General features: G+C 39.6%; 1 protein-coding gene across 1 annotated transcript; it reads left to right on the top strand.

The window, feature by feature from the left end:
* The first annotated feature begins 13,016 nt into the window (after positions 1 to 13,016).
* On the top strand, positions 13,017 to 60,747 carry GYS2 (glycogen synthase 2). The gene is made up of 16 exons (XM_052788794.1): positions 13,017 to 13,526; positions 22,700 to 22,881; positions 25,686 to 25,877; positions 26,713 to 26,898; positions 37,510 to 37,654; positions 42,881 to 42,998; positions 43,401 to 43,521; positions 46,598 to 46,704; positions 49,983 to 50,042; positions 50,690 to 50,768; positions 51,421 to 51,534; positions 53,705 to 53,831; positions 55,673 to 55,768; positions 57,293 to 57,456; positions 58,654 to 58,734; positions 59,825 to 60,747. Exons 1-16 carry the CDS (start codon positions 13,406 to 13,408, stop codon positions 60,044 to 60,046), a joined length of 2,115 nt encoding a protein of 704 aa, XP_052644754.1. The 5' UTR covers positions 13,017 to 13,405; the 3' UTR covers positions 60,047 to 60,747.
* Positions 60,748 to 61,308: the final 561 nt, after the last annotated feature.

Raw genomic sequence — 61,308 nt, 5'->3', positions numbered from 1 at the left:
AATGTTTAGAACAAGCAACATTTGTTTCTATTTGATTACCAAAATCCAATCTTTTTAGAGTTAGGCTGGAGTCCAATGGTAATCTTGTTTATAGAACAAGTCAAATTGGGCCTTTATCTCTAAATTTCAGAATGATTTTTTCACAAGTGCTTATATACTTGGGAGAACAGATTTCAAAAGTCCCAAGGTTTTATTTCTTAATCACTTACAATTATGGAATAGATATTAACTATAAAATAGCCAGTACTTGCTTGGCATGCCTTGGACTGCTCAACCTAAATGTCCAGGGGACAAACAGTATCAAATCCATCTATCTTGTGTCATAATTCAGGGGCCTGTGAGTCTTGTTTCATAACAAATGGCCTAAGTTCAAGTGATTTAAAGGCCTTTTCTAGCTCCATTAAAATGCTTTTAGTAGACTAAAACACTTTCACAAGCAAGTAGCTTAATTTTTGTAGCTCCCTTTAAAAGAAAAGGTCATACAAGTCCTGTCATATTGCAAGATAACTGCTATCCTGTGATTTAGTAATATGAGTGAAATATGCATGGGATGCTGGTGGCAGCATTATTTACAATGGGCATCCCAGGGAGACCTTAGGAGATGTTTTATTGTCAGTTGCATGCTAAATGCCAGACTTCTTTACTGGTAGGATAGGGAAAATTATAGTTTCTACTTTCGTAACTCAGTGTGGAGCTCTTACTGGAAGGGTTTCCACACCTGGAAAGATTAGCTTAAGTACCTGCTGAGAACTGTTGGTGATCAGCTGTCATGAGGTAAATGGCATAAGCTGCTGCTGTTTGCAGGACACACCCATTAGCAATTTTCACTTGAGCACACTTAGCTGGCTACCTTGCACAGTTCCTTCCTGGCTTTGTTCTTACACTGTTCTTGGTTAATGAAAAAATTCAAAGCTATGTTGTGGGACATTATCTTGCAGGATTCTTGACTGATGTGCATGAAAAGGCATCTGTTGCCTTAGAGGACAGGGAGTGGGCCCTTTTCCTTTCTGATAGTGAATCTTGATTTTTTTTTTTTTTAAAGATCACTCAGCTACAATAAAACTGGGTTTTGTCCCTGATTGCATCAGATTGCATTCCTCACCCATTAAAAATGTAGGGTCATACCTTGTTCTCTAGTCAGCAAACTGAGACCGAAAGTAGGTTGGGACATCTTGAAAGAAACGTGGTAATCAGTGTTTGAGCTGGGAAGCTACTGTCACCTAGTGTCTGTCATTCCTTCAATCCCTTCTGAGTCCACAGAGTTGTTTTTTTTTGTTAGTGATCATAGACTTAACAACAGTGCAAGATTTGTGCCTAGACATTAAGCAACCAGAGAGCTAATGACAATCTCTACTACAAAAAAAGTGTGGTCTGTGACAAAAAAAGAGTGAGTGGATACAGATGAAGCAGGGAGCTGAAGGAATGAGGAAAGAACATTGGTTTGCCTGATGAGCACTTTTCTTAGCACATCAGCAGCCTCACTGTACCAACTTCTACTTCTGGGGAGATGACATCATGAAGGAAAATTGTAAGGAATTTAAACAACAACGAAGTGGCCTTGTGGGTGTTATGGGGAATTGGTTCAAAATTGTTAAATAGGAATTAGTATCTCAAACTAGGGGATTTTGAGACTTTGTAAGTAGGCTCTTGTCGTGGTTTAACCCCAGCCAGCAACTAAACACCACGTAGCCGCTCACTCACTCCCCCCCACCCAGTGGGATGGGGGAGAAAATCGGGAAAAGAAGCAAAACCCATGGGTTGAGATAAGAACGGTTTAATAGAACAGAAAAGAAGAAACTAATAATGATAATGATAACACTCATAAAATGACAACAGCAATAATGAAAGGATTGGAATGTACAAATGATGCGCAGTGCAATTGCTCACCACCCGCCGACCGACACCCAGCCAGTCCCCGAGTGGCGAATCCCTGCCCCCCCACTTCCCCGTTCCTATACTGGATGGGATGTCACATGGTATGGAATACACCGTTGGCCAGTTTGGGTCAGGTGCCCTGGCTGTGTCCTGTGCCAACTTCTTGTGCCCCTCCAGCTTTCTCGCTGGCTGGGCATGAGAAGCTGAAAAATCCTTGACATTAGTCTAAACACTACTGAGCAACAACTGAAAACATCAGTGTTATCAACATTCTTCACTCTGAACTCAAAACATAGCACTGTACCAGCTACTAGGAAGACAGTTAACTCTATCCCAGCTGAAACCAGGACAGCTCTTCAGATTATTTTTTGCATTCACTAATGTTTGTAAGCCCTATGCAAGGACATTAATTATATTGTTTTTTGTTAGGAGTCTTACTGCACAATCTTGTATCTTAACTTCACTGCAGTCGCATGGCTGTAGAATAGCTTCCCTATGTATGCTTACACAACATCGGCATATCACTTTCTGTTACTTGGAGTCCATCCATAATATAGTCTTACATCAACCATATAAATTCCTTAATAACTCTATTGCCATAGTATTTTATCTCTAAAAGACATCTGGGGGGGGGTGTAAACATAATAGACTCATGTTTATCTTGCATATGCTTCATTCATACAGCCCATTGATACAAGAACTTTGTTCTTGTTTTATTCTGTGAAAGGTAATGCAGGTTTTTAACCACATTCCTATGTGTCAAGAGGTACCTTTGTCACTCCTTGGTCTAACAAAATACATTGTGGTGCCGTTGGACAGAGCAGTATAGCCAGTAGGAAGCAGCACAGCAGAACACTTCAGAAAGTGGTGAGGACAGCTCGCTCGACTCACATGAGGTAAGTCCAGTAATGTTATTTTAATTGCTGTAAGGACCTAAACCCCCTTGCATTTGCAGGTATATAGATACAGGCTGCAGAATAGAAAGTCAGTCTGACTGCCCTGCAAATGTCAGACAAGAGAAAAGAGATACTGACAGACAACAGAGAGAGGAGGGATACTACTGGTATGGTTGTTCCAGAGGACCAGAACTCAGTCCTCTGAGTTACGCTCAGCCTTGGATGTATGCTATTAACACTGTATTTGTATTGTGGCTTTCCAAAGCAATGTATGTGAAGGAGAGGGAGCCTGAGTTTTCCACCTGCACCTCCAGAATGTTGAGATAAATGAGTAGCATCCTTTCATTTATTATCGGTCTGCATAGCAACTGTCTGCAAGCTTAGTAAAACAGCAGTGCTGTTAGTGGTAATCAGCCATTACCCAAGCAAGAGGTGGGCTTGTTCTGAGCTCAGATGTGGCGTTAAATCTGCTGCTTTTGTAGTAGTCAAAGGATAAAAATGGGGCAGGGAATTGAAGGCAAGTTTAAACAGTGAAATAGTGTTAAAAAGAATATGTAGGTGTAGAGTGATGGAAATTTTATATATGCATTTTGCTAGACTAGTAGTGCTTATATGACTTTCATACCAGCTAACTTAGAACTGTGTTTTATGATAAGTGGGTGACTTGTGTCTTAAGTTCCTCACAGAGTTCCCGTTATCGTTGTGTTTACAGACTTCATGTCAGCCTTGTGCTGCAAAGAAATGCTGTTTATACAGATATAAATCAGAACAATTAAGCTGCAAATTCTCAGTGGAATGTAGATGCTGAACTCTCACTGATGTCAGCGTGACCAGGAGCCCAAAAACATTTCAGAGTCAGATCCTTATATTGTAGTCCAGAATGACACAATGCCATAGTACAATGGCCTCTCAGGGCAATGCCCAATTTTGGGCATTTCTTTCTTCTATGAACAGTTCTCCTCTAATGCACGTCTGTGAATCCAGCCTTATGTGAGTCAAAACTTTCAAAGCTTTTCAGAGACTACAGTAGCCAAGGTCTTCCTAAAATCCACACCAATCACTGTGATGCACTACATTTTTATAAACCATTCCTGAGATACCATTGTTATGTGAGTTGTTATTCTGTGCAAGCAAAGGAGTTGTGCAAATAATTAACTTAGATTGGTCTATTGGAGAGGTCAGACTCAGGAGGGCTGGATTTCTCAGTGTCTGAAATGAATAATTTGCCTGCAAACAAAAGCAACAATGCATAGTCTGGCCCAGGCTGTAGCTATGCAAAAAAAGATTTCTGAGTAAATATTTTCTCCCTTATGCTCTCCTCTTTAATAACTCTTCAACATCATTTAGACGTGTTTACACATTCAATATCTGAGGTAAAAAATCCAGAAAATTTGTCAAAATAGCATGAAGGTGGATTCCTACCAGTATTGATTTCTGGAAGGGAATATTCGTAATTCTTGCTCTGTGAGATGTGCTACGTGAAAACACGAAGGGAAGAAAAGAGACATTTTGCCTGAGATAAAGTTTTCTCTGTGTTGCTAATTCTGTATTTCAGACAGTAAGACAGAAATGCAATGAAGTCTCTGTTCATTCAGCAGTCTCCACTAGTAGTAGATGCTGGAACACTCTCCCAGTATCACTGGGAATTGGGAATGATTACCATGTCTAAGAATCATGTCAAACTCATTTTCCTACCTGCATATGACAATAGAGTAGTCCCTGATCCTCTCAGACTGAAGATCAGTCTAGAAGAGTATTAGTTGACCTTATGATCATTTTACTGAATTTGTTTTTCCTGTAGCAAATTGTTGTGCAGTAGAAGGAAATAAATATTTTTTAAATGGCTTCTGTACTGGTCCAATTCTGAATGCTGCATTTTTTTTTTTTTTGAAAGATAAAAGTCAGAAGAAGAATAAACAGAAACATCTCTGTCAACATGCTTCAAGGGCACCCAAAGTCAGTAGAGTGGTTTTCAAACAGACGGAAAAGAAGTTAAGACCACAATCACCTTAGATCAAGTGCCTATATTCCACTGAGTAGGATTTATGCTTAAGTGGTTTGTTGAATGGGGTTAAATTTCAACACGTTAAATTTCAATCTTAATGCTGATCATGGTATAACCTGTTTTTTATTAAGTCCTTATTATACTGAAAGTCTTTACTATACTTACATAGCTGAATGAATGGAAATGCCTCTTTCAGCACTACACCTTTGAGTTTGCAGCATAGTCTTTCAAAGCCTAGAAACCTTTGTTTGCAGCCAGAGAAGTAAAATGATGCAGTCCTGGCTACTTGAGGAGATGCAGATAAGCTCTGTGAAGCTGAGCTGCCAGCCCTGATAATTCCTCCAAGGTCACACAAGATAAAAGAGATGTACTAAGAATTCATACCTCGCCTGAGCTTTCTAACATTTCTAACAAAAACCCACAAACCTAAAAGAGTCCCCTTTGATGTAACAGAAAGGAATAGCAATTATTATGAGAAAAGGAATCATGAGAAAAAGGGAAACTCCCAGAATATTAGGCAAGTGAGGCTTCAGTCTTTCTGTGATTACCACTTGCAGTTAAGGAGAAAATACCACAAGTTACACCAACAGACTGACAAATCCCCATGCTAAATATGATACAAACACTGTACTGCCACAGAAAAGAAATATATATCAAAGCAAATATGTGTGTGTCTATCTATGAAGGTGTTTGTGAGTGTCTTTGTACACGAGTCTGAATTATAGGTGGGGGCGTGGCACTGTACAGTAGAAAAGACAGGCAAAATAGTGTATTAGTCTTGCATTTTAGTTTTACAAGTTACAGCCATATCAGACATCACACAGAAAATCTTGGATGTTTCTCAGAAATTGTGTTTCTGTGTGCCTATGCATTTATTTCCCAAAAGAACTAGTGGGGTTTTTTCAGTCTCTAATGCCTAGTGCCTGGCTGGAGATACAGAAAGGGAGACTGCTCTCTCAGAGAATGTGGGCTGTTTGTCCATCCTTTGTGAAGAGATCACTTCAGGTGCCTGGGGTGAGGTGACTTAAAAATGTGAACATTCCCAAATCTCAACTCACAGGGGAAAATGGCATACATAATTTGTAGCATAGCGTTTACGCATTTAACAGTCCTGTCCCTCAGAGGGATACTTGGTCATTGCAGCATTTATTTTAAACTTTAAATAGGACAGTAGCATTCTGATGCTTATCCAAGTTGCAGGATCCAGCTTAGTAGCCAAGCTACCCTGGCATCCTTTTCCAAAGCCAAGTCCAAAAGGATTAATGGTAAACTTGGCCCTGGTGATTTGATACCTGCAGGATGGGTAGCTCTTACTCTTCCTCTCCTGGATGAAGCAGCAGAGGCCACAATGCTCTGCAGAGCTGGGAGCATCAGCCTCTCAGACCACCTGATATGAATGTCTTTTGTTTGGTGTGTCCTGGAGTCCATGCACTCCATGCCTGTTTGGGACAAAACGTATACCAGATGTCACTGAGGAAAGTCCATTGTGTCACATCACTCCCCAAAACTTAAGATGTTTCATAGCCTCTTCTCCCTGCTGGCCATTTCACAGGGTTGCTGTATAGCCATCTTCTAACTGGAAGGAACAAATCTCCACTTGTGTGATTTGGAGCGTTTTTTAGACTTGCACAAAGCAGGCATGAAGGCCGTCACTTCACAGCTGGAATGATCTGAACTTGCTGAGTTCAGGCAGGCTGTTAGGGCTGGCCCTAGAGCATTTCTGAACAACTCCCCGATCTTCCCTAAACTCTGCAATGACCCTAAATGACCAATGTGCTAGAAAATGAGCTATTCTCTCAATGAGTTATTCTCTCTGCAAACAGCTTTGTCCTCCAGCAGCTTTCTGGTATGCTGCTAAAAATGCTGGGGAGCCCTCAGCTGCCTGCTCAGGCAGCCTCACTTCTCATGACATTTGCACAGCAAAGGTAGCAGCTCAGGAGACCCCACACAGTAGACAGGTAAATGGCGGCAAAAAGGAACAGTCTAGCTGACAGGGTCTGATTCCGCAACAGCTAAGGCCCTTATGATCAGGCCTAAATATGTCAGCCATTGCAAAAAGAGCGGTCAGCAGCACTCCTAGCAGTTCATGTGCTGTTCTGAAGCATGAATTCCTTTTACTTTCATAGGTGTTCTGCTGTGGTAGGAAAATAAAATTGTTTAGCTATTTGTCATGCCACACAACTACTATTATCCTCTCATCAGTAATTATGGTTTTGAACAGGCAGTTTTCTCTCTAAAACTAAATTATTCCTTTCATGGCAGCCTAAATGCCATGAAGACCTGGATTTTTTTGATTAGTATTTTAACAGATAAGCACAAAATTGTTTGTAGTGCTGATATAAAATTATGTCTATCAGTCTGTGGCTTTAAGGGGCTTATAACTATATACAGTTATCCTTAATGTGTTTGGGATTCAGCATTGAGGGAGTCTCTAGTGATTTGGGAGTATCCTCAGCCAGGATTTTCTCAACAACCATTTACCCCATAATGCAGGGATCTAAGGCTGAGTTTGAGGCTCAAGTCTTCTACCAAGATTAGAGTGCTTAATAATACATGATTTTCTAGCCTACAGTATTAGGAAGGTAAGATCAGGCTGATAAACACTTATGATCCATCAAAACTAATTGAAGGGGGGTGTGTACATCCCCACCAACAGATTTTTCCAGAGTTCCGTTGGGTAAGCAATTTACCATGGGTATTGAATGGAGCAAAATCATAGCTATGTCTCAACTAGAGAAAGAGAGAAGGCTAGCTGAGCTATCAGACGTGTTCCCCACCTCCTTACTACAGGTCCCGATTTTATCAGCTACTAGGACCTGGATGTAAAGCTCCCAGAATTTTTTTCCAGATGCTTTTACAACAGATTTGACTAGAGTTTGATCATACACTGAATGCCAAATGCTTTAAGGGTAACTAAAGACCCTCCACATCTCAAGCAGTCTTATGCATACCTGTACACTCCTTCTGCATTTCATAAGTCTTATTTATTAAGGAAAGTCTGTCCATCATAATCCAGCTCTCCCATTGGGTTTCAGACTACATGACAGCTTGGTAGGTGGCCAGCAGAGCTAAGATGCCTGATCACAAAGCCCCTTTAAAAAAGGAGGAGGATGCTGGTGAACAATTTAGACACATCACTTAGGCAGGTTTGCTTTATTATTCTAATTTTCATACCACTTTGGGATTTATAATGAGGTTTCCTAGATTCTGAAGCAAAATATAGTAAGAATTTACCCTTTTCTCTTTAGAACGGTTAAAAGCAAGTGCAGCTGACAACTGTGGTTGTATAACATAAAACTAAACCACAGAAAATAAGACATTTCTACATTAAATTCTGGAAAATATGTATTTTTAATTAAGTAAAAATCTGAGTTTTCTTCTAAAATATTTCTAGGGAGGTTCATCAGTACACCTAAATTGCAAAGGTAATAAACAATGAGGCTTCCAGTGGGGTCAAAAAGACACCTACATCAAATGGAGATCAAAGTAACACCTTTGAAGGTTAGGTAACTGAAGACAGGAAATACCACAATGAAGTTCAAAAGGGGAAAAGAAAGAAAGGAACAAAAACCTGGGGTGAAGAGGGGGAAAAAAAAAGGAAATAAAATGTTATCATACTGCTTTTTTGAAGTCAACAGCATCCTCAGCAAACAAATGTCTGTAACGTATCCCTTTAGAAGAGTGGATATTACTTGTAGGGGTAAAAAATAGAGCTCAGCCTCTATCTCTGAGTTCCTTAAGTTTCTTCATAAGGGTTGCTCTATCCTTTGCAGCCCACACTGCTGAGTACTAAGAGCTCATTTTATTAAGGATCCTGTTTTTGCTCTTCTTTTCCTCTCTTCCCTGTGTCTGTCAGCCTGAGGCAAGGGCTTTTCTTCCAGATCAAGATCGCCCATTTTGCTGATTGTGTTGTGATTCTGTTTCCACGGGCTTCATAGAACTAAGGTTTGTCATGAACCAGGATTTAGTGAGGGATAAAACAGCCTTTTGGTCAAACAAAACTATAGACACTAGAGAACTCATGTTAATACCATCAGTGCCACCTACTGCTCTATTTCTAAAGTACAGTGTGTGTATATCAGTAATTGCTACAAACCATCGTAGCTTCCTCCTGTAAAATTTGACTCAATGTATATGAGCATTTTTAACACCTGTGCCTTTTTTTTCCCCTACAGTTAACGTAGGCAAACCTTGAAACCGCAGTTATGTTTAGAACAAGCCACACCTAGACAGTTAGCTCATTATAAACTCCCACACATTGAGAGTGTTTCTTCCCCTAACACACTTTCTCACTTGCAGCTAGGGAGGCTGAAGTTGATTTTCCAACTAAAAATGTCTGAAGTGGTTCTTCTGGAGGGACTGTGGTGTGAAGACAACATCCATGACTCACTTCCTGAAGTGATGTGTTGAGTTAGTTTTTGCAGAAAACTTTGCTCCACCCAAATAGAAGGAGTTTGATCAAAGCATGAAGAGAAGACAGCATCCTAGGACGTAACAGTTTCAAAAAGAGTTTTAGGTAGGGCAGAATGCACAGCATTGTCCCTGCATTGCTATCTCCAGAGAACTGTAGGAAATTTGGGAAAAACAATACACACTTTGTACGATTTCTCCTCAAAGACCTTGCAGACTCAGCCCTCTTATTGTCCAGTATCCTTGCAAGCAAAATTATTTCACTTCTGTGGGCTGAAAAAGAATTTCATAGGATAACAAATGATGTCTGGCAGAATTGAGACACAGTGAATAATGCATTACCAGAGGGCATTTGTATACTTTGGTGATAAAAGCAATATGAGAACCTAGATAAGCCAGAGTCAAAACCAGTTTCACTGGTTTCCAGATTTCTGGAAAATACTTTAACCAATGTTATATTTTAAAAACTACTGTTTGGGGTACGTTTCCATCTTCCCACTTCAGCAGTTGTTTGCTGTTTTGCTAAAAAGGAACAAACTGTACAATCGTAGTCACAACCTTTCCCTGCCTCTGTGACAAAAATGACACATTGTTCTAGTGTCAGCAGTGCATCCCTTGCACTATTTGCACCTCATTGCACTTCGCTTGGAGGATAGCTAGTGACTACCTTTCTGTTCCTTTCTGCTCTTGGTGACTGCCCCTCCACTGTGTGTGCTAAATTTGCCCATTCTTAATGTCAGAATACAGCTTAGCTCCTGGAGAGCTCATTTTGCTGTAGGTGCATGGCTACAGGCATTATCTCCTTTATGGCAGTAAACATAGATAACTCCAGGCACATCACAGAGATCCCACACTTAATCCTGGCAGGCAGTAAATATAATGAATAGGGCCCTTTGCTCCCTAGCAGTTGAGAACATTTGCAGGGATGAAAGTTTTTGAACTGCCTGTTGGATCTAACCTTTCCTAGGCACTTCAGATACTTTTCCCTCACTAATAACAGAAAAGCAAGAATCTGGGATGGCACAGTGGGAAAAAAAAAGCTTAAGACATACGGATTGGATAAAGTCAAATGTACTCAGAATATGAAGGAATACTACTGTTCATAGTGCCATTGAGCACTTTTTCTCAGAAGATCAGAAACACTTAAAAAAAAACCTGAGTATTTTCTCTAACCTGTGAAAGATAAAAACAAAGCACAGGGTAGTTACATGAGTTGCCCAGGTTCACGCAATGATGGTGTTGCCAGTGCTTGTGAAATTATCTCATGGTATCTGATGATTCTTTCAAATCCATTCTTCGAGGTTTAAGGGGCTATATAATCTTTTGCTAAATCCAGAAAGTAAAAGAAGTATCCCCTAATTACAAAAAAAAAAAAAGCTGGAAAAACGTGACACCTAAGAACCTGAAAACCACAGACTGTACAAAGAGCTTAAAAATTTTATTATTACAACTTCATTCCAATGTTCTAAAATTATTTGCATGTTTTTTAGGCTTTTGAATGCTTGGGGACAGTGATTATGTCAGTGAGCCAGTGCCACCCTTTATCTGGCATCACAACAAGAGGTTTGTATGTCATCTGTGGAGAGGTAACTGGTATGAGCAGGATGGCTTACATGTCCTGAATGATGTTCAAAGGGCTGTAGAGCACAGCGGTACCCAGCCGGCAGTGACAATGGGGCCCGCGCACCTGCAAACCCACCCGGTTTCCCTCTGGGAAGCTGCAGCTCACCCTAGTTACCCGTAATTAAAGTGAGCAGGTGCGAGTTCCTTGGGCGGCAATCTCATTTTTTGCTAAATAAAAGCTCGTACGTACGGCCTAACCCTACAAACAGCCCCAGCGACAGTTCTGCTAGTGAGATACCCCGGCGCCCCGGCCCGCCACCACAGCGGGAGGTGCGACGGGACGAGGAGACGGTGCGCGCTGACATGGCGGCCGTTAGGCGGCGCCCGGCGCCCCCTGGCGGCAGGGTGACAGCAGAGGGGCCCGGCGCGAGGGCCGGCAGGGCGGGAAGCAGTCCCCGGCCGCTGCGCCGCGGGACTCGGTCCGCAGGCCGCAACTGGTGAGGCAGTTCGGGGTCTAACCGCTCCTCCGCCTCGTTTAAAATGTCTGGGTTTGCAGTGTATTCGTTGACACAGGGCTGACGAAAGCCTCTGGGATTAGGACAGGCCTGCGGGCTGCTTTGTTCTTGCCTTCTCCACTGGTCACCTGAGATGGCCTTTGTGAGACCGGCAGCTTTCAGCCTCGCCCTCAGGGTTTCCAGGGAAAAGTGTGAAAATGTGACTCGGGCAGATTTGATGGTTCAGAAATTAAGTGACCCTTAAAATATTACTGTTTTTTCTTTCAAGTAACACGGGTTTTAACCTCTAGGATGATCTGGTTTCCTACCTACTCCAGGTGGTAAAAGCCACACTGTCCCCAAAAATAATGATTCTCAGCCAGGCTTTTTTTCATAAACTGGTACATAGGGCAACTCAAACCACTGAGACAAAAAGACACCCAGCCCATAAACCCCTGAATCCTTCCCTGGGCAGGCTGTAACGCCTTCCAGTCAACCCAGAAGGGAAACCTCTTTCCCCCGACGCACAGCCCAGCCTGCGGGTGAAGTGGCGCGGTGCAGCTGAGCCCGCCTGCCAGCTCCACTGGCTGGAAAGGCCAGGCAGCGTTCACCCTCACCTTTCCCGTCTCTCCCTGTTCCCAGCCGTGCTGCTCTATCTCCTCTTGTCAGGCTCTTTGCTGAGACAGCTCTAGTCCCTAACTTGGCAAAAAAGTTTTCTGCATCCTTAGGTTAGTTCAGTGAGCTGTATCCATCAGCTCAGGGGTGGGTCTGACTGTCATAAGTGCAGAGAAAGCATGGGAAGTGTAAGCAGAAGAGCAAGTCTTTTGGGAGATAGTTAGCCATTAAGGTAGGCTCAGCTGTATTATGTTATGTCTAAGACACTTTTATACAGGTGGACTGCCTGTCTTCTAAATCAATAGCCTTGGACTTGTTTTGTCTTAAGTGGGCTCAGAGCCTTTCCCTCTATGCTACTACGTAGTCCGTGCCTGCTGGTACAATGTTATTCTCCACAGTGCCAGAGATGCCCTGCTGAACTGCAGATTTTGGGCAGGTTGTGCTCTAAGCTCAGAATCGGATTCAATTTACACAGCTGTCCCAGAAGCATTGGCTTCTCAACTAGACGTGTAAGCACATAAGCATCTTCCAAGCAGGCAGCTGCTCTGTGGAGCTTTGAGGATCTCAGGTTGCGAGTTAGGGACTGACATCTCTGCAGATGTGTGTGCACCACTTGCAGCATCCCAGCTCTGTGCTGGAGCAAGACAGGGGCATACTGTTCCATGACATACTACTCACTAGTTTGCCTGGGCAGAGGGCATGGGCCTAGAGGCTAGAAAAGGGCTGTGGCATAGAAAAAGAAACCAGGCGCAAAATCAGGGACCGGGACTGCAAGGAGGGCCAAACTGTGTGCCAAAGTAGGGATAAAGCCTTTGTAGCTCTGTTTGTAAAAGCTCTTGAGAGCAGAATGAAGCCAAGGGCTTGTGCAGAGCCCTGGGAACACAGCTGGAGTCAATTGTGGAGATAGGGTATGAGGTAAACTAGTGCTTACAGACTGATGAAATGAACAAGAACAGGTAACAGCAATTAACCTGGCAAGTAATCTAAGAGACATCATGTAGAAAGAATCTACTAACCCAGTTGGTAAGTGGCCAGCAGATAGAGAAGGTCCATGTGCGTTGATGGGAGGGTGTATCTTGAGGGGAGGACTCAGGGGCTGGACTCAGATCAGGTGGTGGACTCAAAGTGTCCTCCCTGCTGGAATTTGCTCAGGGCAGTGCTGAATATACAACTGTCGAGTTTCAGTTGTCCCTGAGGTGGTAGATAGTGAATGCTGTGGCTGAGGAGCTCAGAACCTTTTTTTACCTCCCTCTAAGAGAAGAAAAAGAGCCCTGGCCCCAAAACAGTCAAGACCTTTCTCAGGTCAGTCTTAAATTCTTACCTCTACCAGCAGCTGCTTCTCAAGCCCTGAGGATTTCACTGAGCCAATTTAATGCTGGTGGTCAGACAGTTTAAACCCATTAGCTCCCAGCTATCTGAATAATTTTCTCCTCAGAGCCCAGCACACCAGCAGACGGCTCTAACCAGAACTGCAGAGAACTGCTACACTAACTGGACATTTGCTAACTGTTGTGGCCTGTGTGGTGAGCATTTGAGGGCTGAAGAAAATGCCACTGGCTAGATCACTGTCCATGACTTCTCTTAATGGGCTTCCTCAGTGGGAGGATGAAGACCTACCAGTGGAGGATTTGTTGCTCTTTGAAGTTTCTTGGGAAGTTACCAACAAAGGTTTGTACAATGCTCATAAAGAGTTGGTATCGCTTTTTCCACAGGAGTGGAGGGAGGCATGAAGGGCTTGGACAAGAAAGGCATTAAGGAGAGAGTGTGGAAAAGTCAACTGCAGAGCTGTTGTATTGGAAGAAGTGCATGTGGCACCCGTGTGTAATCGTGCATCCTGTGTGTGGGCTGCATCTTCCTGTGCTTCTGTGGAATGAGCATGTAGTCAGGACATCTGTGTGTCTTTACATGTTTCACCACCAGGGACAGGTTGTTTAAACAAACATCTAAGTATTATGCTGGGTGTGCAGATGTATGGATATATAGATGTTGCTTTGTACATATTTATATTTTACCTTCCATGCAAATTCACTTGGGAATGTAACACATGAAAATGAGCTGTAAAACAGACATCAGATTCAAAGTAGTTTAGCAGTCTCCCTCAGCCTTCTAGAGCAGTGTGGGGAAGAGGCCAAATTTGAAACAGGTATAAATAAACACAGCTGCATTGAAGCCACTGAACAAAAAGCAGATGTCAGTGACCAGCAGTCTTTATGTCAGCTGAAACCCTTTAGAACTGGTCTTTGCAACCACAGGTGGTACCAGACAGGGACTTCATGCTTTGTGTATGTGTCCAGATTGAAAAATTGTTCACTGCACACAGCTTGTCAGGCAAAGTGCACACTGCTTGTTATGCAAAGATCTTTCTGCCTCCATTTCTAATTCACCCATCAAATCATCCCCTTTCAGCTAGGTGTAGCTCACCAAGGGTGAACAGGCTCTGTTTTTGCCACAAAAGTTAGTATGAGTAAATGATTGACCTCATGCGTCTTACTGTCCTGGCAGATAAATAGAGAGATTAGTCAGGAGAGGGGATCTGTAATCTGTTAAGATTTTAACTCTAAAGGGGAAATGTGTGTGAGAGGAACAGACAGTACTAAGGTTTATCCCCATGGTGAAACTGGAATTACTATTCTGTGATAGCTTCCGGTATTTAATCTGCACTGCAGTACAATTTTACATTGCTCTTTTTAGGGTGGTGAGGTGTATCGATACCCAGAGGCAGTGCAGAGTAGCTTTTGCACTTCAGATCCCTGTGGGCTTATTTTTCAGCAGCTTCAGTCAAGCTTTTTGAGTTAATTTGCTACTGTCAGAAATTGGAGCATGCAGTATTTGCTTTTGCAGTGTGCATGGTAAGTAAGGCACTGGCAAGCAGATGGCAGCAGAAATCTAGGAAATTCAGGTGTTCTTGCTAATATCTCTGAACTCCATGGTATATATATTTTCTGAGTCATCTGAACCCACTGCTTATGGATATCACACAATATGTTTAAGAAAAAGTAAAACACAACTAGATTTATCTGTATTGCTGTGTATGTACAAAAGGTAGTGAATCATTTAATCATCCATATAGCTCTTGTTGACTTCACTGAAGCCAAATCAACTGACACAGCTAAAATTTATTATTCTTACATTTTATGAGAGAATTAATATTTATGAGAGTGAATATTTATTCAGTTAGTTTAAAAATAAGGTGCTGTTAATTACACCACTTACCAAACCTATATATTCAAACAGGGCTGGCTGAACTAACCATGGCAATTTCTTCATTAGAACTGGATCTCTGTGCAAAGTTTCCATTAACCAACCTTGACTGGAAACATCTGTGCAAAAAAATCTTTAACAAGCCTATTTCAGCTCATTTTTCTGGTTATTTCTTGATACTGAAGGTTTTTCTCTATATCTTCCAGGCAACTGAATGTCTAAGTCACATGGTGGGATACTGTTCCCTGGTGACCTAACTTTTATAAACAGTTCTTGGAAAATGTTAGGGCACTGTGTTTCTTAGGAGAGAGAGTAGCCAACAAAATACAGGGAGAGTCATCACAGAAGATACATAGGCTTAGGAAATAATAGGTTACACTGTATATTTCCCGCCTCCTTTAGCAGAAGGAAGAACTGTTTATTTATTGTAGGCTGACCCCACATAGATTTAGTACTGCTACATGTTTTAGTTGTTTTAGTTTTAATGTTGCCGTATATGTTCCTAACATAGAAGGAAAGAAAAGCATTAGCTGGGCTTATTGCCTGACAAGCTAATTTTGAGCACTTAACGTGAAGGTTTCTTTCTTCCTTTCTGGCAATGCAAAGGTGTGTCAGAGTAGTTCAGCGTGAAATTGGTTTGCGCTGCTAAGTGGTGTAAAGCTGCTGCTGCCTACAGGAGAGAGTTCAAGTCTTTGTGTTAACTTTGTGCTCATCACTAGGTGCTTGGCTATCGGTACATTTCCTCATTGACCAGTGCTGCTTCTTAGTGATTCCTCCATTTCTCTGTGGCAGTGACAATAAGGCTGAATGTCGTCTTCCCTGTGAGGAACATGCTACCAGAGCTCATAGATGGCTATCTATTCCCGCACCTGTAAACAGTGCCCTTTACAGCTGGTGAGCTGTTTTCTGAACCTCTTAAATATATTCTCCTTCAGAATCTGAGGATGATGAAGAGGTCCTGCAAATTAGAGCACATCTGATTATGTAGTGTGAGAGGGTCTTCATGTTCCAGGCTGCCCATGGGGAGCAAGCATTTAATGAGATTTCCCTGATGGTGCTGGCTGGTACTGAGGCATGAGATGCAGCTGTAGGGAAGGACAAGTCAGTTGCATGAATTCAGTGCTTAGAGATCTACAAGTATCCGTTATTTCCAGAGTCTCATCACTTCTTTCTCAGCAGCTGGTACAGTGAAGGTGTCATTCTTTTTTTAAGTCTAGGTCATTTAAGACATGCTGTAACAAGGCAGAGCTTTCTGCTTTTCTGTGCTTCCTTTTTATATTCTCTGTCCTGGCTGTTGCCTGTGCTAAGTGACAACCTCAGACTTATGTGTTGGAAAGCACCAACATCTCAGTTATTCTTCTTTCGCCTCTTCTCTGTCTGGAGCAAGCAAAGATAAAGTAGCTGAAGGAGAGAATGAGAAATAAAAAAGGCTCATTCACCAGTGTCTCTCTCCCTTCCCCTTCACCCAAGTCATGTGAAAAGGAACTTGCCACCTAAACCAAGCACAACGTTGAAATCATCTTGTATTGAAAGTCCCCTGCCAAAGAAATGAGAAAAGTGTAGTTTGTTTTGCAAGATTTTCCTCCCTTTATTTGGCTCTTCACTGATGGGCAAGAACCCATACCGTGAAGTGGATCTACTGTGTTTCTGTGGTAGAAGGGGAAAAAAGCAGGCAGGCAAGGGCCCCAGTGCACTGCAGTGCCACGTGATCTGGTGGTAATCATGGTGAAGCTCAGCATTTTTCACCCTTCGTCCTCTCTCCCAGCCACCATGCTCTGGTAAATACAGGTCTGGTCATATCTCTCTGCACATTGGGAAAAAAGATTGGTTTTCTTTCCTCCATAACATGAAGACCAATAAAAACTTTAAGGATAGGAGCACAAATCAAGTGGCTACAAGCTATGTAGATCTTGTGTCTGAAGCCCCACAGATGGAAATTATCAACAGGGAGCAGTCAAAGACCATTGCAGGAGTAATGGCAGCAGTCCTGGACATTTTCCACAGTGAAAATGGCTCCGTCCTCTTTAAGTTCTTTTAAATGTTTGCCCGTTGAAAACTGAAGTATTTAATCTGGATAGGGGAGAGAAGTCTAAATCTGTAAGTTAGAATAACAGTTAGCTGTAGTTTAGTGGGTTTTCTGATACATTAATGAGAAGGGCTGAGAATGTTCAAGATCTGGTCTGTGCTCTATAAAGATGTCTTTAAAATCATTCCAGTAATATGTAGATTAGTATCTCCTGCTGTACTACTAACAGCTTTTAGATAGAAAATAGAAGAATGCTTAAAAATGCTGGGCAAACAGCCAGTTTGTATCATCATGCATCTGTGAACAGATTAGCTCAAGAGTCACTGGTAGATGAATCCTAAATAGTTTTTCCATCCCTATTGGAATGAAGACTCTGCTAAAAACAAACCCTGGTTCAGCTCTCGCTGGAGCAGAGCTCTATGTACAGTTTCTCCGGTGAAAATCTGGACTCTTGGAAATTAAATACTGAATCCACTGAAGTCAGTACGACTAGCATTTTCCCCCCTCTGTGTTAAGAGGAGATGAAAGTTCCTTGCGAGAAGGTGAATGCTGTAATCTGTGACACACCTGAACTAGCACACTTTGGGGAGTGGGGATGTGCTGGCATAAACTTGGCATAAGCACAGCATCAAATCTCTGCATTTCTGTAGTGGGGTGGTATATCAATGTCAAATCAATCTCAAATGAAATCTTGTGCGTTGGGGATGATGCACACAGAAATAGCTTCTTCATTGTGGACATCTGTCATAAATTTCAGTGTTTCAGTATTATTTCAGAATACGTTTGAAATGCCAGAATTTCACAGAATTTCACTTCTATCTTCTGATGAGTCCTGGCCACAAATGTAGCCAAAAAATACAGGAAAAACATCTGCTCTCTGAAGATGCTGGGGTTTTTTCACCTGACACAATTTAAAACTTTATTCTGTAAGTGGTCCCCAGGTATCTCAGCAGGCAATCAATCAATAAATAAATAAAATTCCAACCAAACATTAGAAAAGGATAAGTTCAAGCCCAATTTTATCCCATCTCTATAGATCAGAGAGACATTCTGAGGGGAAGGGGCAAAAGGATAGTTGATGTAACTAATAACTGTGGCAGTGAAATCAATTTGAACCCTGAACCCGGGGTCCCACTGCTCTCTTGGATTCCATGGCAGCCATGGTCCTCAGGAAAGCTACAGTACCTTCAGAGTGGCTCAGTCAGGCCATAACGAAGAAGCTGAAGAGCCCTGGGAGCATCCTGATCCTCTGTCTCTGTGTAGCAAAGGTGTGTGAGGAAGGACTTGGTGATCAGCAACAATCTCCCCTTATCTCTGTCTCACTTGCATAGCTTCACTTCTTATCTCTCTCCTTCCTTTTTGGTTTCTGCTTCTCTGTCCTTTTTTAATGAGGGGTGGGTGGGAGAGCAAGTAAAATGAATGGTGGGTATCTTTGGCAGTTTTGAGAATTTTTGGCAATTCCATGCTCAAAGGATCACAGCTCCAGAAGACACTTTTTGTCAGTGCAATTCCTAGGTAATCCTGGAAGCTGTGGACCCTTCCTAATCAGGTGACAAAAAGCATTGGCAATGCATCTTTCCATATAACAGCTTGCAGCAGAAAGAGCACATCTACGTATTAGATCTTGCACAAAGATCTCTGCTTCTGCCTAATGTTGTCCTCAGTAGTGATATGATATCAGGAGACTGTTCTTGACTCACAGACCTTTTATTTATTTAGATGGTTCTGATGTCTATCCTGGGGGGCTCTAATGGCTGGGTTTTAAATATACAAAAGAAATAATGCACCAGGACTTGAAATGAGGAAAGAAGAAAATGGCTGGAGTGATGCAGATAACTCCTTTAGACAAATTCATGATAGTGGTAATGTATATGAAAACATTCAAACTTTTAAAAATAATTTTATAAAATATTTTCTGAGAAAATATTCTGGTTTTATCTTCTGTTTTTTAAAGAGGTCACTAAAAAAAGTCAAACTTCTTTTAAATGAACAAAATCCTTCTTTCCCAAACATTTTAGTTCCCCTTTCCATGCCAGTTTATTTTTCCCTGGAAAAAGAGGAAGAATGGAAAATAAATAATTGGGGAGAAATATTTGTTGTTGAATTTCTTTTTAACTTGATTTCCTTTATTCTGGTGGGAAAGTTAAAAGCCTGTTTTAAAAAGAAATAATAGAAGTATTTTTCTCTGAAGGACACTTTAAAAGGATTAAAATTTAAAATAATTGAATAAAGCATTTTGGTGGAGATCAGAACACTAAACTAGCCCTGTATCCACATTTTACTGCTAATTTCCCATGTTTGTGACAATCTGAACCAATTCTCTGGATCTGATCTCTCCTGATTCTGCGTCTATTTCTCATTTTGTCTTTTATTGTTTGTTTTAAAACCTGTTTCAAAGTACAAAACTTCAGAGGCTGCGTACAAAAACTTGCAACATCATGGGATTTTGGTACATACCTGTTGTTTGGAAAGGTTTTCTGTTTATAATATGACCTTAAACCATCATATTACAGAAGAATAAGGAGGGTACCAAATTGTTGCAAGTAATTTGAGAATTCTGTTAGGCTCCAAGTGAATATGTAAACCCTTACTCAGTAGGATATGTAATGCATTGCTTACTGGCACAGGTATTTCCAGGGAATTCAAAGTAACTGAGCAGATATAAGCTATCTCTTAATGATATATAATGTGTTCCTTGAATTTGCTATGGAGAAGTGTAATTTCAAAAGCCAGTATGTTATCCTAGACATCGCTCTGTTCTTCTCAAGATGTCTTTTAAGTTATGCCCAACACTTTCAACATACATAGTTTCACTTGCATGGTTTCCCTCCCCTGTAACTTAAAGCTTATGCACAGCATGCTTTGAGAGTCATATTTCCACAGTAACAGAGAAGGCAAAAGCAAATTTTGGGACCACGTAACCCAGAGCTTTTATCACAGCTATCTTCTGAAGAGTTTTCACAGTCCATAAAATGTACATTTTTGTTTTTATCCTAAGTACTTTTCATTGCATTTCAGGCAAATCAGTGACCTGAAATGTTTTTTACCTTGCCGTGCAACAGATTACAATGGCAGAGCACAGCATACTCTCCTCTCTTTCCCTCTGAACAGGTCTTCCATACATCTTTGGCAGGGCACGCTTTACACACACCATGATCCTAAGGAAAACCTTGTGAAAAGAAACACTCGGTTGCTGGCTATAAAAACAAAGGTCTGGGCTCTACTCAGCTCCTGAGCTGCAGCTTTCTTACTACTCTTAAAATTAATAGCTGTGGAAACTCAGCTACCTTGCTGATCCCAATATTGAATGCCTTAAAGTATGAAAGAGGCTGATCTCCACTCTTGTGGTGGTGGGGAAAGAGCTTTGCAGCTCTCTAGTCATATACAGCTTGCAGGTACATATTTTCTCTTTCACCCGGGTCACCAGGCTGCTTTGCACAAAAATCTTCCCTTATTGTAAGCTCTGTATTTCTGCCAATTAAAACCAACTAGTTGCATGACTAAGACTTCTCCCAAGCCCCGTATTTATCCATGTTGAAGTGCCTTATGCTCATATTTACCACGCCATAAGAACAGACTTGTCATCATAACTGTATCACTTTATGGGTTGAACATTCTGACTTGTCTCGTATAATTAAAATTACATGTTTATCTGAATCCAAGCTATTCGGGTAGTCTCCCTCGGCTTGTGAGCTGATGAACTTGGAGGGAATATATAGTGTCACTTACCTAAGATTTCTCTAAATCCCTGTCCAGAGCAGCCATGGAAGAGTATGGTGACTGTAAGTTAGTTTCTTAGCTTTCTGGTCCTAATGAAGCAGAGAAGAATAGTCTAATGCATAAATTTCCTTCTGCAGTTCCATGTCTATATGATGTGAAACTCTTGAACAGTGAGCTTGATTTAGGAACATATACCTGTAAGATTCTTGTCATCTTAGGTCTTGAATTACTGTGTAGGGTAATAATTTATTGTAATAATTCTACTTAGCAAGCTGGTAGATTGGAACTGCATTTGGTTTTCTTTGTAGAATACCTAGAATCCTGAGACATCTTGACATAAAAATAGTAGGGCTAGGGATCCTTCCAGCATTCAAAACAGATGGAATATTTGTAGAGAAAAGGATTTTAAGTGCACAATTTCTTTCCTAGGAGCACAATTGAAAACGTAGGTTTGTTGTTCAGTTCCTCAGGGCTGCAAGATACCAGGCTTGGCAGAAGGCTTTCTATAGTTGTCTGGTGATACAGGTTAATTAACTTGGGAACTAATCTCCCAAAGTGCTGAGCAACTTCAGCTGCTCTGTTGTAAATAGTGGTCATTTGTGGCAGATTTTTAAGAAGAATCAGGTAACTTCTCAAGATTCTTGCCATGTGCAATTAGATGCAGTGCACTGGCACCTCTGACTACCTTAGTACCTTTAAAAATGTAAGTCTGGAGTTCCTACTATCAATCACTGGCAAGTTCCAGTGCTGACTCCTTACGTAATTTTGATGTCACTGCTGAAAGGCATAGCACAGTCATCTTGCCTGGAGTATTACCAAACATTTCCAAATTCAGTGGAGGATGAAATTTTTATGTAGGAACACTAATTCCCTTCCTATTTTTTCTTTTCTTGTTTGCTTGTACCTGTTGAGCTTCATTTATCTTACCATTCTTTAAAATCACTGGAGCTATGCTAAGCTTGTCTCTGATGTACAGTAGCTACCTAGCCTCTGTACATGTTGTTGTAGCATTCTCTTATACATTTTAATATTGCGTTTATTTTTAAAATGGACAATATTTTGGTAGAAGGTGCTACAGATATTTATATTGGCAGTGTAGGCTACATTCATTACAAGTTTAACAACTCTTTAGAATAGTAATGGAACATGACACCTTTTGCTTTCAGGATACTGGTTTAAATCCATTTTTATAGTCAGTAATCAATGAAGTCCATCAGTCCCCCAACTTCTCTCAGTGATTGGTGTAAAACAAGCTGGAAGTGCCAGCTCAGTTCTCACCACATGTATTTCCACATCACGAAAAATATGATTGAAAATTATAACTGCTGCAATAAAAAAGCAGAAGGCTGTGCTTGGGATGTAGTATAGTCAAGATTAGGCATGGGAGAGTGGAAGCATGAGCCCCAGGATTTGAATCCCACAATCTGAGTGTAAAGATTTCACAATCCAAAATGGGGGGAATAACATAAGAATAAAATAATATATTGGCTGAACATTTGTGGTGTGACTTCAAACACCTAAAAGAAATTTGAACAATCATAGACTACATAAAAATAACAGTTAAGGATAGAAAACATCCATTTGCGATTAGAGGAGAAATTCAGGGAAGCCATATGTAGTCACCCAGGAGTGAGCAAAGCGTTAAATTGTCATTTAAGAATTACACACAGTCTGCTATCAGTGCATACTCCTCAATTGAACTGTGAAGCTCTGATTCCATTTAAGAGACTGAACTTCTATTTATTTGATAGAGTCTGGGTTTCACTTAAAATCTGAATATGTGAAGTGATTTAACTAGAGGTGTATCTGATCCACAGGTGAGTTGGAGCTTACTCCAGAGCTTTGTGGCCTGTGCCCCTTTCTACTTTTTGTTCTTTGTGATCTTCTTTTGCAGTGGGAGGCATTTACACTGTGATCCAGACAAAAGCCAGAACTACGGCAGATGAATGGGGTGAAAACTATTTTCTGGTTGGTCCCTATTTTGAGCACAATGTGAAGACTCAGGTGGAAGCATGTGAACCTCCAAACTCTGCAGTTAAGAAGGCAATGGACACCATGAAAAGCCAAGGGTGTCAGGTAAATCAGATGTGCTACTGCTTCCCAGGGCAACAAAGCTGACTCTGAGGAGATTAGAGTTTTGGTTAATGCTCTTGCCGTTCCACTTGACACAGCAGTCCTGGTCAATGTCACAATGGGAAAGGCTCAGAATCCACTGTTAGAACAGCAGAGTCAATTCATTAAAGGTTATTTTTGAGGAAGAACCAGTTTATCCAATTACAGGTTTTAACAGTCATTTATCTGCAAGTCTGCTTAATTGGATTAATGACTTATTTATCTAGTCTCTAAATGCAGTGAGATTTTAGTAGATATAATATGACCTTAATTTGACTGAATCCTTGCGTTTGGCATTCATGTGCTGGAGAGAGAAGAGCACTCCATTAGTTCACAATTTTTCTTACGTAGCATTATATTGAGTTGAAAGCCAGAAAGGGACAAACAACAGGTGGACTTAAGAAAAGCACCCAACTGACAAAGAATCTGCTTCCTCAGATCAATGCAACTAGCTGTCTGTTCCCTAGGAAGAGAGGTTAAACCACAGCACAAGGAGTGAATTCATCTGTTTCCTACACAATTTTTAACCAGTGTTTTCTGTGTGATCTCAGTCAAACCCCATAGCCTTTCTGTCACTCTGTTTCTCCAACAATAAACTAGGAATAAACTTCTTCCTACAAAGGTGATCTGCTGAAGGGAATAGAACCTCCTGTGTTGATGGGCAAGCTACTATGCTGCAAACAGCTGCAGCCTTGAGGACAATTGATTACCTGAAAATGGGTGGAAGATAACACATGCTAAATCTGACCTCCTTTCTTGAAAGTCCTCATCGGAGATCTAGAACTCACCTTCACTCTGATTCAGCATTGAGTCGCTCAGGCATAGTAGTCTGCAGGAGGAAAAATTGTCTACTTATAATGTGTGCTGAACAGATGTGAAAAGCATTGAGATGCAGCAGCAAGGAAGCATTCTTACAAGGTTCTGTGGCTGAGGGGCATGACACACTTTAATGTAGAAATTCATGAAGTTCTTGGACTGCCACCAGCTGTGGAACTGGCAACGTTATCTCCTGTTGTAACAGCAGTTCTGCTGTTCTTAGGATCTAATGTCCTATTGCATATTATGTAGAAGTCTACTGTTGGATATGTATGTGCCACAGCTTGGGAAAGTGTCTGTTGGGGACACTAACATTATGTGATGCTTGCATTGTTCAGGCTGAGGTTCAAACTGAGAGGTCTAATCTAACTACCATTTCTTATTTCTAATCAGATTTTTGTAAGTGATTGATCAAGTTTTCCATGCTGCCTCTGTTGCTTACAGAGATGTCTCTGCAAGCTGTGTAACACTCCTTTGTTTGGAAAACAGCTAAAGACTTGTGGGGCAGATTAATTGCAATGTTATATATACACTTCGTGCTGTTCCAGCAATACATTCAATTTAAACAGCTAACTCTGCCAGCCTAACATGTGCATTGTGCTGCTGGAGTATTCCTATATAGCAGCAAATCTGTCCCAGGTACGTCAAGTATAGCTTTGATCTCTAATAATGACGCTCTAGTTTCCAGGAGCTGTGCTTATCCTATTAACATTTATGTCTGGATTTTGCTTATGCATCACAATGGATCCCTTTAAACGAGGGGACCTAGGAATGCTTCCAAACTTCTTGGGTCAGGTGTGTTCCTTGTCACAACCTGACTCCATATTTAGATGAAGTCTGGGTTTACACAAACTCCCTGCTTTTTATCCTCATTTTGCTGAAAAAGAAACCTGGATAGCCTGAAATAAGTACATAAGGAGCTGACCCTCCTTCACACACCTGTTTTTGTTACAACCTGTGTTTTTTGTGCAAACAGGTCTAAGAGCTTTCATCTCACTGTTTTCAAGACCTGACCTCTATTCAGCCCATTCTAGTATCAGGGCTGGGTTCAACCCTTGAGGTCCCAGGGGTTAGTGAATGAAAAGAGGTTGAACAGTGGCATAAAAGATTCCTCTTCATGGGATATAAACTGCACTAGACTCCCTATAGTACCTTGTTCTTCCCAGTTAATATGTTTCTGCTGCTATAGCCATTTTGATGGTAGAATTAATGTGAAATAATTTGACTGCACAGACTGGTACAATCTGTAGTGTGGGCCCAGCTGCATTGTGTTGCCTTATGACAGTTCAGCCTGCTCTCCTGGTTGGGCAGGTAGGTTATATCAGTGAAGTTCTAAATAGTCTTAGAGATGTTTAACTATACTGATGCAGATAAAGCAGAAAAGCTGTATTTTTAGGCTGATGTGGGTTTAGGTATTATTATACCTTCTGACTGATCCTTCCACTCTGCTGAAGGGCATCAACTGCGCTGCTTGGGCAGAATGAGGAAACGTCATGGTAGATACAGGTCCCAAGCACCTGTCCTACAAAATCTTTCACCAGTAATCTAGCATAAATGGCAAAAGATTGGTGACAAATCTGACTGAAACAAAATAATAATTTTGAAATAAGAGCAAAAATGGCATAAATACTTCAATAAGAACATAAGACCTCATTATTCAACTAAGTATATTCTTCCTAAGCTTCTTTTCATGAAAAAAAGTTAACATTGCAATGAAAATCTGAAATGAAAGTCTTAAAAACAAAATGTTCCAAAGATTGTAGTTTCCTTTTACCCCTGCCTTTAGTCCACTGTATTTTGCAAGGAAAACCACAAATTCTGGGTATGTAGGACTATGATCACATATTCCTTATGTAAAATACCTAAGCTTTGATGGATGAAAATAGTTATGCTAACTGGCCTTTACATTCACTTTAACATTTTCTTCTTATATCCTCGCCTCTTTCCCATAGGTCTTTTTTGGAAGATGGTTGATAGAGGGCAGCCCATATGTCTTATTGTTCGATATAGGATCAGCAGCTTGGAATCTGGATAGGTGGAAAGGTGAATTTTGGGATGTCAGCAACATAGGGATCCCTTTTCATGACCGGGAAGCCAACGATGCTGTGATTTTTGGATCGTTAACAGCCTGGTTTTTAAAAGAGGTACAGTTTTTAAATCTAGACATTTTCAAACCTCAGCCTTGTCAGCAGGGCAAAAAAAGCTTTGGGATGTGGTTCCTATTTTCCAGTTTGAAAACTAATTTTAAGGAAGTTGACACCTGATGTAGATCAAATTTGTATTTAAAACTTAAATCTTAACTGGTCATTTGACTATATTTTTCTGGGAGAATGGGGGGGGCTGCCCTATGTGAAATCTGCTGTGTCTTTACTGTCACTTCCCCCTCTGTTCTCAATTCCCTTATTTGTCACCAGATGCTCTTACAAGTAGGATCTCAAACTCCCTTTTTCTCTTCTATAGTAGTCAAGTTGTCACACTCACTAACTGTCCTTGAAGCCAGTCAATCCATATCTCAGCAGTTAGGTACTACCTTGCACAGGGAATATAGACAGACAGAAAGAATTAATGGTAGCACTGTGACTTCACATGTCACTCTACCACAGCCTACCTGAAAAGAGGAAACTTTGTTAATCTGCAGAATCATCTGTCTGTCATAGGTGCTCATGATTTTCTTATGCAAACAAGAGTTTCAACAGCAGAAGAGCAAGTTAAAAGAAAGAAGAATGACTGTGCTTGCCAGAGCTCCCCAACACTCTAGGAGGATACTGTTCTGAGGCACTAGTGAGGCACGTGTGCTTCTTGGGCTAAGAATTAGCGTTGATGGGAATCAAGACGTGTGACCACTTAAAACACTGTACTGCCTTGTCATATGAAAGAAAGCAAGCACACAGTAGGCGGCATTAAAAAAAGAAGGTTCTGGGGCTGGATGATGCGCAGGATAATGTATGTTTCATGTATGTTCTTTCTAATTATTTTCAGCTTTCCTGTCAGTTTGATGACAAGCCCAACATAATTGCCCACTTCCATGAGTGGCAGGCAGGAGTGGGTTTAATACTGTCTCGATCTCAGAAACTTCCTGTTGCCACAATTTTTACTACCCATGCGACTCTGCTTGGGAGATACCTGTGTGCAGCCAGTATAGATTTTTACAACAATCTTGACCAGGTAAGAGACATTTTTCTCATTCCTTCTTTTTTCCAGCTAATCAGCTCCTGGTTCCTTTTCTGTTTACTGTGCTACACCATATATTGTAGCTTCTGTCTTGTGTGATCACTTATTATTGACCCACAGCTGAGTGATAGGTTGTCAGTTCCAGAGCACAAGAAATGCTATTTGTAAGACCATGAGGTGTCTAGGCATGAGTGCCTTTGTCTCTGTGTCATCTGACAGGTCTTAAAGCTCAGTGGAGTCTAGAATACTTGTACTACCTTCAGTGAACTTTGATTTACCAGATTTGCACTGCAGAGCACTGAAACTCATTCAGCCTCCAGTCAAGTCAGTGCCTTAGTCCAATCCACTGATATACGGAGTGTTATTGTAGCAGTATGGGATTGCCAACAGAGATTCTTAACCTTCTTTTCAATGGTTTGGGACATTTTTCAAAAGCAAGGGGAGTTACAGGCACAGACATCACTGCAAGTCAAGTGTCCTTGAGAATCTTCCCCTTTGTGTTCACGAAAGCCATCCATTGCTTGAGTTGATTGCTATGGTTTGGGAATTACTGTTAGCAGCATGAGTAACCAGTGAATGTAAAACCTATTCAGCTGTAGTCATCATCTGACTCTTCAGGTGCAGCCTCACAGCACTCTTTCTTAATGAAAGGCAGTATAAAAAAAACAGCTGGTAGCCCTCCTCTTGCTGAACTTACCCTGGAATTTCATTACTTTTTGTTTCTTCTTCTTTCCCCAGCCTACTTCTTAATTCCTGCAAGTCATAATAAGTCCTTCTACTTTCAAAGTTTTCAGGTTAGGCTTAATTTGTAACTGGCAAATATAGGAAGTATTTTCTGAGTTCAAAAGACCACATCTGTTTCTTGGAATTTTTGTAAACTGTCTAGTGGTTTTGGTTTTCACTGTTCTCTTTCCACTCAAAGCATTAACACAAACCAATATTTCAAGGACCCAGATGTCTTTAGCACTGGCCTTCGCCAGAGGTACCTTATATGATCTGGGATTTCTAATAAGGTTACAGACAAACTGAGTTCAAGAGATTTTTGCATTCTAGCACTTATTGAGGGTAGAGGTAGTTAAAAGGCTGAAACAACTGCCTTACTGTCCATGCATTTCCTTGGCTAAAATCATTGAAGAAAAGTACTTAGCTGGCAGTTTTCAACTGGATGTTTGAAGCTTGACACACTGTGGAACAGTGTCTTCCAAAGACAAAGCCCAAGTAGTAGTGTGCTACTGGCCTTATTCAGAAGCACAGAATAGACTGCCATTCTCTTGTACTTCAAGGAAACAGTCATTCACCTTACTCCTCTTACTCTTCCTTTTTTTTTTTCTTTCCCACCAAAGGCAGCTACTGAATCTACTGAACACATTAAGAGTTAAAAGACTCTCTCCACTCATTTACTCCTATGTGTAAAGGTTGCAGCATGGTAGTGTGTAGGGGGAATTCTCTCTGCCCAGTATGAGGTAACTAACATAGGTGGTTACTCCTTCTAGGCTCCCTATATCATCAGTGGAGTTACACTGGCCTCTTCACAATCAGTGTAAGGCAAACATCCTCAGATTACCATCTGAAAGGTCTGTCTCCATCACCTAGGAAAACTAGTCTCCTAAATTAGCTACATTTGTTAGGTGCATTAATGAGGCAGCATGAATAACTCAGTCAAGCTGTCAGACCCAAGTTTCAGGAGTCTAGACATTCCTACTCCCTCATATTCTCCTTATGTGTTTATATGAAAAATCTAGCTTTAAAGTCACATTAAATTATTTTTCTCTGGATAGAGCTAGATTGAAAGAACTAAAACCATGCAGTTTCAGGTTTAACACTTGAGAAAGTGGGGATTTTTCAGCAGTAACTTTATTCATTCACCCTTGCATTCTTACACATAATCTGTTAGTAAAGAACCCATAGTAAAAAAAAAAGGGGGGGGGCATTTAAAATGAGAAATTAGAGTTTAAAAAAAAAAAGAGAGAATGCTGATTGTTTTACAAACTGGTGCTAAAAATACTATGTCAGAGCCTTTCCTTCCTTTTGTAAAGGAAATTCTAAAAGAAATTTGGTTTGTTTTGTATTCTGGGTAATTTGGTGAGCTACAAGTGGTCTGGCAAAATAGTTTGCTTTTCTCAAAAGCAACTTTTTTTTCCCTTCTTGATAACTTTGGGGGCCTCACCCTTGTCTGTGTACTCAAAAGAAAAAGTAATGATCTTACATCTGAGCAGACTTACAGATTTTAATATATTTATAATCTAGTCACAGTATTAATATAATTTTTACTGTTCACACATGACATGGCCAACTTCATGTGACAAGGTATTGTCCATTCTCCTATTGGAAACTATCAGCTACATCACAAATACAGAAATTTCTATTCACATTTTATTCTAAGAATATATGGAATGAAACATATGTATCAGTTTAAAGTATTATTATAAACTGCTGTAAATAATATTTAAGGGAGGAAACTTGTGGATTTCTAGACCATAATGCTTTATGCCCTCTGTGGAGAGATTGACATTTAAAGGTACTAATAGAGGAAATGATGCCAAGCTGTTATACTACTGTTTGACATGCCTATAGGGTGCTAAAGCTCATCCTGACAAAGTTAACTTTTAGTAAGAGATCAGATATCTTAATGAGGGCTCCTTTGGCTGTAAAAGGGTCAACGTGGCACAAAAGTCAGTTGAGAAACATGAGAGGTTGATCTAGAGTACAGTAATTAAATGATACAGATAGCGAGGTATTCAGAGGCTATTCTTGTTGCTGTCTTCTAGTAGTAAACTATTAAAGTCAAACAAGCAATTTGTCCAGTGAATAAGATTCTCCAGGGCTTCCTAATGTTTAATCTTTGGATGAGACAATATATTTTTAGGGTGTGTCATCCCCTCCTACCCCAAAGTATAATAGCTGGTTTTCCTGTTTCAGTGCTATTGCATAATTTTATTCCTTTAAAGCATAATAATAATTGACTTTAAGTTCTCACTTTTGATCAACATTTCATGGTTAGAATGCAATTTCCACCAGCTTTAAGCACAGCAACTGAGATAGGTGGGAAAGATGCAACTGTAGTATGTGCTGTGCCAGATATCACAGAAAAATAGTTGCAGCGCAGAAGGAAAGGATATGGCCTAATTGTGCCTAGAGACAATCAGGCATGTACAGATCCTACAAAGAAAAGAGGAAACCTCATGTTCCCTTTTCTAGTCCCCAACACAGTCCACAAAAAGCTGGCTTAGAACCCATGCTAGAGGGCTCTACTCAGCCCTCTGAGGCCAAGCGCTTTTCTGCAGTGTTGAAGGATTTAACAATGGGATCCACAGGCAAAACCACGACATGATTGTTTGATGACTGATAAAAGATATTTACCTGGCATCTTCAGAATCCTCTCTCTCCTTTCACAGTGCGCTGGGTGTGTGGGACCAGTGTGCTGTTCCTCACTATAATATTTCCTGTTAGCCCTGACACTGTAACACACTCTCAGCTTGGTCTCCACTGTCCATCAGCCCTGCACGCTCTGCACACACACATGCATGCATGCACACATGGCCACACAATGCGGCACTCTTCCATTCAGTGTTAAACCACTCCTGTAGATAAGCAGGACCAGAAGACACAGATGAGTTGAAAGATCTCTTTTAAAAATGTAAAGGATTACTGAGATTTTCTTTATTTCTCTGGATTCCACAGTGAGAAAATACCACTTTAATTCACCTTCCTAGCAAAGTTCAATACGTGCCACTTGGCATAAGTATAGAAGGTACAAATGTATTCTCTGAAGTAAGCCAGTGAGGTCAGTAGTTTTAGACCAGAGAATACTTTGGCCAGAGTCCCAACCTATTTGGAGTGAACATCAATACCAATGATCAGGCAAAGGTCTGTACAGTGCAGGGTGGCTGACATTTTCTCTAGCACTTCTATGAACAAAAAACCCAAGTCATCAGCCCCTGTCAGGTGATAAAACTGGAAGGGAAGGTTCCATGTGGTCTTCTGATAGCCCTCAAGAACACTGGACCTGCGAAAATTTGACCTTCAGCCTTACTAGTCTTTTGGGAAAAGGGAAGAATGATTTCGTGAAGGATTGCCACACTGTGATGCATGATTCTTTACGGACTCTGTAAATCATGTAGAGGCCTCAACTGTAGGCTAACAAAACTCTTTGTTTCGTGAGCTCAGGGCACATGTGAGCCTGTAAGCTGTAAGAGGACATTTTCTGGGGGACTGAAAACCTAGTCAATGTAGTAGATCAGAGCTGTAGATTGCTGGAAGAAAGGAGGGTGCACTACAGATGTAAGACTGTGATGTTGTCTGACTCCTGACCTGTTCCTGAGCCATCTGCTCTTTGCCTTAGTCGGACAGCATCCTGGTTCTTATACAACATTACTGTATGAGATTATACAATTCTTATATTCTTACAGTCTTAACTCAGTTCATCTGGACTGGGAGAAATTTAGCTGCCTCTGCTCCAGTGGAAACCTGGGTGTTAAACCCTTAACAGTTTGCACAGGAGCATAGCAAACACCAGAACTAACTGTTGTGTCCTCAGCAGCCTGTAACAAACGGATGGGCTGTGTCTGAGCTAAGGAACCCGGAGGCAATAACCATATAACAGCTATTCAGTGTACGGTTTAGTTTCTAGATTTACATTTAAATCACTCTGATACTGGAGAAAGGAAGGGAAGGAAAACAAAAAGAACAAAACAGAAGGTGACTTGCACAGTAACTGGTAGTGTGTGATTTTTTTTAATTTACTTTTAAGCATCTGAAGAACCCTGGGTAAACGGCTGGGCCAGGGACTGCTAACCCTACCTACAGGTTACCTACTTGAACCCTTCCAAAGTCAACCCTTTCTAATTTCAATAACAAGCAGGGTATGCTATGAGCTTAATTCCCAACAGAAATATTATCATGGATTTAACTATGCTTAAGAAGTTTTGTAGATCTAAGTAGTCTAACCGGCAATGCATTTTTTTCCCATTGTCCCCATGTCCAGTGTAGCTTTTACACCAGTAAGAGTAAGGTTACGTTTGTTGCTAAGATAAACTGAACCAAAATAGCTAATCCAGAAGGTAGGAAGTTTCGTGAAAAAAGTTCTGAGCCTGTGGAGCCTTTTTCTCTTCAGGAGGAACTGACTTCTCAGCTGAAGATCAAGAATGTTAATCTTTTATTGCTTTCCCCATTGTTTAAGGGGACTGGCTTATTTAGGGGGTTTTTTTTGTTTGGTTGGTTGGGGTTTTTTTGGTCTCATTTCACCCCTCTAGGGTTTGAAATAGACCAACACCTTTCATAAATTGACTGAGAGACACTGATGATCCAGGCTAGTTCATAGGTGAATAGACAGTTGTATTGGGAATAGTCTTTTTGGCAAATGATCTAACCTGGAATTTCATCTGAGAGGTGACTATCTGAAATGGTTTTGTGGACCACTGGCCCAGCATAATGGAGAAGTTTGTAAGGTTCAGCCTCTGATGCTTCTTTCTAAAAAATCACCTTGAGTTATAATGGAAAAAGTGCTCTAAGGAGAAGAAAAAAAATTAGCCTCATTCTTCATTGCCTTTTTCCTTATACAATGTTGCCCTGCCAATGTGTAACACTTTTATTTAGACCAAGCAACATTCTACATTTGGCTCATACAAGTGCAGCTGAATCTAGTTTGCAAAGTGGTGGAGAATTCTATCCCAAGAAGTCTAAAAGGAAAAGTACTAAAAATCCCAATGAAAATGAATAATCAAGAGCTTTTATGCTGACAATATAGGATCACAAGCTCTCATTCCATTTAGTACACTACTGTCAACGGCTGCCACTGAGCTCACTGTTATGCAAAGCTGATCCTCTTTGTTAGTAGAGCAGCTAATGGAAATCTGACTTAAGCCAGGAAGTGTAAATTTCATTCTTTTTTGGCATGGCAGAGCTATACCAGAATGAAAGTTCTATTTGCACAAGGTAACAATCAATGGGTGTTAAATTTGACGTAAACTGGATTTGAAAAAGAGTAATTCTTACATAATTCAGACAATGGCAGCAGTGAGATTATGCTAGAAGTGAGGATCTTTCCATTCTACCTTTTGGTAGATAAGGAATTTGAATTTCAGGTCTATCTCTGCTCCTGATTCCACTGCAGAATCACCTTGTGAACTTGAATGCACCACTGATTTTAAAGACCAGAAGAGATAATTTCATTCTCTGCCTAAAATCCTCAGCTAAAAATTCATGCATCAAACCTATACCTTTTATTTGAGATACAAACTGCTTACAAAAACATTAACCATTCTTGAGGTAAGGTTCAAGTTGTGAGGGGAATCTATATCATTCATGCAAAGGTGTTACAAAGTTACTCATTATCAAAACTACGTATTTTAATTCCAGTTTGAATTTGTCTTGGTTTAACTTCTGTTGGCTTTTATCATAATTTTTTTTTCTTTATGAAAGCATAGTCTAGTATCAGTATCTAGAGATTGTATGCAGACTGTGACAAATAATTTATCTGTTTTTCAGGAAAGTATTTACATATCTAGCATAGTCTTTCCTCCTTTTCCACTCTCAAATGTTCTTCTTGTGCTTTTGTAAATCCTTTGCAATTTGTATTTTTCATTTTGAAGTAGGAATGTCTGATTTGGATTGATTACTTCAGTGACTGTTCACTGTTTCCAAGAGAAACATAATGCTAGTATCCCATAACTGCTTGATATTCTCTTCTTTATGCATTCAAAGATCACCTTAGCTGTCTTCAACAGAATGTCATACTGGGAGGTTCAGTGATTACCTACTGTGCCCCCTAACATGCTAAATTTTTAGACGTGAATGAAATGTTATGCTCACCACATGGATCCATAGAAAGGACAGAAATGAGCTGAAATATTTCCTCAGAATTGCATTGCAGCAAATGCAAGTTTTACTCCAAAGCATTATGCCTGCAGAACACCTTCCTGGTTTGCTTTGAAATTAGAGTGGCCTTATAAGGGAGGCATTTTCTCCTCTAATTCTTGCCATCATGTAAATTCTAATAATCTGCTTGGTTTCTAACAGTCAGAGTCAGAGGGGTTCCTCACTGGGAGAAGCAGTGGAATATTTACAGGGAAGTGACTACTGAAGTCGTTAGTCTTTAAAAGTCACTGAGGGAAGAAGCAGTTGCACTCAATGATCTTAAGGGTCTAAATGGTTCTATAAACAGTTAATCCGACTTAGATCTGTTTTTCTCTTGTTGCAGCTTTCATTTGTGGCTTTGCTAGTGTTCCCATTTGCTGATAACAGCAAACAAACAAAAGTAAGCATGATGCACTTTACAGGTATTTTGCTCTGCTCTTGCTGAACATGAACACTATGGAACATAGTTCACAGGCGCCTGAGCTAGGGTGGACAAGTGTTCAGACAGCAGAGCCAATTGCTGAGCAGAAACATTGGTTTCGGGGTGAAGAGCAAACTAGCTGCACTGGTGTTCTGCTTCTTTTCGGCATATTGGCTCAACACAGTGCCATGCCCCATGATGCCTCTAGTTCTGGAGCTAATACTGTCACAGCAAGCTCAGCTTGTCTTTGCACAGTACTGTGTGGACTAAATTTGTCTCCTGCACTGTCTCATCAATTAAGTTCCATTTAACCTGCCCTTCAACTTGTCTAAGGCTTATTTTCTGAAGTCACTTATCTAGCCTGCTCACAAGTGCGCAATGAGGTTTCCTACTCCACACTATTAATGAGGTCAAAGGTCAAGATCTTGCTTTACCAGTTGGTAGAGGAAACTGCTGGAGAGCGAGAGCAAATGAAATGTGAGAACTCTGTGACCTTGGTTTATACTTGCTAATAGACACGGAATTGTGTACCTTTGAAAAAGCATGCCAAAAGTCATGCAAGCATGTGCAAAATAAAATATTTCCCATTTCCAGAAGATAAAAAAATGAATAGCAATAAAGAAATAAACATCAGCATGTGTATGTGTTAAATGTGTAAAATGCTTTTGTGCAATCAAAGAAAAAAAGCTGGCAAGAAATAAGCCATAGTGCTTTGAACAATCCTTTTGTGAACCTTTTTCCCAGTAGTGTTGGAGGGAGTGTTTATCTACAGTTAGTGAACATGTCCCACATTTAGTTTTTAATTACATTTTGTAAAGAACCCATTCTTGGTGAGAAAGGGAAAAGAGAACAAAAACCTTTTAAAGTTTGGCCAGCTATTTGTTTGCTAGCGATTTTAAAATTATTTTTAATACAAAGTCAGAGGTATTTGAAAAAACTTCCATAGTTTTGACTGTGCAGTGGTACCCCATCCCATTTGTGTGCTTGCCCAGCATGCTAAAGAACTGTCCCATTTTGTATCTTTGGTACACAGAATCGTTGAACAATCATAATGATTTTTGGCTTTGTTACTGTTCAATATGCAGCTTCCTACCTTGTTTACAACATGTAATTAAGATTTCTGCTCTGAAGAACATATCTGTGATTTTCTTAAGAGCTGTTTTGCAGCATTTATCAGTGGTATGTGTATGCTCCAGAAACATTAATTAATTAGTTTACCACACTCATATGAGGGGAGGTAGCTACATCATGCACATTTTTTTAGGGAAGCTTTTACTGGAGTTAGCAGTACCAAGTACTTTATAACCTCAGAGTTAGGTCCAGTGGATTTCAGATGTAGATGTGAATGCTCAACACTTCAACAGATCAGACTTAAAGATATCAAGGTAGTCTCCCAGAAAAGGAGGAATACACAGTTAAGAACTGCATGTGAATCGGTTTAGGGTAAGCGAAGCATCATGTTAGAGATCTGTGGCACTCAAAGGAGTCAAATTAATTCACTTTTATTTTTCTCTTCCTCTACCCTCCTGCCCTGTGCTTTTTCTACCATTCAACCTCTGTGACAAATGAGATGTGTGTTCTAGAGAAAAGATCTTCTTTTGTGACACAGTTGTATTTCATGCACCAAAATTCTCATGGGGAATGCGGTAAATACAATATATGATGATACAACTGAAAAATGGTATCATAATGTATAGCATAATATGTGGTAAAGCATATTTCCTAGCTTTTCTAAAAATATCTTTGGCAAGCTTGGAAACTCTTGACATACAGAATCATCAATACCAAAAGAAAGCATCTAGTTTCTCTAGGACTCTTTAACCAAGATTTTTCAAGACTCCTTTTTTGATCACATTAGGGTGGCATTTTCAACTAATATCGTGGAAGCCACTTTCCCACCAGCAGCGTAGCACCACTGCAAAATTAGAGTGCTCAGTGGATAAAAGCACTTAAGTTTCTTAGCAAAACAGTTGTAAGATAACTATATCTACGTATATATATACCCCTAAGTAAAAATGAAAAATTATTTGCTTAAATCTTGTTCCCTGAAATGGTTCACATTTGCTGAAATTTCTTAAAATATGTTCTATACCAACCTTAAGCGTGTACTCAGCATGAGAAGTCGTGGTCTAAATAGCTTTACTTCTGGCTAAGTTCTAAAGTACTAGAAGCAACTAGCTGTGGCAAAGGTCGGAGTGTCCTAACTATAGAAAGTGCTGTCTGCCCAGCCTATAATAATGGTTAAATCTATTATGGTCAGTGAAGTTACAGAGTCAAATGCAATCAAAATCAGGCTGTGCACCTAGCATTAGGCATTGATAATGACAGAGCTCATTGAGAGTCATTGTCACTCTCCACGTAACTCACACAGTCTATTTGGTGCCCATGCTGTTGACCTTAGGAGGTCAACGCTTCTGTTCCCAGAAGTGAAACATCATGTAAGACTAAGAGGACTGTAATTTAATTGTAATCATTGGCACACCATTAGCATTATTCTTTTTTAGATTACATTGTAGCAATTTTGCAGTGGACATCATTAGTGAGCATTCGAACCCTTAAGCATGGGCTCAGTAGGTATTGTGCATTTTCTTCCCATGAGGATAATATAAGCTCAGTAAAAAAAGGGGTAGCTGCAAGGTTTAAAGGTGATTTAGAAATACCTTGGGTTTGGGGATTGTCTTATCTAGCAGTTTAACTTACATCTGCCTCTAGAAATTAATGGAGTTCAAATTGAAGTAAAGGGAGCAGCAAGTAACAGTGGTGGAGTTGGAGAAAGAACATCTCTGAGTATGCGAAAATATCTCATTTACTATTTCCTTTGTTCCCTTGGGATTTGTGACTGAGTCCTTACATCCAATCTCTCCACCACAGCTCCATTTCTCTCTTGCCTACTCATGATTCCCACCATTCTACGTAGTCCCCAGGTTCTCTCCTCATCCCCATTCCTTTTTTCTTCTCTCCCCTATACCTTCAGTGACCAGCAACTTCCCTGCTCTCCCAAGTTTTCCAACAAGCCCAGGCAAGATGCAGCATGGCATATTGCCAGCCAGCAGGCCAAACAGCGCAGATCCTTACCTTTCATGGGATCATTAATCTAGGTCTCCTTCCAATGCAAAGCTGCCATTTTTTCACAAATATGCGGGAACTGAGACCTCTCTTGCTCCTTCAAACTCTTTGAAGTCGATAAAATGGTTCAAAAACTAGAAAGACAAGCCAATCACATGATTCTTATTCTGTGGGGAAATCAAGCTTAAGAGAGACCTTTGTGGTAATAAGTCTGATGAGCATATCACACAGGTGTCTTTTTTGTTTGTTTTATTATTTAACAGTTTGACATTGACAAGGAAGCGGGAGAGAGACAGATTTACCATCGGTACTGTATGGAACGGGCATCTGTACATTGTGCCCATGTGTTTACCACAGTCTCACAGATCACAGCTATAGAAGCAGAACATATGCTTAAAAGAAATCCTGGTAAGACCTGAATTGTTTTCTTATTATTTTTCTTCCAAGTACCTACATTTCCTCAGACTGAATGAAAATAATAGAGACAGGTATACAAACATGAAGAGCAAGGACACATGCATAGATATGTCTGGCTACACTACAAAGAATAACCAATTTTCAAAAGAAGAGTGCAGATAATATCACTTGAAAAACATTCTAGTAGCATATGTAATCCAGAAGAAATCAAGTTCAGCACCTTTTAATAAATGCTTTCAGTACCATTTCAGGAGAGCATTAGTTTAACTCCATGGATGTTAGGCTTTCTTTGCAAGGACATCTCAGCTTCAGGAGTTTTTTCTATAGCAGGGTTTCCAGTGATGGTAATGTATTCAGGTCAACTGGCAAAAGCAGAAGCTGGAACCTTTGTAATATGTTTCACCAGCTTTTACACTGTGAGATTTGTTGCTTTGCTAGAGGTGAGTGATATATTCTTTTAGAAATGTAGCAAAAAGTTTCATATGCAAAACAGAATGTTAGATGAGTTTTGCTTTCCAGTGCTAATGCTGGTTTTCTTTACTTAATATTGAAAGAGGTGAGAAGGCAAAAAACAAACTGTAAATCAATACAGTTTGTTTTCCTGTATCTCTCACAGCTAGGAGTAGCAGTGTGGTTGTGGTCATCATGATCTTAGGACCTAACCATGATAAGTTCCATAGATAGATATAATATTTTCTATTAGACCAACCAGTACAGTTTGAAAAAATTGTCAAGATATGTGCCCAAGAGTTTGTCTGATTTTCTCCTTTGTATTCGTCTCATAAAATATGGAACTCACCAACAAACCTTGTTGTGTTCCATGCATGGAGTTTGAATAAGGTCATGAACCCAGTTTGATGTGTCATTAAAGTTCTCTTTAAATCAGCACAGTGCTTTGTAAGGACAAGCCACAGTACTCCATCTGCAGGTAAGCATCATGGGGGAAAAACTGCACAACAATTTTGAGACTATTTAGGTGTGTTCACAGTTTGGTTGGTTGTTTTAAGTATAGCAATGCTCAAATGACTTCAGGTTTTTTTGGTTTGCTTATTCTTTGTAGATTTTTTTTTTTAGGTGAATCCCAGTGCTAATTATAGTTTGGGACTGTTATTCCTGTTAACTTCAATGCTTCAAGCCACATTGTGGTTCATGCATCAGGATAAAAGAGTTGTCCATTGGATCCTTTGCCTCATTCCTGACTAACTGTCAATAGGATGATGAACTTAGAATTTTTTTTCCTTTTTATTTAAAACATGAAAGCCACGTCTTAAAAGTAATTTAAGTGTTCTGTCATCTAATCTGGGATATCTCTGAAAGGTCTTGTTTTTTACCAAGTGCAGAGCACTTGACCTCTGAGAATCAGACTTTTGAAGCTGCTTTATATTGGCATGAGGCTTCTCCCCACTCTTGAAAATCATAGTTTATGTTTTGAGATTTTAGGAGACTGAAATGAGTCTGAGTGGGAGAGAAAATCTGCAGACTGCTCACAGATAGAATGTCAGTTGAAGCTGAAGAGAATTCTATGCACAGAGATTCATGGGCCTGAGCTTTTTTTTGTTATTCTTGCAGCTTTGAAGAAACCAAGTAAATATATTTAATGTTTGGGTTAAAAAATTGTTGACATATCATGCTTCATGTTGACAGAGCTAGAAAGAAATTCAATAGGAATTGGTACCCCAAATCCTAGGAGACAATTGTAAGTGGAAAATATATTCTGATGGGAATAAGTACTTTAACAGTTTCTTTGAATCTTAGACCACAACTAAACTGTGTAGAAGTCTATTCTCATACTATTTATTCTCTCTGAAGTTGTGAAATCAATGTAGACATTGGCTGTTCAGAAAGGTCAGCAATCCTTCAGTAGATCATTAAGCTTGAATTCTGCAAAAGAACATGAATACTGAAAGAATGTGTACACTTCTCAATCCACTTTAAAAATAAACTTTTAAAAAGGGAATGCAGAATTGGCACAATTAACTTTTATTTGCATTAGAATTTATTGAGAGGTAAACTTTGTAACAAAGTTGTTAACTAAAAAAAAACTGAGGAAATGTGTTAAGCAGAGCAGTCTCTGCTATTTCTCATTAACATTAAACTTGGATTATAATTTAAATTGTAAATCTTATCACTTGGAAAAGCCCCTTTAAAAGTCAGTAGACATGATTGCATAGAGAGCTTTTGCACCAGGACAAAGGCCAATTTGCCAGTCTAAACCTGGCAGAATGACTGCTTGCATTACACTGATTTCACTTGCCGCTGTTGTTATTTGATCAATAATTTATCAAACTATATTTGTTAAAAGCTTGAGTATCTGATGTTGAACCTGTTTGCTTTGACGTATCATGCAAGATTCTGTCAGTGATCATGTTATATTCCTGTGATTTGGAAACTGATATTATGGGATTTCTAATATTTTCATTCAGGTGTGAAACCTGTTTCTCACTAGCAGTAGAGAAGACTTTGAATCAAAATTCCAAGAGACTTAGGTATCAGTTAAGATCTAGATCTAGACTTCCTATCTGTATATATTTGATCAAAATCATAGAAGCAAACTCTGAAGAAGTATGAGTCAACCCTGAATATTAGTGGGCATGGTGGTGTTGGGTTGACAGTTGGACTTGATGATCTTAAAGGTCCTTTCCAACCTAAACGATTTTATGATTCTTAGTGACTTACCAACAGAAAACAGCACACTGTGCTATTATTACTTAAATCAATGCCAGTTTATATCCTATAAATACAGAAGTCAAATAATTCTAATTTGACCTACTTGGGACAATTTTAAAACAAAAATGTCATTAATTCATTAAACAAGAAAAAACCCAAACCACTTAAAATAGGAAAAAAGCTCTCTTTCATCACTTCTTCCCTAGGGCAAGGGCACATTGCCTCACACATATTCAAAATATTATTGTATGTTGAGCAGAAATAGTGAACTGAGTGCTTTGGGCTACCATGTCTGTTCTGTATCTCAAAGGCTTCAATAAGAGATGGATTGAGCCCAAATCCTGATGAAAGGGTAAATGAAGCTGCAGTTGAATCAAAGAACATGGGAGTAGGTTATATACAGGCTGATGATGATGGGCAAGTGTCCAAAACTCCCTGATAAATAAATGCAAAAGAGTGGATGGAAACTGGTCAGAAATACCCAGTCAAGGATTCTTACTTTATTGGGAAGAGCTTGATACAGTTTCAAAGCTATGTCCTGCATGAGCCAGTTCTTCCATGCTGAACAAGAAGCAGGTCAGAGGAAGGAGAAGATACGTTGTTGGTGAAGAAAAGAGAAATGGAGGGTGTTTCTGCTCTGTTGGCTCCTCCACTCATATGAGGCCACACAGGTCTTTGTTCAGAGCAGCTCCTAGTGCTGGGCAGCAGAAGATAAGAACACAAGTTTTCTTGTCAGGCCCACCAAGACTCTCCTTTCTTGACACTGAGAACCAAATCCTAAGGAACTAACAAGTAAAGATTTCCTAGGAAAGGCTGGTCTTTAGTTTCAAATGTGGTATTTCATCACAGATCCACCAAAATTTTTGGTATTTCATGGTTACCAATAAAGGTTATACTTTTATCTACTGCTGTTTAACCTGGAGAGTCTCAAAGCACTTTACAAGATAAAGATTAATCAGAGATCGCTTACCTGGCAGGGAAATCCATACACTGCTAAAGTAGACTGTAAATTTCAAGGAAGTCATTAAAAATGGCCATGGCATTTGCATGAAAAATGTCAGGCAAGTATATTGGACAGCATATGGAGAATTGATTGTACTTATTTTAAGGTCATCCTGATATGTAATCAACCAAAGGAACCATAGATGTTTTAAAGACATCTCCATAAGCCTCTGCAGAACTAACAGACAGTTTTGTATTAGGTCAGATGCTTAATGCTAGACACGCAAACCTCTGCTTTTGGGGGAAGGGATGGGAAACCCTGAATGTCAGACATCCTTGACTGAAAGACCACAATAGAAGTAACATTCAAGTCCTGTATCACTGGCAAGCAAGAGACTGTACTCCCATCAGTAAACCTGATGTATGGGGGGAGTTAACCATGTGCACTGAGAACAAAGGAGATGCTATTTTGTTTGTATGAACCATGTGTGGAGGGAATGATATCTTACTGAAGGTCCTTTGGATGATGCATAAAACTTTTAAAATTACTACAGTTAATGGTTGTGGTTGCTAGATACCTGATGACACTTGTCAGGAGAACAAGCATTAAATCGGCACCAGTGTATCCTCTAATAATTAGCATTTCTTGCTTCTTTGAAGATTCTTTGTATTTGAAGAATATCTGGTATCATAAATTAGTATAGGTCTGTTTAAGTCAGTTGTGTTACTATGAAATACATCTGCTGAGGAACTGGCCTTCCCTTTCATTTCTATACATGGATTTCATAAGCCAACTCAAAGAAAAGAAAATGGCATTCTTTCCATTTACTTCAACTAGATTTAGGGCAAGCCTTTAAACAGCTGCTGTGCTCTACCAGAAAGGTGAAGAGTGACTGAATTTCAGTGTTGGTTGGAACAAGCTATGTCTATCCTCTGTGTATATTCTATAACTCTACCTTAGAAGGTACTGGAAATGAAAAGAAAATTAATTGTAAGATGCTTTGGAATCCTTGAGGAGAGCTGCCATAAAAGTGTAAAGCATACTATTCTGTGGCTATTTTTAGGAGAAATCCAACAGATTACTGAAAGGTGGTCTTTTTAAAAAAGGTTTCTTATATTCTCCCTTTTCTGGTAAATCCTCAGAAGTTTTGACAGAACAGACCTCTCCTGTGCCATGCAGGAAACAAGTGCATAATACAGCACAGTTTCTGCTTTCATGAGCTTTCAATCTATAGTAATAAAGCAGGCAACAGTGATACAAGAATAAAGAGGTAAAGGGCGTATTGCACAAAAAACATATGGCTAAATGGAGACATTACTTAAGTCTTGACAGTACAAAAGGGCATGGGGAGACCTCAGTGTTCAGCAGGGTCTATGCTAATGTTGAGTACAGGTCAAAATGGTACAAAGCCACTTCAATGCTATAGACAGTGGAGTGCCACATGCAATAGCTTTGTGGAGTAAGCTGGTGGAGACCATTGTGTTAGACAGTGCTGTTCCTTATGCATGAGTAATAAGGGTACCTAACCTGTTCACATACTGACAACTGAAAGACAACTTTCTCTGACTCTGAAGATGTCTACCTCTGCCTTTTCTCTGCTTTTCCAGATGTTGTCACCCCAAATGGCTTGAACATTAAGAAATTTTCAGCAATGCATGAGTTTCAGAATTTGCATTCCATGTACAAGGCTAGGATCCAAGAGTTCATTCGAGGTCATTTCTATGGGTATGCTTTTACTTTTCAAAAATTAGCAATGGTTGTCCAACACTATTTAAAGCAAGAACCAAAGCAGGAAGACTAACACGTACTTCATAGAGAAGTTGAAATGTTACCAACTTATTCAAATATCTGTCTGGGATTTCTCAGTCAGAAGATAAATGAATTTTAGACACTGGTTCTAACTCTGCTTAACAGATTGTGGGATCAGGCAGAAGGTATTGATTTTTTCATCATTTACCCAAGATGCAGTTTATCCGATTAAGATAGTCAATTTGAAGAACAGCAGAAAAGCCTCACTTTCATTATTTTCCTGGGATGATAAATTGCTCCAGAATAGAAAGCTGTTGTGCGTTTTGTTTGATTATATCTTGAGAAATAGTTTGTGCTTGTCTGTTTGCTTGGTTTCAGCCACCTTGACTTCAGTCTTGAGAAGACCTTATTTTTCTTCATTGCTGGGAGATATGAGTTTTCCAACAAAGGAGCTGATATGTTTCTAGAAGCCTTATCAAGATTAAACTTTTTGCTTAGGGTAAGAAATCTTCTGCAAATCTAGATAACATAGAGCCTATGCTCAAACTTATCATACCATGGAAGTCACCTGCAACAATTTCCATGCCATACTTTGGTTTATAGGAAAATAGTTATGGGATATTCAGTTTTCATAAAGCTCTCTCCCTGAGTCATCAGAGTGTATAACAATCTCGGACTGCTTAAAAATAATTGATTATGTAGTTCAAGAAGTTAATCCATGGTTACCTCCCTTGTTTTCAGAGAAAAATACTGAAAATATGATTCAAGAATTTACCCTGATGGTTTACATATTAGAAGGCAAAAAAAAAAAATCCTTTAATGATGCAATTTAAAAAAATATTTTTAAGCAAATTGCTTAATTCATTAGGACCTGACCATATTCTTTTAAATCTTTGAGTACTATTATCACATTGGATGGGAATCTTGCATTAAAATTCACGGTGTGGCAGTGGCCTGATGAAAAAGCATGGGGAAGCTGGTCACTCCTCCATGCTTCTGTTTCCTCAGGTACAAAATGAGTGCAATGTTTCTAAATGCCTTTATGGAATACTTTAATGAAGATAAGGCCTAGGCCTTGTCATGATCAAAGAGCAGAGAACTTGCCACCTACAAATGAGATCACTGCAAACATCTCTAGATGTGTCCCAAAGACTGATACATTAGAGTGAAAAATAAAAAAAAATGCTAATCAGTTTTTGGTCATCTAGCAAGGATCAACTGGCTGTTGTCCCAGACTCTCTCTTTTGTACTCTGTCATTTAAATGATACAGAAAATCTGGATAAAAATCTTGATACTATATTGTCAGCAGGTCTGAAAAAATATTAATTTTCAAAGCCCTAAGTATACTTGTTCTACCACCACCTTGTCCTGGTTTCAGCTGGAATAGAGTTAATTTTCTTTCTAGTAGCTGGTATAGCGTTATGTTTTGGGTTCAGCATGAAAAGAATGTTGATAACACTGATGTTTTCAGTTGTTGCTCAGTAGTGTTTAGACTAAGTCAAGGATTTTTCAGCTTCTCATGCCCAGCCAGCAAGAAGGCTGGAGGGGCACAAGAAGTTGGGAGGGGACCCAAACTGGCCAAAGGGATATTCCCTACCATGTGACATCATGCCCAGTATATAAACTGGGGGGAGTTGGCCTGGGGGGATCGCTGCTCAGGAACTAACTGGGCATCGGTCAGCAAGTGGTGAGCAATTGCACTGTGCATCACTTGTTTTGTATATTCCAATCCTATTATTATTATTGTCATTTTACTATTGTTATTATTATCATTATTAGTTTCTTCCTTTCTGTTCTACTAAACTGTTCTTATCTCAGCCCACAAGTTTTACTTCTTTTTTTTTCTCCGATTCTCTCCCCCATCCCACTGGGTGAGGGGGAGTGAGTGAGCAGCTGTGTGGTGCTTAGCTATCGGCTGGGGTTAAACCACAACATACCTTTTATAAATACACCATTAGAGCCTGTGGACTTTCTGGAAATACTTAATCCATTCACTCACACAACAGATCACCTAGCATAACTTAAGTGTTTCTTCCACAACTTTGCCAAACAACTGACTTTTGCTGTTTGGCAATGCTGTGCAACATCAGCTACCTGTTAATGGCATTTACATAACTATTAACTATGACTGCTGATAATGTGAAAGGTCTTATGTGGTAAGAGGGAAAGAATTGCTTAAGCATTGATTGCAGCAATCTCTTATGGTATCTAATGATTTATATGACATCAATGGCCAATGGAAGGTCAAAGGAAACTGAGGCTAGTTTTCCAAAACTCTGGAACAGTATATTGGGACTTGCTTCTCCCATAAGCTGAGCCTGACTTTATTGCATTACTGTTCCAATATGCATGCCAGCACCTGATTAGCTGTTCAAAGAACACTTGCTCTGTAATTATTTCAAGAGGTAATTCCATTGGGAACAGCAGAATACATGTACTACTTGTGAATCTGGGAACGATGCTGCTTCCTAAACAAGTCCCAGCCTGAACCTAAAAAATACATATCATTGGATGGAATTGTTTTATTTTATAGAGTCCTTTTCCTTTGCTACTTGAAAACCCTACTAACATTTTGGAAATATAATATGAATGTTGGGACAGATTATTAATACACACTGAGATCATAGCATGATGGACTTTGAACCTGCCTTGAAGAGATGGAAGGGAAGAACCTTAAAATGATAGATGACTCCCATAGGTTATTTTATACTAGACATTTCCCTGTACCTCAATCTGAGAGAACGCATGCTAGTAGCATGCATGCGTGTCTAAAGTTTAGAATGGAGGCAATTCAAAATAATTTAATTTTTATAGCTCTGAATAGAGTTCACCCTTAGCTTTTCTTTAAATAGTTGCTGACAGGAGTACAACCTCATTCTGCTCCATGCAAGGAATCCCTCAGGGGCCTGGTACTCTGACCTTCTTAGTGCACAGGAGAAACCAGCAAGTGAAACCGTCTATAAGTAAAGGGTCAGATTTTACAGAAAATGCTTTTTGCCTTTGCAGTAGCTGGATGTGAGACATGAGCAAGAAGTCACTTGCAGTTTTTTGTGTGTCTGGCAGGTTCTTTGCCAGGGGTTTGGGTAGATAGTGGTTGCTACCATGCCTCTTTCTGCCCATAAAGCTGGGGCACTATTGCTATAGAAAGTAGTTCTGCTTCCTGCTGTAGGGAATCCCTCACCCCATACCTGGGCATACCTTAGCTAGTAAACTAATTGCTGACTCCTTTGAGCCAACATAGTTTGTGTTAGGTGAGAAAATGTGTGTAGGATTTTTATTTTTTTGTAGTTTATGTTCACATTCTAAGCCATGGCCTCTAAACCATGAGAAGTCAGGAAGATCTCTATTGCCCAAACTGGAATTGGGTGACATCTGTTTACCTGTATCTATCCTCAGGTATAGCTCTGACTTGACAAAAACTTCATAGCTAAAGGGAGAGGTATAAGATCAGAGCCTTCCTGGACAAACAAACAAAGTGCACTGGCTTTTCCTATGACTAATTCTTAGTGTTAAAAAGTTGGTTGTGATAGCTTGTAGTGAGATTTTTTTTCCTCTCCATCTTGTGTCCATGTAGGTTCATAAGACTGATGTTACAGTTGTTGTGTTCTTCATCATGCCAGCAAAGACAAACAATTTCAATGTGGAAACCTTGAAAGGACAAGCAGTCCGGAAGCAGCTCTGGTAATTGCCATTCTCACTGAGGTCTTTGTACAGTGAATTGAGGAGACATGCAAAAGTTTCTGATGAAGAATAATGCTCTTTTTGCTTTGCTAAAATTGAGGATTGTGGGTAACTAGAATGTAGTTGTGGGAATGAAAGAGATAAGAATGAAAAATAAGTGCAAATATTTCTCTTTTTTTGTCCTAGGTTATTTTTTGTAAACTTGCCTTGCCATTCTTTGTAACAAGTTAGCAAATAGTACTTGTTTTGCAGTGGCAAAGTCAAAGGTTATAGAAAATCCAGTGTTCTGGATGTCTTCTGACTGTTTCTGGTACTCCCTTTGGACATGCCATTTAGCTCCTACAAAATAAGGACTGCCTGCTAATTTATCAGAGTGAGCTTCTCTGCCAGTGGTGGGAAAAAGAAATTAATTGCACATCCTCTTTTATTTAGAGTTATGGAAATTGTACTGTCTAATCCAGCAGAGTAACGGTTGATAACAATTGTCTATAATTTTCTATATAGCCTACAATAAGCAATGGCCATACCCAAGCAGTGAAACTTACAGCTATAAACGGAAAATTGTCACAGCCCTTCTCAGTTTAACAGTTTTCATTTTACAACTTCCCAAACAAAAAAGCAAAGCACAGACAGACTTAACCTTCACCTCACTTTAACTGCTATGTGATTCTACATAGGAAAAGATACATGTTGTGAGGTACTTCTGAACAGAGAGACATGGCAAAACTGAAGGTTCAAATTCATAAAGAAAATCAGTAGTGGGTTATCAAAGATGAATTTTGTTTTAAAAAGTGAAAAATGCCATTTCACTCAACATATTTACAGATTCATTATCTAAGCAGGGAAATGGAAATGTGCACCTTATCAGGTGGCTGGAGCAGTTAAACTCTGCTGCAGAAGTAAGGAAGCTGGTCTTAAAGCTAAGGGACTAAAACCCACAAGACCTAGCTTCTGCTTTTATGCGTGTGTCTCCCTGTGTTTAACCTCTGTCTGATGCCGGTTCTATATTTAAAAGATGATAGAAATCTATACAACTTAGAGATCTGTAGACGAAAGGCACTTTGTAAGAGAAGGATACTATTTTTCTTGTTATCTCATTAACTGCCTCCAGCAGATGATCTCTGGCTCAGTTTCTGGATAGCAGTAATCAAGTTGAAGTCTTTGATTAACAGATACTAAACTTGCACAAAAACAGTGACAGAAATAATTTAACAAGGATCATTGAAATCATTTAGCTTTTGCCATATATGGAAAAGAAGACAGGTATGAGAAATCTATCTACTCTCTAGATTATCTCTGGAGTCATCACACGACATCTTCTTGGGACTTGCAGGAAACATTCTACCTGCTTACCATGCTGGAAACAGGTACCACAAATGTAGAGGTTGGAATTAATTGTCCAACTCTGGCTTCTTAAAAGTAATGCATCTGAGCTGCCTTCACTGCCAGTGGAGAGTGATGGTTCACTCCAAATGATGTTTCATCCTATACCACTTCAGGAAGTGTCTAAGATGAGTGAAGGGAATCATCCTCTGAAATGGACTGTCACCCTCTGCGGATGTGTGGAGAATCTGTACAACTAGCTTAAACCGTAGATGGCTAAAGCGGAGTAATGTAGCCAGAGTTTTTAATGAGAACTCTGTACGCAAGAACTGTAGGAAAATAATGTGAGTGCAGTGAGGAGCAGCCATAACTGCAACAAGTGCTTTTGGCCTCTGCTTTGTCTTTGATATAAAGTATGTAATGTTTGAATATAATACAACAGGTACCTATTAAATAAATAATATATGGATATTAGGAAAGTTTAAGTTAAATTAAATATGCAAAGGTTTTTCCATGTTGTATCTCTACTACATGGTTATTTCTCTGGTACTCAGTAATGCAGCCTGTAGTTACTAGCCAGATAGTAACAGTAAAGGTAAACCTAAAGATGCGAAATCATGCAAAAAAATGTTGCTTCCAGCTATTCTTCCCACTGTGCTCTGTGAAAAGCAAAAGACCCTCTGCATCATCATATGCAGCATTATCATGGTCATAATCTGGAGCTCCTGGATAAAACCACCTGATATCGGTATTACAAAATAATTTTAGATTATTTGAAGGATGCCACAGAAATTAAATACAAGAAGAGGTTGGCACTTATAAAGGAATAGAAGATGGCTGATCTGGGATATAAAAATCCCCTGTTTCCTCTGCTTCTGAAAAAGCAGTCTATCCTATCTGGGTTAAGTTTTGGATATTGTGCATGGCATGAGTCTATGAAAATATAGTCATGAGGGGACAGGCTTGCTGGGATTTGGATCAATTTCGTTTGACATTTAGCTGCTTTACAACTCATCCAAAATTAACTCATCCACTATTGTGTCTATGTGAGTTGGGAGAAAGCAACTAAATACAGGTATGTGGATTCTCAGCTTGGTAAAGTTTAGGATTTCACTTAACAAGTTTTGTCGTAGCCCAAAGTATAATTCTTAGAAATCAGAAAGGCAGGAAGAGTTCCATGAAGTGGGCGTTTCACTCAAATTGAGAGTGCATTTGCTATTTTGACAACAGCACTTCCAGCTGTACTTTCAAGTTACTTCAACTAGGGGCAGGATAATATAAATGACTCTGCATTTAGAACAGTTGTTCACTGGAGTTCTTTCTTAGCTAAAATATAACATTTGTCTGGCACGGGCTTTATTATTAGCTTAAAACATGGCCTGAGCTTTCCAGGATGTTTTTGGTTTGCAAACTAATTTATGACAAACTACCTTTTAGTCTAATGCTTGTTTTCAAAATTCTTTGAGTCAGGAAATAGGGCAGAAAGTGAAGGGAGATGCTGACTTTAAAATCCCCATTTGTTTAACTCTTATATCTTACGTCTTTCTACTACGTCAAGTGAAATTGGAGACCTCTCAGTCTTGATTAGTGCCCAATGTTAATGATCATGTTTCTCTACGTAAAGTCATGTATATGCTCTCTTTTTCATAGCTGAGATGAAAGTGTGGTCTACTGATGAGAGCAAAATATTAGAAGTAATCACTAGTGAGGTCTGTTCCTGGCTTTCACAGTGCATTCATCTTTGGATGCAGGTCAAATCCTCAGTTGTGCTGAAATCCATCAGTATGGCTGCTGGCTGGATAAAAGAATTTTGAGAACCAGACCTCTATCTGCTTCTACCTTCTTGGTTCCATCAGTATATATGAAAGCACAATTTAATTTCCAACAGCAGGAATCTCTTTTATTCTTTGTTCTGGATTCTTCTGTTTTATACATATATTTATTTATTTTTCTAGGGACACTGCACAATCTGTGAAAGAAAAGTTTGGAAAGAAACTCTACAATGCCCTGCTAAAGTGAGTGTATAGGTTACTTTGCTCTGCCTTGCAGAACCACATATTCAGCTCGCTTACCTATGGTGTTTCTGTGCTTCTACTCTTTGTGTAAGAAATTTTGACATCCATAGGAAGGGCATAGCAGAAGCGTATGGGACCCTCTGTTCCATATACATGTTACTTGTCAATAGCAAATCACAGAGAAAAAATTTAAAGGTACTAGCATCCCATTGTGGAAAGAGTCTTAAGAGACATGGGGGATGTCTAAGTAACACAAAGGCTTACTCACTGTCAAAAATGAGCTACTTCGGCTTAAAAAAGCACCAGTGACAAAGTAGTATGTATTAGTGGCTTAGTCATATCCTTTCAAAAGACAGTTGGAAGTGAATGACCCAAAGAACAGATGAGATGACTGGAACTTCAGCAAAAACAGGGTGTGTCTGAAAAACAGAAAAAAAATTCTTTAGCTTTGTTGGAAGCTAATTGAAAGGTCAGCAAGTGTATAGGAGAATAAAATGTTGGGAATATAGAAGGGCCATGAAAAGAAAGGAAAGATTCATGTTGACATCAGCAGACTTCAGATCAGACCTTGTTCGCCGTTTCTTCATTTTCTTTATACAACTGATAATAAGTCGTTTGGTAAAATAGGCTCTGTGTTGCCTCTGCAGAGGAGAAATTCCAGACTTGAACAAGATTCTTGACCGAGATGATATAACCATTATGAAAAGAGCCATCTTTTCAACTCAGGTCAGAAAATGTATTATTTACACAAACATCTAGTATAAATTATAAATATGACTATGTACAAGGATTGTGTATGACCTATAGTGATATGCATGCATTGAAAAAGAAGTTTTCAGCAAATATACTTCTCATCAGTAACATTTAAACATCAGCTGTGAATGTTTTTAATGAGAGTATGACCTAAACTAATTCTTTTGGGGAATTCATGGATATTCCTCCAGTCACATGCAGGACACCAAAATTCCTAATTCTTTTCTTCTGCACTAAATGTGAACTTTGCATTGTTCTTGAACCCTGGATTCTTCCATTTTTATTAAATATGTAAAAACAATCTCTTAAGGAGACATAACACATTGACTAAAAACATTTAAAATTAAATGGTAGGCCTTTCTAGAAGTTAGTACAAATATATTTCTTTTGAGATAAATGAAACAAGTCCTGTGACAGATTTTATAGTCTCATTTGTGTCCTTAGTTATATAGAAGACAACACTATATGATCATAACTTTCCTTTCTTACTTTAAAATGAAAGGGTAAAAACCTATTCACATTGATGACAAAATCTCCCACTGTCTTCCACTAACCTTAGAAAATGGTAACGGGACTCTTTGCCAACAGTTTTGTCTGGCTTATGGATTGCCTTTTCTCTCATCAGCGACACTGTCTGCCTCCGGTGACCACCCACAACATGATTGACGATGGCAATGATCCAATCCTCAATACCATCCGACGCATTGGCCTTTTCAATAACCGGACAGACAGAGTAAAGGTACATTCTGTCACTTTCTTTTTAGATATAAAATGGAATTTCTTTAAACAGTCTCAGTCTGGATTGTTAGCACGCGGAGTGCGGTCAAATTCTTGATAGGCAGAATAGACTACTTCTTCTGTCTTCCTCCCTTTCCAGGAATGACAACTAGCCACTTCACAGATATCCTCAGTTGCTGTTTAACCAAGTTAATTTCAACTTAGAAATCTCATGTTAGGGAATTGTTTGCATTGCTGCCTGCTGTACTCAATGAGGAGCTGCTACTCCTGAAATCCAGAAAGTGCCACAGGTCATTTGCACCCAGATGTAAAACTCTGTAATAGATTCATTTGCTTAAAACTGGAGGTCCAGAGTTTGAGCACAGACATTTCTGGAGTAGTGGTTCATCTCTTAAGAACCGCACCTTGACACTCAGGATTTGCTGTAGAAGGTAATCAGGGCTTTGATCCTGAGCAGAAATACTTCCTGTTCATGCTGTGCTTATGTTTACGTTAACTGTTGAAGCTCAATGTATGTAAATAAATCTTTCCTTACTTCCATGTCTATCTTGCCAGACCACAGAAATTATCAGCTCCCGCTTTCACTAGTTTGCCAAAGCTTTTTTTGGTCTGGCAATCTCTGGCATTCCCTCTGTTAACTATGACTATCTCATCATCTATCTATTCAAAGTAGAACCTAAAACTGCAAATTCTTCCTTGCCCAAACCTTTTTAAAGTCAGATCCATAGTATCTCTGACAATTACATATCACTTGTTCTCAGTGTTTTGGCTTTTAAATACATGACAATAACTGAGTAAACATTTTTCTCAATTACTAGATGCTTTTTCCTGGCTTAACATATTCTCTGCTAAGTGTGTGTCTCCAATGAACTCTGAGAGCATAATATGGTAATAATATACTAGATGTAACAAAAGTAGGGTGGAAGGATGCACTGTATATAAATATAATAAAAAATTCCTCAGAACTAACTGCTTGAAGTCCTTAGAAAGCAGATAGCATATAACACTGCAGACACCTCTTCCTGCTTCTCGGCAGGCTTGATTGGCTAAGTATATGTCAAGTTTGTACAAAACTGTCATTACCACTGGAAAATTACCTGCTGCATGAACAGGCTTAATACTTAATGAGCTGAATGTCATGGACAAATACTCTGTAAACTTCAAATGGAAAGTCATTTTGAGAGATGTATGACATATCCATGCAGACACAGCTGGCATGTGAAAAATAGCCTCAGCAATTCCAATGGAAAATATTTGATTCACTGGGATCAAATAAGCTTGCATAATGAGTTTACAGCCCATTTACTGGTTGAATACATTCATGTGTTGATTTACTCAAGTGAGTGGCATGACTATATTATTAAGAAAGGATAAAAGCATAAGCTTGATGTGGAATAATGGCTACAGTATGTTTATGCTGGCAAAAAAGCCCAGAGAAGATTAAACCCCTCCCTCACACTTCTTCCTCCCAAAGCTGACTGAACAGCATATACAAGGCACTTCTCTACTTAGCAGTGGAATATGGGGCAGTAACCTCAAGCCCTGCAGAGTCATGCAGATAAATTAGCTTGGGTCCTGAAAGTGGGACATTAGCCCTAGTTAATAAGCTTTGTCTTTCAGCAAGATCAGTTAGCCTAGGCACAGGATTGTGATGATGGGGCTGTAATACGTCTGGTTTCAAAATTCTCAGTTCTTGAGAGATCCACTGAGTACCATAACCATTCCTATATTTCAGTTGGATGCTGTGAAACTCAGAAGTGCTGTATCCTCCTGACACCTCCTCTGGAACAAGACGTCCCAATACTCTGTAGCTTGGTATAACAGACCAAGAGAACCAATTTAGTATTGCTAAATGCCACAGCCTTAGGCATAATTCCCAATGCACGTGGTCTTCTTTGATCAACAAGGATAAAGCTGAAGACCTGTCCAGAAAAAGGGTTCTTTATCAGTACTATTTCCAGGACAAGATGGTACACAGGCAGGATAAAGACTGCACACAGGCAGGATACATTTTAGTGTGGGCAATGAATTAGGTAACAGATGGGTAGAGGACATGTTGTCCAGATAATTAGGAAAAAGACCAGAGTGAAGAAATTTCTTAAGCTTATTGATCATTAAAATGTATTGATGATGGTTTTCTTTCACCTCTAATGTAAGTTTTGAATATCCAGGTGATCCTACATCCAGAGTTTCTTTCTTCGACAAGCCCATTGCTGCCCTTGGACTATGAGGAGTTTGTTAGAGGCTGCCACCTTGGTGTATTTCCATCATACTATGAACCCTGGGGTTACACTCCAGGTAGGCAATCTGTACACTTAACTAGTATCAAAAGATGAATACCCATTCTGTTGATGCAGAATAGCTTTGCAGCCAGTTTCTTCTGGAGTGCTGAAAAACCTCTTTTGGCTCTGTTTCCTCTGCAGTGCAAAGGTCTTACTGCTGGCAAAATTTGGGGGCCAGGTGGTATAAAATGGCATCTACTGACTGACAACTACTCACATTTGTCCCTGCGCTGGACCCTTTCCCATACTAACATGTAATCTTTTGATTTTCTGTGGTTTTAGAACAAAAAATCATTTTTTAAAATTAATTCAAATTAACTTGATTCAATGATTTTAAAAGAAGATTTAGAGGAATGTACATGTTGAAAAAAGTAGGGCAAGAAATCTTGATGCTACCAGCTGACATAGTTCAGTGGATTTAATTCAAGATAACAATTAAGTGTGATAAAATTATGTAACACCATATCTAAGATATTTACCACAAATACACGCAGTGGTAGAGAATCTCACAGAATTAAATGGAAATTTCTAAAGATACAGAGAGCATATAGTTTCTGACTTAAAAAATTTGGCCCAGATTTACAAAAGGCACTTAACACCTGGTGAAATCGGTGCGAACTATGAACTTGAATTTCTATGAAGATCAAAGCTTAGGTGCCTGGGGTTTTTATGTCCTCCAAAATACCTTCTGTAGTGTTGATACACATCTGAAAGTTGGGGTGACCCTCTGAAGAGCACTTGTTGTAAGCCAATGAATCAGAACAGATATTTTGCAAGTTTAGTCATTCTCCAGAGCTATTTCTCTCCAAGAGAGCTATTCAATTCCAAGTAAGACAACTGTCTTGCATTCCAGCCATTTGTCTTCCTGTTCTAATCTCAGCTAAGGTGTAAAGAAAGTGTGGCAGCCATGGATGATTTTGAAGTGAACATTAAAGTAAACCTGGACAGAAATGTTAGACTGGTACTTAGAAGTTCTGAGGAGAGCTGTGATTTGCACTAGTTAAAAAGGTAGTTTCTCTTTCCCTTACTAATGCAAAAGCAATTCTCTTTGTTGATACCCATTTAATTCTCCCAGAAACAAAAAGTGATTTTTTTAAGGTAGATTTATAGCTCTATTTTATAGACACCAGTTTTATTGTCATATGAATGAAGGCCATGTAGATGGCTTTCAGCATTTCAAAAACTAGAGTATTTACTTTATCTGCATGCTGTCTTAGGTTAGGCTTATGTTCATCAACAAAAACTGTTTAAGCCTGAGTAAGCAGTTATCCTTACTCACAGCAATGATAGAAATAACTACAAAAGATGCATACATTTTTGAATTTTATAAAACTAGCTCCACATCTACTTTGAATGCAGTCCTGAATTAATGGAGGGGTTTGTTGGGGTTTTTTCTTGCTATAGGGACCAGTTTACAAACAATGAATATCAAAGTACAAAGTTTAACATGCTCTTGCACTTAAGATATTCAGTTCTGTAAATAGTTATGAACAACTAACGAACATATGTGTACATCAGGCTTCAATTTAAAATCCAAACAAACAGTCCAGACCCTATATTGGGGTTCCCTGTTTCAACACTGGACTCCCAGAAAGTTTTTAGTTTAGCTGCTGGGAAACACAAAGATATGTTTGCAAAAACAGTGTGAAATTTTCTCTTTAATATTTCTTTTTCTTTCTTTCTTTTTTCTTCTTCTCCAAATCCACAACAAAGCATAATAGTTTTCACTTGACATTTTCAGAGCAGCTCTAGTGTTATGGGACCTTCTGTCTGCTTGTGTCTTTTTTTTTTTCTCTGAAGGTGAAACCATTCAAAGCATCTTTCCCTGAAACGATTTTTGTCTGTTTCTTTCGGCAGCTGAATGTACTGTGATGGGTATTCCCAGTGTAACCACAAACCTTTCTGGATTTGGCTGTTTCATGCAGGAACATGTTGCTGACCCAGCAGCTTATGGTAAAATTTTTAACACCATATAAAAATACCACCGCTGAGTTAGGAAAGCAAAAAACACAGCAACGATGCTGTTACTCCTCAATTTCCTGCTTTCACTAGTGCAATGGAGTTCATCGGGGGAATATATTCAGAGCTCTGAATATCTCGTTATGTTGAACAAGCCATTCAAGCTTTCATATTTATCCAAACCCTTTCCAGGTTCTCTCCTATTTGTCTCCCTCTAACCTTTTGTCTGCTTTACCTTTCCAAACTCACCACTCCTCATACTACTCTAGAGTCTCCCAAGGCTTCCCTTTAATGCCTCTGGTTACACTGTAACACTCTGAGCCCTTCAAAAGAAGCAGTGAAAATCTGCTTCTCTTTGAATGGTCCAAGAAGGATGCACTGGGACTTTGAGGCTGGTGAAACTTGCCCCCACCAAAAAAAGAGTAAATTATCATGTACTCTAAAAAATAAACCTGTGAAAATAAAAGGAACCTACTTACAAATAAGAATCTGCTCATAAAGGTTTAGAAATGGTCTGTGATTGGAGTGTGGTGAGGAGGAGGGTAGCCAGCTCCTGGTGTGTCAAGACAATATTGAAAATGTGCCCAAACTAGGGCCTCTTTCTAAGTACCTTGGCTTGTCTGCACAATCAGGCAATGACAGATCCACACTAGTACCAACTATGCCCTGACCTAGGGGCAGGCGTAGAGTCACTTGCAAAATATAGCTATGCCTGCCTGGGTAGACATGTCTTTGAGAGCCTTCAGAAAGGTACAGACCGAGAGCACAGTTCACTTGCTCTTCTCTGCCAAAACATAGCTGTGAACATTGACATAACTTACTGTACATTCCTAGGCGACACTGGGCACTTCAGTTAAGGTATTTGTGCATCTTGTCTTGTCCCTTAAGATAGCTTAAGAGGTTTAGTACCCTCTTCTTCCCAACATCCTGGTGAAAGGAAGGTGCAAAAGGATTGATCTCTACAAACGACATAGAGGCAAAGTTTACCTTGGCCCTCTCTCTGCCAGAATTGTATATTGATTAATGTATGTGAGTTAGCTATCTCTATGGAAACACTTGTATTTCTACAGAAAACACAGCCTCTCTCCTACAGGCTGATTCTGACCATCCATACCTATAAATTCTACTGCAAACTAGGAAAGCATTAGATTATTTTTTTTAAGCAGTCAGTATTTTAAAAATTATGGGAGATAAAAACGATATGTCTTTATCCAGAAACTCTTGAATCCTTTTGGACATACTTGCACAACAACAACAAAGCCTCTGAATTTTGAATAATTTGCTGAATTTCAGCCTGAAAGGTAAAGACAATTAAAATAAAAAATACGTATTTCTCTGTAGCTTTCCATTCCATTAGAATAGTAACAAATATTCCACTTACAGCTGCCTTGTAACATTGAAAAAACATATAATACATGTAATGTTTGTAAGACTGTGTGACAGAAGGTGGAATGGAAATGTAAGACGTGAGATCCCATTTTCAGCCCCACTCATCTTCACCTTTTTTGTGTCCTTCAGGCATCTATATAGTTGACAGGAGGTTCCGCTCACCTGATGAATCATGCAACCAGCTGACTCAGTTCCTGTATGGATTTTGTCAGCAGTCCCGTCGCCAGAGGATCATCCAAAGAAACCGAACTGAGAGGCTGTCAGATCTGTTGGACTGGAGATACCTAGGCAGGGTGTGTGAAACTATGAAGCAGAAGTATTAAAAATTCCAGACACATACATCTAACTAGCAGTCTTCAGCATCATGCTACAATGCAAGGACACATCCCTGTTCTGAAAAAGCACCTTTCAAAGGTGCTAAAGGCAAAGCCTGCCTTTACATTTCAGTGTAATGCTCCCATTCTCCAGTGGTAAGGAGAGACATGACTTAACTTAATAGGTTAGAACAGAAGCCAGTTACACTGAGGTCTTTGTACTCCTGGTGCTAAAGACAATGTAAAAAACTTGTGTCTCTGACAACACTGGCAACCCTACACTAGAGTAGGATTTGTGCCCCAAAGTCATCTGGCCTCTTTCAAAAATCCTACCTGTTCTTCCTAAAATGCTGCTGGGCCTTGTTGGGCCTCCTCAACACTCCTAAAATACCTCTGCGCCTTAAAGGAAAATTAGTGGTTTTAATTTGACATAGAAAACACTGCAGTACCACCTACTAAGAAGACAGTAGGAAAGAGTATTCTCAAGTCCACAGGAGCAAAGAAGTGGATGCACATATATCAGTTTTGTAACTATTTTGGACCTTGTCCTGCTCTGATATCTGTGTGAGAACCTTTCTGTTTTTATGGTTCCCAACACAACATAATACCCTGACACAACAAGCTATTTTTTCCCATGTGTGTGATGCAGACTTGTGAATATAGTGGATCCATGAATATTTTTGCTGAATTCTTAAATACCAGGCCTCCATAAACTCATAAATGTTACTTCTCTGTAACTGTTATACATGCTTCCTATGCAAGGATAAGTACAAAGTTTATGTGTATAAACATGCACATTTAAAGATGTAAATTTTCCTGGTTAAAAAAGAGCCTGTTCTATCTTGAGGGATAAAGAATACCTATCACTCAGTAAGAACTACAGTGACTGAGACAAGTGCTGGTTTCCATCTTAATACATCTTAGTCTTACAGAAACCTTATTCAACTTCTGTTCCAGACTCTACTTCAGTGTGTATCTAACATGAATGGCTCACTACTTCACAGCAGCGTGTTCATTACAAGCAGCGATATCAGTTGGATTCTGCTTAGCTGAAAACATGTTTAGCTTTTGTTCAGCATCATCTTTTAGAAGATACTCATTTTATGTTCCTTTTTTTCCTGCTTAAATCTACCCAAGACTTCCTTGACTTGTAAAGGCTTCTCTTTTATGTTGCAGTATTACATGCATGCCAGACACTTGGCCCTCAGCAGAACATTCCCAGATAAATTTGAGATGGAACCAAGTGCTCCACTAAAGGTAAAGTGCTTTTGGAGATGAGTTCATTGGCATTTTAGCTACTTTACGCAGGACAGGGCGGGACGGGGGCAGGAGGGGAGAGCAGAGAGAGAAGAGAATTAGCAAGTTTTGTTTTAACTGAAAGGAAGTGGGAACTTATAGTTAAAAGCTCAACAAGTTATAAACCCAAGCTCCAGTCAGGAGTTGTAATGGTATCAGATGCAAACACGAGGGGTACCAGGTGCAATACAGGAAAAGTTCTTCCAGTCATTTAAAGTGACATGGATGGGACTATGCCATTTTAGACCAGCTGAGGAACTGACCCTTGAAATTCCTATTAGAAGAGTGGCAGGTTCTAATTTTGCTTCTGATAAATGCTATGGAGATGTTCTGCACAAACCAAATAGAAGGGGAGCTGGGAAAAGATGATCTAGGGAAAGCAAGGCAAAGTATTGCCTTCATCTAAACATGGTACGTGAGGAAGAGTCTGTGGCTGGAACTGCAAGGGGTCAGTTTAAAGGCACACCATCGAACAGTTCTTGCATAGGGCATATTAGCACCAGTTTGAGGAGGGAGGCTGCTCAGATCCGATATAAGAACAATGTTATTTGAAACCAAACCTCCAGACACCTCCAGAGAGCAACTCAATTTTTTTAAATAAGAAGGAGAAAGGAGGTTCAGACCAAAACCACTTGCTTGGTTCTGGTTTTGTAGATATTGACATTTTAACTAGAAAACTGTTTTAAAACTTCAGACTGAATTCTGAATTTCAGTAAGCATATTCTGACTACAGAGTACAGAAGGATTTCATGTTGTGTTGATGGTTTTAAGGCTCAATAAAGATAGTCATATTTTGCAAAAAGCAGTGCTGGAAGGGCAGCATATTGTTTATGGCATAGGCTAAAGATCACTGCCATACAAGCGTGTCCTTACTGGCAGAGAAGGACTGAGGGGATCTGGGTTCAAGGGATTTTAATTTTAGAGTGCAGAGCAGGTCTAGCTTACATCCCACCATTGGTTTCCTTTGAAGTGTTGATAGCCTTAAATTGCTGTATACAACCAATTGAGGAGCACTGTGATAATATATACAACTTGCTTCTCTCTCTGCCAGACGGAAGGTTTCAGGTACCCCAGGCCTTCATCAGTGCCACCATCACCTTCTGTCTCTCAGCATTCCAGCCCTCACCATAGTGAAGGTGAAGATGAAGATGAGGATGAAAGATATGATGAGGATGAGGAAGCCAAAAGGGATAGGCAAAACATCAAGTCTCCCTTTTCCCTTGGAGTATTGCCACAAGGAAAAAAGAAGCAGCATGGAGAATACAGGAACTGAATTCGTTGCTCTCACCGTGACAAGGTCTCTCCATCCATTCAGCAGTTTCTCCTGTAGGCTTGGCAAGCTTTGTGTTAAGGACAGCTGATATAATTAGGGGAATCTTAAATGTTACTTGAGCTACACTGTTGGAAAGCCTAATATTATTTCACCTTGAAAGTAGTTTAAATGACAGTTCTTCTGTGCCCCTTTGAGGTAGAAGAGATTTCTCAAGCTTAATAAACCTAGAGAATGCGACAATCCCCTCAGGGGCTTATACAAACTGCAGACCATACCTTTGTCTACGTAATCATCTATATTAATCATAGTCTATGCTGATAGCTCCATTATGGGTCCCCAAATGAATTCCTGCTTCATTTGTGTTTGCCCTTTTCCCCTCCTAAACTAACATGAACTTTAAGCCAGAGCTCAAAAAATTTAGAGAAAAAAGTGTTACGCTGGGGAAACCTTGGCAGGGTTAAAAAAGATACACCGAAAAGAAAATGGTCATTCTTTTTCCTTATGCTGTTTATTGTAAGCTTACATCATTTAAAACATTTTTTTTACAACACAAAGAAGTGTCTTGATCCAGTGGTAAAATATACTTCCTGTGGAACCATATAAAGTCTTATGCAGTGGGCATTTGAATTTTAGAGGCAAATGAAGTCATCCTTCTGAAGGTATTTAGACCCACAATAAACAGCAGACCATTTATTTTCTGATTCTTCTGGTATGTCTCTTTTGTTGTTTTCACCTTGTCTTAGATTCTAAGTTTGTTAACAAACTAGTTTGGGAGGAAATTAATGTGACTTGGCTAAAGAGAACAACAAAATTTCCTTAAGTAACACCTTTCCCTGCAGACAAACCCACATGCCATAAAGCAATGTGACAACATCTAAAGATGAGTAACTCTAGTTCTTCCGGTTGCCCCGTGAGTCCATGGTCTAATTCACTTCTTCTAGAAGAGACCTAATCATAACAAATAATGCTGAAAGAATTCCAAGAACACATCTGCCCCACAGACTAATTTCAAAAAGCACCTGAAACTTCAAAGTGCTTGGGGAATAATTGAACCTCACAATGAGAACTAGACATTTCATTTGCCTTACAGAAAGCTTTCAAAAAGTATTTCCATTCCTAGAGATGCAGAGAGTGCCTGAACGTGCTCTTCAGAAGTAGATCTTGACATGAAGACGTTAGGAAGGAGATTCATCTTTTATTTTAGAAGTTTTTGCATCAAAAATTTCTCATGCTGTTCAAGAAAAGACATTTCCAGGAATTGA

Source organism: Harpia harpyja, chromosome 6, assembly GCF_026419915.1.
Source record: "Harpia harpyja isolate bHarHar1 chromosome 6, bHarHar1 primary haplotype, whole genome shotgun sequence".
In the NCBI taxonomy this organism is placed as follows: Eukaryota; Metazoa; Chordata; class Aves; order Accipitriformes; family Accipitridae; genus Harpia; species Harpia harpyja.
This window is presented reverse-complemented; position numbering and strand designations above follow the sequence as displayed.

Coding starts and splice junctions, on each gene's coding strand:
- GYS2 (XM_052788794.1), top strand. CDS start 13,406: ATGCCACTGGCTAGATCACTGTCCATGACTTCTCTTAATGGGCTTCCT. Junction 25,878..26,712: donor CAGCCTGGTTTTTAAAAGAG/GTACAGTTTTTA, acceptor AATTATTTTCAG/CTTTCCTGTCAGTTTGATGA. Junction 37,655..42,880: donor TATGCTTAAAAGAAATCCTG/GTAAGACCTGAA, acceptor CTGCTTTTCCAG/ATGTTGTCACCCCAAATGGC.